Source organism: Oryctolagus cuniculus, chromosome 4 (assembly GCF_051225735.1).
Source record: "Oryctolagus cuniculus isolate XC-2025 breed Fujian yellow rabbit chromosome 4, ASM5122573v1, whole genome shotgun sequence".
Classification (NCBI taxonomy): domain Eukaryota; kingdom Metazoa; phylum Chordata; class Mammalia; order Lagomorpha; family Leporidae; genus Oryctolagus; species Oryctolagus cuniculus.
Genome location: NC_142870.1, coordinates 63,142,360 through 63,203,307, shown reverse-complemented (window position 1 = coordinate 63,203,307; position 60,948 = coordinate 63,142,360). Strand labels below are relative to the sequence as shown.

The 60,948-nt window shown below is 40.1% G+C and overlaps 1 protein-coding gene across 12 annotated transcripts; it reads left to right on the top strand.

Annotated features, from left to right (window-relative positions):
- Positions 1–2,869: 2,869 nt before the first annotated feature.
- Positions 2,870–54,196, top strand: CD47 (CD47 molecule). 12 transcript variants are annotated; one of them, XR_001794709.4, is made up of 12 exons: positions 2,870–3,073; positions 16,473–16,820; positions 28,972–29,061; positions 40,519–40,626; positions 41,810–41,902; positions 43,486–43,578; positions 44,829–44,921; positions 46,339–46,385; positions 49,441–49,472; positions 50,793–50,817; positions 51,438–51,470; positions 53,952–54,196. XR_001794709.4 is itself a non-coding variant. In XM_008266998.5 (11 exons), exons 1-11 carry the CDS (start codon positions 3,028–3,030, stop codon positions 53,954–53,956), a joined length of 966 nt encoding a protein of 321 aa, XP_008265220.1. In that variant the 5' UTR covers positions 2,870–3,027; the 3' UTR covers positions 53,957–54,196. The 12 variants fall into 12 exon arrangements, 9 of the variants coding, with proteins under 9 accessions (XP_008265220.1, XP_008265217.1, XP_008265216.1 ...); XR_001794710.4 differs by lacking the exon at positions 51,438–51,470; XM_008266998.5 differs by lacking the exon at positions 46,339–46,385.
- The last annotated feature ends 6,752 nt before the right edge of the window (positions 54,197–60,948 follow it).

Below are 60,948 nucleotides of genomic sequence, written 5' to 3'. Positions count from 1 at the left end.
TCTAGAAAGGAGTAACTATTAAACAGGAAGATAACCATAAAAATGGAGAATTTCAATACATCAACTAACATACATTAAGCAAGGCTAAAACACAGAGAAAGGACACCTACTGGCATTACTTTGAGCTTTAGATGTGTGGGATCCTTGGATGCAGGTCCATCTCTGTAGAAAGATGCATCTGGTCCTGTGCACAGCACAGCCTTGTCTAGTTGGGCACACAAAGGTCTTACCCAAGTCTCAGGAGTACCAGTGGACAGTACTGTGTCTTTGATGCCAATGAATAACACACCAAATATGGGTAAAAAAGTGTCTGAGGAGTGAAAAATCACAAGGACACATTGGTGTCTATATAAAATTTTCAGCCACATCATATCAGTATCTACTATATGGCAGGATATGGGCATACATATTGGAGGAAGATAAAGTAGATGTATGGCTGAGACAGATGTTGGGGAACGGGGAATTGGACATGCATGGAGAAAGGAAGCTGTGAACATTTTCACTGGCCTTGGAGTCAAGTAGAGGGTGGTCTAACGGTGGCCTCCTCTCTGAGTTTGTGAGCACGCCTCACTTTCCTCAACTATAAAGACGATGTGCTTGTCTGGGGATGTCAGTGTGTTCATCTCTAAAGAGAAAATGAAAATAACACTGCTGTCTTGGGGTAAGGAGAAAAGCACATGGGAGAGTGAGATACAGACTGAGGGAGCAGCCTCACAGGAAACCCTGGGCTAAGTGCTCATATGCCTCTTCTCTTTTACTGTCCCATCTCTAAAATGGGGGCCGTAGTACTTACTTTTGCAAGGCTGTTATGGAGAGTAATATAGGAAATACGGCTAATGTGCACTACTTCTGTTCAAAACTTATATGGAGGAGCCTCTCTTGCCTCCTCTGAAGAAATTCCTTACCAACGATAGGACAGGCTCAAATTCCAAATCAAAATGCTTGGGAAAGTGAGGAGGGAAAACTTTTAGGTGGTTACATACTGGAGACATGAACCTGGGTTGCCTAAGAGAGAAGATATCTAAATGCAGGCAGGTTGCTGTGGGTCACCCCTCCTGGATTAGGCCTCCTCTTGCCCCATCACCAAGGCATACTTCAGACAGATTACTCTGAGGAGTGGTGCTGGTCACACAGGGGGCCTATTCCACTGTGCATACATAAAGATATGAAGTACAGAGCTTCAGTCGCTCCCCTGTAGAACAGAACTCTACTGGGTATCTCTACCCCTGAAAGTTGGGGCCAGGCCTTTTCAGGCACTCTTCAGTTTTTGGGGGGGTTGGTTGGTTAAAGGGACAGCTGACAGCCTTATTTAGCCAACCAGCTGCTCTGGGAAACACAGTGTCCCTAATGCTCAAAGTCTGGTGGATGATTCTTTTGTATCCATGTAAGCAGCAGTTGGAGGAGAATCGATCAGTCCCTTTGGTAGCCTCAGGGTGGCAAGGCAGCCATTCAAATCATTACCAGCACAATTATTAACCATTGTTTTACTGGGATGTCTGCTAGATAATTGTTTTTTTGCTTTTTCAATCATTAAAAAAATCAATTTTTAACAGAGTACCGCTTGCCTCAAGCCACATCAACACGTAGAAGATCCCTTCCGTTTGTCCAGTTGAATGCAGTGTCTGGGAGGAGGGAATACTTAAAGTGTGCGTGTGCGCTGCTCTCCCCCTCTCTCTGATTTTGAAGAACTAATGCTGTGGGCACGCGGCCCACACAAAAATACATTTACAGTAAAAAGTTACAGAGTATCCAATACCCTACTACAAGGTATCCCAGACGTGGCGATTTTACTTCCTGAATTTTATGACTGTGGAGATGGGATGCTTGGGAAGAGACGCTCTGGGCACAGGGTTTGGGGAAGGGAGATGTTGTAGTGAGAAACTGCTTTCTTTTCTAGCGGGTAAGAAAAACAGTCAAGGGAGTGGACATGATACGCACCCCATTAGGGCAGCCGCCAGAGCCTGACTTTTTGACAAGGGAGTTCATCATTCAGGATAAATGTTAAAGGTAGCTTGAAAGGGCTTTCGCTCCAGGATGAAGGATGTGGTCTGGGTGATTCAGTGTTCTATTCAAAGGCATTGTCCATCTTGTGACTTGCAGCCACATTCTGAAGCCGTTTTTCAAGCAGGCAATAGCCAAACAGCGCACAGGCCTGCACGTGTTGCCTTTGGAAGCCAGGCTCAGTGACACCGCTGGTAGGCATGTCCTTATTCATCCCATTGTAAAATGTTTATCACCAGAGAATGCAACTTGCTCGGCTAACCCTACGCTGAGGATAAAAACACGAACAAAGTGAGAAAGAGGGAAGAGTGGCCAGGAGAGCGAGCAGAGTCCACGGGGGACAAGAGGGCGGCAGCTCCCGCTGGCAGGGTCCCGACCTCAGGGGCGGTGCCCTGGGGCTCACTGACCGCGGGCTGGGGGTGCGACGTCCCCACGCAGGGGTGCGCCCTGGGCGCGGCGGCAGCTTTTAGAGGGAACTGAGTGCGGCCGAGAATGGAGAACGCGGCCGAGGGACGCGCGCAGACAGACTTCGGGCCGCAGAGAGAGGCCAGGGCTGGAGCGGAGCTGCGTGCGGCTGCGAGGTCGCGGTGCGGAGCGCCCAGCGGTCCGCGAAGCGCGAAGGCGGCAGTGATGCCAGGAGGGCGGACAATGGGCCCGGGACTGTGTGTGGAGGCCGGCAGGGAGAAGCCGGTGAAGGCTGAACGACACCAGGGAACCGGGCGGGGCGGCAGGGGCGGCGCGACGCGACCTGCCCAGCCCCGCGCGCCACGCCCTAAAGCGGGCTCTGGGCTACGGCGTGGCGGGAGCCGGGACTGAAGCTACGAGTGGGACGGGCGGGGCGGAGTGCGCGTGCGCGGCCCGGGCGGGCGGGGGAGCGGTGGCAGCGGCGGGAGCGAGCGTGCGCGCCGCCAAAGGCTGCCTGGGCGGCCGGTCCTTGCTGTGTGGCTGTTGCCCACCTCGCCTGCAAGGAGGCGGCAGCGGCTTCTCCAGACACCTGCGGCGGCGGCGACCCCCGGCGGCGCGGCGATGTGGCCTTTGGTGGCGGCGCTGTTGCTGGGCTCGGCGTGCTGCGGTGAGTAGCTCCTGGCTCCCAGCCCTGGCTTGAGTCTCTGCGCCCCCGCGGGCGCCCCCGCAAGCGTGGGGGCTGCGCTCGGGCCGCCCCGGGGAGCCCGCCGAGGGTGGCCGGGGCGCGGGCCCTGCGCGCCAGGAGTGCGGACGCGGGAGCGCCCCCTCCTTCCTCCCCTGCCTCCTTTTCCTGGTCTTCCCCTCCCCGTGGGCGAGAGCGGGGCTCGTCTCCTTCCCCCCGCTCGCCACCTCCGAAAGCACGCACCGAGCACGACTCCGAACCGCGCACCTCGCCCAGCGCAGCTGTGAAGAAGCGGAGGGCGCCGTCGGAGGCGAGGGGGTGGCCGCTGTCAGGGACCCGCGGCTTCGCACCCGCTCCGGGCTCGGTGCGTGGATGCTCCGGGGATTGAAGGAGGCAGAGTGGGAGGGCCGGGCCTCCGGAGGGGGAAGCGCGCATTCTGGCCAAGTGGCCGGGTCGGGGTTGGTGCTGTTCGTCCTCCCACACGCACGCAGGAGCGAAGGGGACGCAGAGGACGCGCTCAAGTTTTCATTTCCATCGCGGCGTTGAATCAGGAGAAATCTATCTTCTGGCCGTGTATTTTCTGTTGTTGTTTTCAATCCTAAAAATAAGCTTCCTCGAAACTCTTTCCTTTCTCGTGACTCCCTACGCCCCATCAGCCGCTGTTAAAGCCACATTCCAAATAGTACCTTGGAGTTCCCCCTCTCTATTTGGGCAGCCGTTTGAAAGTTACCCCTATTTTGCCTGAAATATGAACATGGGAATCTCAAGTAAAAACACACATGCCGCAGTGTGGGATTTGACGTCTTTCCACACTGGAACGATTTTGCCCCTTGCCCCCAGAGCTTCTGGAATCCATTTCGCCTTTTTTTTTTTTTTTCTTTCTCTTTTCCTTTTCAAACCTGTGCTTCTATTATAAAAACTGAAGAGGCAATAGAAATTTTCATGAGTCTGCACTGTCTGTCACCCCTGGTATCTATGGAGCCTTTTGTGAACTTTTTATAAGATTCAGAATCGAGTATGAGTACCAGGAAACAGCGATTGCTACGTTTATCCTAGAATGCTGAGTTAATTCGATTTCAAATTGATTAGGCTCTATGTGCCATTCACAGAGGACCTTGGCTTGGAGCTGTTTCCCAGATGCCTGCGCACCACTTTTCCCCTCCCTAAGCCTCCTGGGAGGTTGGAGCTTGTAATAATCAAGACCTCTATTATCTAAATGGTTAATATTTCCTGTCATCTCTAGTGGGCTTGTTACCATTACTATTATTGTAGCTAAAATAATACTGCTTTGCAATACCTGTTTAATCAGAACCTTCATATTGAACCAGGTATAAATATGTAACAGAACATCACTGATTCAGACCATCAGCAGCAAAATGAGTCAGAATAGTATAAACCGTAAACCACGTACTGTTTTAAAAACAGGGGTTCTAATTTCAGGTCGAGTAGAAAGAACTGTTGTAATGGTGCTTTGGGGATAAGAATTCTGTTAAGCATTCTTATAGAATGTTCAGATCATGTTTAGTTAGAGCTCATTTAGATACAATATTACAAACTTGCGTTCAGCATTTATAGTAATTTTTTGTATTTGTAAATATAATGCAAGCGTCATGCATTTAAGTTGTGTTAAGTGTTGAATATAAAAGAGGAAGTTTTCGTGTTTCTCATAAGATAAAATGGATGTTTGTGTGTTTAGCATGTACCTTCAGGAGGCCACGTTTGAAGAGATGTTAACAGTCTCAGAACACAAGTGAGATGTCAGCCTTAGGATTTGGAAGAAGGAATGCAGGCTGTAGAAGAAGGAAGCCGTGGATTTGTGCTGAACTTTTGCTTTTGCTTTCATTTTCATTTATAATGCACTAATATTCAGAGTCCGTTTCCTGGTATCTACTACAGTTTTGGTGACCTTTCTGAAAAAAGAAATGGTATCACATACTCATTTCCTTCCATGACAGACAAACTGCAGCCCACTATAATGATTTACAAGATGTGGAGTCAATTACTGTGTTCCTTTCTAGTCTCCCACTCCCCACCTTTATTCAAAAGCACAGCAGTAGTTTCAGTAGTATTCACCAACTAATAAGAAACAAAACAAAAACAAAGAGACAAACCTTAAGTAAAGGACAGTGATATGAACTGTATTTGTAGTGGTTGAATGATTTTTCTTTGTTTAAAGTGGGTTTTTAAAATTAGAGGTACCCATGATTAATTTTTTAAAAACACGAAATATTTGTGTTGCCTAAGTCTGCTAATAATTTGACTTTTTAAAGTAAAATTATTTTTTATCCTAAAGAATATATTCATTTTAAATGCAGGATACCATGGCACAAAAGTAAATGCCTGTTTAATAGTCCTTATTTATGGGACTGTCCCAGTAGTTGAGAGACAGTGTGTTAAAGCATTACATTAAATGCCTGCCATTAGGACACTTGCTCATGCTGTCATCTGTATTTTGGCAGATGTCTTATATTTGCCACTGAGTTGCTAATGGATATTTGAAAAAGCAGGTTCTAAAGATGAAAAAAATAGATGTTTTGCCCCTCAAATTGATAAATATTCTAATTCTAAAATAATCATATTATCAAAATGAACTGTGCATTCCTTAATGTGAATTCAGCTATACCTAATAAAGGCATTGTTTTAATATAGTATTTTTGTGTGTGTGATATAATTTTTAGACAACCACTTTACCTTTTAGGTTTTTGCTATTACAGCTTTTTATATAGGATAAAAATTTTTGTCTCAGCCTAACAATGCACTCTTGGGTTATCAGAAAGTAACTTTTCGCTTTGTATACTAGTACAGACATTTCTTCTGTGATAAAATAACAAGCTATAAGATCAGTTTGCTAAAAATACAGAGCACCCAGGAAACCTGATTTTGATTAACCTAGACTAACAATAGATCCTGGATTTTACCTCTTAGTTGTTACCTGGAATTGAAACAGAAAGTAGAATCTCTGTGCTGTCATGAGATTTTCAGTGTGAGTCCATGGAGTAGTTACCTAAGACTCAGAATTCAGTCATCCCTAAGGTTTAAGATTGAGATTAGGAGACTTAGTGTACACACTTGAATGCATATCACACTGGTGTTAAAACACAAGACAAAGGTTTTTGTAAGGGCAGAATTGCCTTCTCCATTTCAAGCAAGTACGATCATGTCTTGTGTTCCAAGATTGCACAACCCCCTTGGGCATGTAGAGAAATTTCAGATTGTAAAAGTCTTAGTCACTTAAAACACAACTTATAGAGAACAGAGACTTTTAAAATTTTTATCTCTCAGTAGTACCCAGTGTATTTCAGATGGTTGAGGATGCCATGATTCTGAAGGTTGCTGACTTGAACTTGCCCTATCCCAGTAATTCTAGGTTGACCCCTCCTGTTCCTAGAAGGATACCCAGCTTTTAAATCCAGTGTAGGGGTTACTTTGAGTAAGAATTAAATCATTTGTGGATGCCCCGCTTTACCCCAGATCTTTTTGTACAGTCTCCTGGGAAGAGACATCTGACTACTAGATCTCCTTTTTGTGCCTAATTGAACTCTGTTTTGAGACTGCAGTTCTTAGCAGGGGTTAGATCTGAGGGCAAAAAATGGTAGGATTCATTTCTGGCAGGCATCTTTCCTCCTGAGGTTTGCTTCATCTACTTTGGTGGCTGCTGGGGCCTCTCTCCCCACTCCTGAACACCCATTCTGAGTAGATGATTAACTGCCTACTCTACTGCAAAAAATAGTGGTACATGGTTCAGGCTTCCTGAGCTCCCCTCCCACCATCACTAAACTAATCTTTAATATATTAGATAACTGTCTTCTCATTCTCTCTCAGCTGGTTCCAGAACACTGTGTATTCACCAATCCAAAGAAAAGACAGCCCGTCCAGTGCTCTTTCACTTCCACCATCTTGGAGACCTGCTCCGTCAGCTCAGTTCTTCAGTCTTGTGCCTTAGGCCTTTCCTTCTTCCTTGGCTCTTTCCCATTGCCTTGTAGACGTGATTGAATTTATCCTGTGTTTAAAAAGAAGAAGGACTCAAGAACCAAAAATAATTCTTGTCTTTTTCCCAGCTTCCATGCTCTTAGTTTTTGCTTTCTTATTGAAAAGATCATGATCACTTTTTTCTCTTCTCTTACTTGCTTCCCAAATAAATCTGCTCCTGACCCCACTAGTCTGTGGATATTGCTACAGATAAAGATGCTAATGATGTAATTTCCATTCAAAATGCTGTTCTGCCTGTATCACTTGTTATTTTCTCCACTTTAGGACCCTTCCTTGGAGTCCACAAAGTTATTCCTTACTCCCTACCTTGTTTATCTCACTTTCTTGACTTTTTCCTCTTTAATGATTTGTTCCATAATTGTTGGTGCTTTCTGAGTAATTCTTCTCTGCCACCCGCTCTGTTTGCTTTGCAAGAATGCTCTGGTCAATCATGTTTGTGCTTACAGTTTCCATTTCCAGCTGTATTCGTGGTGATTTTCAAGTCTTTGTAGTTTTAGCCTTTCTTCTTAAATACAGATTTGTATATTCCAGGATCTCCTGGACATCCTTAAATCATTGTACTACAAGAACTTCAATAGTCTATTAAAAAAAATTCTCCCCGAATCAGCAAGCCTCTTTATAATTAATCCATGGTCTGACTAGGTGTGCATATCACTTTGGCTAACAATTTTAACTTTCCTCACCTTTATCTCTGTCACCTCTGACTTCTGTTGCTGTTACTTTTTTGACTTTTATTGTCATTTTTAGACCTCTCCAGTGGCCATTTACCTGGACTGTTGCTGTAGTCTTTTTTTTTTTTTTTTTTTTTTTTTTTTGACAGGCAGAGTTAGACAGTGAAAGAGAGAGAGAAAGAAGGTCTTCCTTCCTTTGGTTCACCCGCCAAATGGCTGCTACTGCCGGCGCTGTGCTGATCTGAAGCCAGGAGCCAGGTGCCTCTTCCTGGTCTCCCATGCGGGTGCAGGGCCCAAGCACTTGGGCCATCCTCCACTGCCTTCCCAGGCTACAACAGAGAGCTGGACTGGAAGAGGAGCAACCGGGACAGAACCAGCGCCCCAACCGGGACTAGAACCCAGGGTGGTGGCGCCACAGGTGGAAGATTAGCCTAGTGAGCCGTGGCGCCGGCCGTTGCTGTAGTCTTTTAATGAATCTTCCTTTCTCCTCTCTCTTCCTACCCTAAATTCACCCTTCATATTGTTTCGTATTATTGTCTGTTAAGTGGAAAAGTCGAGGTGGTTTGTTTTTGCTTACATTATCAAGTCTAAACTTCTCAGTGTGCCATTCAAAGAAGCCTTTACAGTATTTCTTAACCATCTTCCCAACCTCATGAGAACTCACCTAAATAGTTCTCTGCTTTGTTGTCACTTTCTTCATTCCTCTATAAACTGTTGCTTAATTTATCTACAGAACTGTTTCCCATAACATTTCTAGTCATCCTTTAAAACCCAGTTTAAACACATTGTAAGAAGACCATACACACAGTCAAATTATCTTTAAGAAAATTTCTATCCAGCCATGCAATTGTCTTGAGATTTTTTTTTCATTAAAATACACAGCTTCATGATTTCATAATCAAGTCAGTGGAAGTGAAAAGCAGTAGAGCATTCTTGAAATACGGAAGAAGATTGAAATCTCTCCCTTGTGATCCTTGGATTTTCCTGACTTGCAATCCATACTTTAAAGTTTTTACATTCATAAAGTATGCATTGAAGCCTATTTTTGGACCTTTTTGTCTTACTTTGTGAGCCTAATGGAGAGATCAGTTAAATAGTAATTGTAATATGTGGTAGTAGGTGACAGCACATGGGCAGAGGGTGATGGAAACAGTAAGAAGGGGACAAATACTGTTGAGTGGTGCTAGGGAAGGAGACAGGTTTGAACATCTCAGTTGTGCTGTAGCAGCAGATCAGAAGTTAGCAAACTATAGCTGCAGTTCATTGAGCACTTTCTATGCACGTGAAAGCTTCTCCAGTGAGAACTTTATGTTCATTTTTCTCATTCAGTCTTCACAAATGCTCTAGTGGTATGACCTGTTGCTATTCACATTTTATAGATGATAAAATTGAGGTCAGGAGGTTATCCAACTATGAAATACTTCAGCTGAGTCTTGAACCCCCGTCCGACAGCCATGTTTGTGCTCTTCACTATACAAACCCTGTACACCCAGTGACGAGTATAGGCTTTTATGCTATGGGAACAGCGTGGTATGAGAGTGCAATTGCATAGTCATGGAATTCCAAGAAGGTCATTATGGCTGAAGCTCTCTTTGGAAATGATGGAGTACAGGAGATAAGGCTAGAAGGGATCTCAAAGGACCTGATTTGTATTCTGTACTAATGCACTTAGGGTTTAGCCTGAAGTGGGGGAGGCCGGTGTTAAAGTATATTAGAGAAAGGAGTGCACATTTGCAATCAGGGTAGTTATTTTGGGAACTGTGGAAAGTACATTGTACATTGAGCCTGGCATGAAGAAACATTGAGGTTAGAAACAGGGAACCTCTTAGGGGAGTATAGCAGTAGTTCAAAGGAGAAAAAGTGAACATCTGATTCATTCATTCAACAGAAATAGGATTTAGGAATATTAAATAAAGTGTACCTACTAAAAGTTCTCCATGGCTAAGGCAGGGGAGGTGCATCTAGTGTGATGCCTAGGTCCAAGTCTAGATTACTGGCAGATAATAGAAACTACTTTGGGAAGGTGAGGATTTGGGTGAAGGGTAGAGAAAGACTAAGTGTGTGTTTGGATTTGACAACTCTGAAGTAACTAGTTATCCACGTGGGAATGCACAGCAAGCAGTTGTGTGTCCAAGATCTGCAGTTTAGAAGAAAGATGTTGTCAAGTGCAGTAAAAGAAAAATTGAACAAGTAGTTAACACTGTGGGAGTATGGGAGAATACTTGCTAAGGGGGTGCTGACTGTGAAGCCCTTAGGAACACAAACATTGAGAGTCATCAATGAATAGATTTCAAAACAAAAAGAAGACTTAGGATAGGGTGGATCACACAAGAGGGAATTCACCATTAGGGGCTACATAAAGGACAAGGAACACAAGCCCAAAGATTGATACCCATGCTGCGCACTGACCCAAGAACTGTAGAAAAGAGCGAATATGAATCATGCATGTTGGATTTTCCACAGGGTCTTGTTGGTGACTTGGACAATACCTGTAATAGTGAAAAGTAGAGTGAGGGGCCAGAAGCCAGGTGACAAAAACTGAAGTGGTGTATTAGAAATGAAGAAGTGTATATACAAGTAGATTGTTATTTTAGGATGTTAAGAGAGACTAGGATGAGGTTTTTTTAAAGATTTATTTTATTTGTTTGAAAGACAGAATTACAGAGAGAGGTAGAGACATGCAGAGAGAGAGAGATAGGTCTTCCATCCGCTGGTTCTATTCTCAAATAGCTGCAATGGCTGGAGCTGAGCCGATCTGAAGGCAGGAGCCAGAAGCTTCTTCCAGGTCTCCCACATGGTTGCGGGGGCCCAAGAACTTGGGCCATCCTAAGCTGCTTTCTCAAGTGCACTAGCAGGGAGCTGGAACAGAAGTGGAACAGTTAGGACTCAAACCAAACCCCGTATGGGATGCTGGCACTCTAGGCCAGGGCTTTAACCTGCTGAGCCACAGCACCAGTCCCTGAGTTTTTTGAAGTTGGTAAATATTCAAGCATTTTTCAAAGACTGTTTTTTTTGGAAAAGATACCTTATAAATGGAAGAAGGGGCTGTGGGAAGCAGATAAACAAGGAAAGTCCCTGCAGAGTTTGATGGGTGTGGAGGCAGAAATGGAAACTAGCTCTCTGGTGAGGGGATTCATTTCTGCAAAGGGGAAGCAGGAGCAAAGGCAATGCAGGTAGTTGGTGCTGCAGGTAGGTATATAGGTGGGAAGTGTTGGAAGCACCTCACTTCTCTGAAGGATTCAATTTGAATAAAGAGGTAGAGTGGCAGCTCCTTTGGAAAGATAAGAGGCAAAAGGAGAGAAGATTTACAAAAAGCATGTGAAAATGTAAAATGTTTTGGACCTAGATGGGCAGTCACTGTGTTAATCCTCTGTTCCCTGGTAGCAAAATAAATTTCCTTACAAATCTGTAAGACTGATTACTCTTCTGCCCATCTGGAGCACCGTGACCATACAAGTAACACTTAGCTGGCCTGAAGCGCCGGCAGCGCCGGCATCCCATATGGGTGCCGGTTCTAGTCCTGGCTGCTCCTCTTCCGATCCAGCTCTCTGCTATGGCCTGGGAAAGCAGTAGAAGATGGCCCAAGTCCTTGGGCCCCTGTACCCACATGGGAGACTCAGAAGAGGCTCCTGGCTTCAGATCAGTGCAGCTTCGGCCGTTGTGGCCATCTGGGGAGTGAACCAGCGGATGGAAGACCTCTCTCCGTGTCTCTGCCTCTCTCTGTAACTCTGTCTTTCAAAATAAATAAAATAAATCTTTTTAAAAAAAAGTAACACTTAGGACTTTGTGTTACATGAAGTATTTAACATTTCCCAAATGAAAACTGTAAATGCCTACAAGATAACTCCTACTTTTTTTAAAGATATATTTATTCATATGAAAGGCAAAGTACAAAGAGGCAGAGGAAGGGAAGAAGGCAGGGGGAAAAAGAGAGAGAGACAGGGAAAGAGAGGGAGGGAGGGAGAGGAAGAGAGAGGTCTTCCATCCGCTGATTCATTCCTCAATTGGCCACAATGGCTGGAGCTGGGCTGATGTGAAGCCAGGAACCTGGAGCTTCTTCCAGGTCTCCCATGTGGGTGCAGGGGCCCAAGGACTTGGACCATCTGCTGCTCCTTTCCCAGGCCATAGCAGAGAGCTGGATCAGAAGTTGAGCAGCCGGACTCAAACCAGTGCCAGTATGGGATACCAGCACTGCAGGCTGAGTTTAACCTGCTGTGTCACAGCGCCAGCCCTAGTTCCTCCATTATTTAAATCTTATCTTCACATCCCATCACAATGTTCCATGTCAGGTCATTCTAAACAAATGTTTATTGCCTTTTTTTTTTTTTTAAGATTTTATTTATTTGAGAGAGAGAGTCACAGACAGTGAAAGAGAAAGACAGAGAGAAAGGTCTTCCTTCCGTTGGTTCACTCCCCAAATAGCCACAATGGTCCGGAGCTGCACCGATCTGAAGCCAGGAGCCAGGTGCTTCTTCCTGGTCTCTCACCTTGGTGCAGGGACCCAATCACTTGGGCCATCTTTCACTGCTTTCCCAGGCCACAGCAGAGAGCTGGATTGGAAGAGGAGCAGCTGGGACTAGAACCAGTGTCCACAAGGGATGCCGGCGCCGCAGGTGGAGGATTAACTGATTAACCTACTGCACCACGGCGCCAGCCCCTGATTGCTTTTTTAATATTTCTGAACTTGACTGGTGTGTTGTGACTGCAATGGCTGCAATTCTTTAGCCATTTTTGGGACTGTGGTCTGAATATGGTTTGGGTCAGTAGGCTGTGTTCACAAAGGTTGCAGGTCCAGGACTTTTCCATTTCATATAAAATCATTTATTTGCTCTAAGTTATCTGTGACTCTGTCATCACCCCTAGTTAAATTTGCCTACTCATAGCTGGTATAGACTACTATTAGCATATCTTGTTTATTCAGAATTTTCTTACTCATGTTAATTGTGTTCCATGTATATTTCTTTTTTCCTTTTTTTTTTTTAAGATTTATTCATTTATTTGAATGGCAGAACTACAGAGAGGAAGAGGCAGAGAGAGAAAGAGGTCTTCTAACTGCTGATTCACTCTCCAGATGGCCACAGTGGCCAAAGCTGCACCAATCCAAAGCCAGGAGCCAGAAGCCTCCTCTGGGTCCACCACATGGGTATAGGGGCCTAAGTACTTGGGCCATCTTCCACTACTTTCCCAGGCATAGCAGAGAGCTGTATCAGAAGTAGAGCAGCTGGGACCTGAACCAGTGCCCATAGGGGATGCTGGCACCACAGGTGGCAACTTTACCCGCTACAGCACAGCGCTGCCCCCCCCCCATATATATTTATGAAAGGCAGAACTAGACTGAGAGAGTGAGTGAGGGTGACAGAGAATGCTTCCATCCACTTATTTACTCCCCCAATTGCCTGCAACACCTAGGGTTGGGCCAGGCCAAAGACAGGAGCCAGAGAGTCAATCTGACTCAATTCCTGATTTGGTCAAAAGGAACCCCGGCCCTCGAGTCATCATCTGCTTCCTTCCAGGGTGCAAATTAGCCAGTTGCTGGATGGGAAGCAGAGGCAGGACTCAATGCCAGGTGCTCCAGTATGGAATGCAGACATCCCAAGTGGTGGTTTAACCTGCTGCACCACAATTTCACCCTTGTGTTCCCTATATTTTAAATCTTTTCTTCACTTTTCTGTTTCATTCATAGGCAGTCAGCGTAAGAGAAAAGCTCCAAATCAGATAGTTTTACTACTTAGTAGCTTTTTTCATACATGCTTATAGAGGATAAAGTTGTAGTTAACAGCTGGAGTGATATTTTTGTACTGCCTCTATTTATTAATTATTAGTGCAGAGGTTATTCAAATTATGGTTTATCCAGGACAGTTTTTCTTTGAATTTGACTGACTGTTTTTTCTGTTTAAATTGCTTCTGCTATAAAATGTTTTTATTACCACAAATATTGCAGTGCAATTAGTGCTTTCTGTATTCTTTAGAAAATTCATTTTCTAAACATAGGTTAAGAAATTGTGGAGGTGAGCATTATGGTGCAGCCAGTTAAGCTGGCTCTCAGCTCACCTGCATCCTACATTGATTGTCCCAGCTACTCTGTGCTTCTGATCCAGCTTCCTGCCAGTGTGCCTGGGAGGAGGCAGATGATGACCCAAGTACTTGGGTTTCTGCCATTCACGTTGGATATCAAGATGGGCTTCCTGGCTCCTGGCTTTGGCCTGGTGCAGCCCCAGCTGTCATAGGCATTAGAGGACCAAACCAGTAGATGGAATCAATCAATCTCAATATCTCTCTCTCTCTCTGTCTTTCTTTCTCTCCCCATGGGTGTGTATCTGTTTTTCCTTTTTTCTTTGTCACTCTGCTTTTCAAACAAATAAATATTAAAAAAAAAAAAAAAAAAAACAAGGAAAAAGAAAATGTGGAGTGTGGGCTGACCACTTCCTACCCAGGGCGTTCTCATGTAGTTTGATAGGAAAACTGAGCTCTTCACTTATGTCTCTTTTTAAGTTACTCATACTAATACAGTTTTAAAATTTTGTAAATGACTCATACAAATATAAAATGAACATGTAACAAATATTACACTTCACTCATTCATTAGGAAACAAACCAGCAAGAAAACAAAACCCACTTTAAAGAAAATTGGAAGAACAAACAACAATAAAGCAGTCAGGAATTCTGAAATAAATTTTCTGACAGATGCAAAATTAGTCAATATCTTCAAAGCAGTAAAATGTAATTTTTGGAATCTTGTCTTCCACTAGGTAGAAATCAATTACAGAACAAAATTTGTTTGTGTCTCTGAGGATACCAATCATTTGCATTACCATCAGTTTTCTACAATTTACAGAACTATAAAATAGCCCAGTCAAAATCAGTGGAAGGCACGCCAGGCCCCTGTAGAATCAGGTAATCCTAAAGAACCTGTTAGATAATGGCCAGAACTCCATTGAAAGGACTCCAAGTAATCTTTCTGTCCATTTCAATGTCTTTCACTACACTTGCTTTCCTTTGTCATTCCAACATCATTATCATCCCTTTATTCTCTCCCTGTACACTGTAGTCTCTCCCCATCAATGCTTCTCTATCAGAGAAAATAACTTGCAACTCCAGGGTTTTGAGGAATTCAATGGACAGTCCATGTTCTGCCTGGAGCTTCTTAATATTTATGGGGCTAGAAATGTAGCAAACTGAGAAAAAGTGAATTCTGGACATCCGCAAGTTTGGGCCAAACCACAAATTCACCAAAATACAGCAATTTATACCAATCAGAGGAGGTCCAGATCTTTGTCCTAAAATGCCATATTGTCCAGATTCTAGTCTTTCCCTACATTTTAAAGAATGATACTGTTTAGAGAACACTTGCCTATATACATGTATTTTTTTCCTCTAATGCTCACCCAGTTCTTTAAAGTAGCCCAGAATTTGCTTTTGATCCTCTTCCAGAGTAAACCAAGGCACAGAAAAGTGAGTTGCTTAAGCTCACAAAAGAAAAAGTGGCAGAAATTGGATTTGTATTCAGGTTTTTATAACATTGTCCATTTCATGTTCCACCATGCATCCTTGTATTAATTTCATTGGACATTTATTGATTAATAATTGTGTTTTTAGAATAGTAAAACCTTATGCCTCTGATTTTTATTCTGGTTTATATAGAAGGAAGAAACCTGAAGGACAAGCTATTTACTAAGTTGATAATTTATTTTTATCTGTTAGTGCTTTTCTTTTTGAGGGACAAGTCAACGAACTCCTTAGATGAAAGAGTTGAGTAGTGGCAGAAGATTATGGAAGACAAATATATTCTGTTCACATTCTTACACATTTTAGTTGAGTAGTGAGTGATTGTGTTTACTTATGCAACCCCTCTAGTATAAGGCAGTTAGGTAGTTTATCCTATTGAGAAGAGTTGATAAAATTATCCTACTTCACAATACCTGTTCTTGGTTTCAATTTGTTTCTCGATTTTTGGAGTGATTTATGGTTTCTTGGAGAAATACGTGTAATAAATATTTGGGAATTATTGTTCTGCAGATTCAGTCAAACATGGGGGTGGGAACATGCCATTCAGTTGTATAGAATCCTTTGTAAAAGTTGCACACAAAATGTCTGTTGCTGTCTATATTTCGCACTGGGAAAATAGCCATAGAGAATGTTTTTTCTTGTTAGTATTCTAATGCTTTCCAACTTAGTGGAAGGACATGATTTAATTCCTCTGATTTACTTTGTATATTAAGGTACAGTAGATCCTACCACATTTTTTGGAAATACAACATAGGGGTGAAGATAAATTTCATATCAATTTAGTAACTTCTATTTAGAAGTGTATGGAAGTTGAGATTGAATATAATATGTGGTTTGATTTTCTGCTCAAAATTTTCCCATGGTAAGAGCAATATTTTTCTGCATGTATCCGTAAGCAGAAATCATTACTATAGAGCTTCCAGAAGTCAAATGCTACACCTGTATGTTCCATCACAATTGCCAGATTTATTCCCAAGATACATTTATACTCTGATTTTTACTGAGAATGAATAAATAAAAGTTACATTGTTGTGTACTAGCTGCCCAAGTTAATAGTAAAATAATTTGTTTCTGTTTTTTGCCTTTGGGTTCTTCTCCATTGCTGCACTGCTTAAGTAAACAACTGAAGCATTACTCTTTGTCTTAAGGATTTGTACTATAACTAAGATTTTATAGAACTCTGTGACTAATAAAATACTTTTATTTTTCCTTCACAGGTTCAGCTCAGCTAATATTTAATAAAACCAAATCTGTAGAATTTACCTTTTGCAATGAAACTGTTGTCATCCCATGCTTTGTTAAAAATGTGGAGGCGGTGGGCACTATGGAAATGTATGTGAAGTGGAGATTTAAAGGAAAATACATTTTTATCTACGATGGAGGGCAAAATAAGTCTACTGCCGAAAATGACTTTTCGAGTGCAAAAATTGCAGTCTCAGAATTACTAAAAGGGGATGCCTCTTTGAAGATGGATAAGCGTGATGCCGTCTTAGGAAACTACACCTGTGAAGTAACAGAATTAAGCAGAGAAGGGGAAACCACGGTAGAACTGAAGTACCGTGTTGGTAAGTGCTGTGGTTTGACTATGCTTTGTGACCTTTGAAATTCATGTGGAAATCTGATTGCCACTGTGGCAGTGTTGAGAGGTGATTATGTCATTTACAAAAGCAAAAGAGAGAGAGAGGGATTACTGCCTTTCTCAAGGGAATGGGTTAATTCTCACAGGAGTGGGTCAGTTGATTTTGAGGGTGGGATGTGCAATGACTCTGCCCTCAAGGTTTCTCTCATTGCAACACATTTGCTTCCCCTCCTGCCCTTCTGCCAAGTTAGAATACAGCACAAGGACGCAGTAGAGGTCTAACAGGTGGGGGTTCCTCTTCCTGGGCTTTCCAGCATTCAGAGCAGTGAGCCAAAATACACTCTCATTTTTATTAAATCAGCCAGTCTTGGGTTTTCTGTTACAGCAATGGAAACCAGACTTAAACAATAAGCCTTCTGAAGTAGCTTCCTTTTTTTTTTTTTTTTTATTCTGCAACCTGATCCTGTTGGAAATAGGGAAAAGACAGAAGGGGAAAAATATTTGCAAATTATGCAACAGATAAACAATTAATAACCAGAATCTACAAAGAGATCAAGAAACTCCACAACAACAAAACAAACAACACACTTAAGAGATGGGCCAAGGACCTCAATAGACATTTTTCAAAAGAGGAAATCCAAATGGCCAACAGAAATATGAAAAAATGTTCAGGATCACTAGCAGTCAGGGAAATGCAAATCAAAACCACAATGAGGTTTCACCTCACCCCAGTTAGAATGGCTCACATTCAGAAATCTACCAACAACAGATGCTGGCGAGGATGTGGGGAAAAGGGACACTAACCCACTGTTGGTGGGAATGCAAACTGGTTAAGCCACTATGGAAGTCAGTTTGGAGATTCCTCAGAAACCTGAATATAACCCTACCTACCATACAACCCAGCCATCCCACTCCTTGGAATTTACCCAAAGGAAATGAAATTGGCAAACAAAAAAACCTGTGTGCACCTTAATGTTTATTGCAGCACAATTCACAATAGCTAAGACATGGAATCAACTTAAATGCCCATCAACAGTAGACTGGATAAAGAAATTATGGGACGTGTACTCTTAGAATACTATGCAGCAGTAAAAAAATAATGAAATCCAGTCATTTGCAACAAAATGGAGGAATCTGGAAAACATCATGCTGAGTGAAATAAGCCAGCCCCAAAGGGACAAATATCATATGTTCTCCCTGATTGGTGACAACTAACCGAGCACCAAAAAGGAAACCTGTTGAAGTGAAATGGACACTATGAGAAACAGTGACTTGATCAGCCCTTGTCCTGACTGTTGAGGAACAACTTAATATTTTATCCCTTTTAGTATTTTTTTGTTCTACTGAATACTGTTGGTTGAACTCTGTAATTAACACACAATTATTCTTAGGTGCTTAAATTTAACTGAAAAGTGATCCTTGTTAAATATAAGAGTGGGAATAAGAGAAGGAGGAGATGTACAGTTTGGGACATGCTCAACTGGATTTGCCCCAAACGGTAGAGTTAGAAATGTGCCAGGGGATTCCGATTCAATCCCGTCAAGGTGGCATGTACCAATGCCATCTCGCTAGTCAAAGTGATCACTTTCAGTTCACAATTGATCATAAAAATAGGATTAAGAGTCAAAGAGATACATAAACAAGACTAGTGTCTGCTAATACTAACTGATAGAATTAAAAAGGAGAGAACAATCCAACATGGGAAGCGGGATACACAGTAGTCTCATAGAATGGCAGGTGTCCTAAATAGCACTCTGGCCTCAGAATCAGCCCTTAAGGCATTCGAATCTGGCTAAAAAGCCCATGAGAGTATTTCAGGCATGGAAAGCCAAGACACTCTGGCAAAAAAAAAAAAATCTAAATGAAAGATCTCTGTGAGTGAGATCCCAGTGGAAAGAACGGGCCATCAAAGAAGGAGATACCTTTCTCTGAAGGGAGGAGAGAACTTCCACTTTGACTATGACCTTGTCTAAATAAGATTTGAGTTGGTGAACTCAAAAGGCTTCCATAGCCTTGGCATCTCATGACAAGAGCCTCGGTTGATTACTGACGCCATAAATAAGAATGTCAGTTGTCAAGTCAACAACAGGAATCACTGTGCACTTACTCCGCATGTAGGATCTCTGTCCTTAATGTATTGTACTGTGCAAAGTAATGCTATAACTAGTATTGAAACAGTACTTTACACTTTGTGTTTCTGTGTGGGTGCACACTGTTGAAATCTACTTAAAATATACTAAATTGATCTTCTGTATATAAAGATAATTGAAAAAGAATCTTGATGTGAATGGGATTTGAGAGGGAGTGGGAGATGGGATGGTTTGAGGGTGGGAGGGAGGTTATGGGGGGAAAAAGCTGCTATAATCCAAAAGTTGTACTTTGGTAATTTATATCTATTAAATAAAAATTGAAAAAAGGAAATAGGGAAAAGTGGGGTTGGGAACTCCTTTATGAATCAAAAAGTGATTGTTAATGATAAATGTGATGTAATATTTAGCAGCTTTAAGATCATGAGTTCTATCATAGTTATTGTTCTACTTTTCATTACTGTTTAATTTGGATATTGTGTGTCTCAGACGTTTCTTTTGAGAACTGTTCTGTTTGGGGCCTGGAGTCATCTATGCTGCCATCAAAAGTACCTTCTTTCACAAGATTTTCAAGGCTCTTTTTAGTTGTTTCTTGAATAATTTTTTTGTCTTGCATGTTGACCAAGGGTTGGCAAGTTCCAGCTGTGCTTCCCCTGGAAAGAATAGGTTAGGAAGAGAATCAGATTTGTCATAGATCATCAGGGTTGAGTCCTAGAGGTTTTCTGTGACTAGTGCTGCTTTGCTGTTCATTTCTTAGCCAAGTTGTGGGAGAGCTGGTCTTCCATTTTTATTTATTTGGATTCAGGCTTGGGTATAGCGCCATGATTCTGCCATTTTTCACGAACTTGGATTGGTGAGTTATATAAAGTCAGAACGTTAGCTGAAGTAAAAATAAATAAATAAAGTCTCTTTTCTGTTTCTTGTCAGCCACCCACAAAGGCATTCTGCCTTTCCATTTTGAACGTTCTAGTTAGAATCGCCAGGCATATTATTGATCTCAGGATTGACTACACTTTGGAACCTCTGCTCCCGATGGGATCAGAACCATCAGTTGGATGCGCTCTTTGCTTTCTATTCTTCTAGCTTTCACTGTTAGGACATTCTTGTTACTGTATCGGAATTGGGTGATTAGTCTGTTGATGTTGCTTTGGGTTAGGAATGAAGAGATTGAGTCACAGCCCTTATTTAGCAGCTTGGTTTTCATCTCTGATCCTGAGCTGGTACTTCACTGAGTCCACATTGTCTCATACTCAAGACGGGGATGAAAATAGATGTTTGCACTTATGTATTCTTCCTTTTAAGATTTATTTTATTTATTTGAAAGGCAGAGTTAACAGAGAGAGAGGGAGGGACATGGAGAGAAAGATCTTCTGTCTGCTGGTTCACTTCCCAAGGGCTGCAACAGCTGGGGCTGGGTCAAGCTGAAGCCAGGAGCCAAGAGCTTCTTCTGGGCCTCCCATATGGGTGCAGGGGCCCAAGCACCTGACTGTCTTTTGCTGGTCTCCCGGGTGCATGGCAGGGAGCTGGATTGTAAGTAGAAAATCTGGGACTCAAACCGCTGCCTGTATGTGATACTGGCGCTGCAGGCAGTGGCTTAACCTGCCACACCATAGCGCCAGCCCCTGCATTTATGTATTCTACCAAGTATAATGAGAACCCATGTTCTTTGGAAACCAAAGTTTGTTACTACAGTAGTTGTTTTCGTGAATGTTAGTGTAATGAAATAGAGTATCAAGTTGCTGAAGCTGATCTGCAGTCTTGTGTGTTTCTTGTGCATAGAGAGGAATGGGTAGGGGGTGGCACAATAGGGAAGGAGGATTAAAATGGCTTTTCTGCTCATAAATATCACCCACATTGTAACTTTTACCACTGATGTTAATTTAGGCTAAGGAGATTTTTTTTTTTCCTCAGTGTACATCTTTAGGAGAGCTCTACTCAGTCATATGCACTAGAACTGACTGTAGTTAGATAATGTAATACTTAATTCAAATTCTTTATGGGGATGTAGTCTCATGGGAATAAAAGAAGACATGGGGCAACAGTAACTTTGGAGGATAATGTGTAATGCTGAGGGACAACTTGGTAGCCAGAAGACAGAATGAAGATGAATGGGAATGACAATTATAGTTTTGCATGTGAGGGTTGTATTTTTCATTGGTTCTGAATATTATGTATAAATATGAGCTCAAGTTCTGTTTTGGCCCATTAAAGTTGGAACACATCATTTCATTATGAAGAATGGAGAAAAATTTACTAGAGGTTTAAGATACTTGGCTTTGTATCAATTTTGATTTTTTGAAGTAATTATTGATTCACAGGAAGAGTCAAGATAGTTGGCCCATGCTCTACACCCAGTCCTCCCCACTGGTTACCTCTTAAGTAAATACATCACAGTATTAAACCCAAGGCATTTGCTGTAGCACAGTTTGTGTATGGGTCCCTATGATTTTATCACATGTATTGTTGCATAATTAACATCACAATCAGGATATAGACCTATTCCATCAACCCAAACATCTCCCTCCTGTTAACCTTTCATAGGCATACCTTCCACTTCCCACTGCCCCTAATCTGGCAAGCACTAATTTTCCCTCTATAATTTTGCCATTTTTACAATTTCATATAAGAGGAATCATACTGGATATCACCTTTTGAGGTTGAGTTTTTTCCAGTTTGGGCAATTAAAAATAAAGCTGCTGTGAACAGTTGTTTACAAGATCCTATGTAGACATAGTTTACATTTCTCAGGGGTAAATTTCTGAAACTACAGTTATTAAATTACATGGTAAGATTATTCTTAGTTTTCAAAGAATTTTCAAACTTTGCTCATCAGCAGTGTAACTGTAGAATACAAATTTGCCGTACTGATACTTTCCCATCATGTGTTTTAGGGATTTAGACATTAGAAACTATGTTTTCTAGGTTGTGGGGATTTTTTCCCCCAAATATAGGCATAAATGAGGAATAGCAATTGCTCAGAATAGTTGAATTACACTTAATGGATTCAGGTAGTGGTGACCATTTTTTGTGTTGTTTTTTTTTTTTGTTTGTTTTTTGAGTTTTTTTAGAGCACGAGAGCTGAATACATGAGACACTCTAAGATACTTTGTATATCTAACATTTGTTTGAGCCCCTGCCAGATGTGTTCAGTATAATATGTCCTGTGATCTTCTTAAGAACTCTAGTGGAGAAAAGTAGGTCTTACCATTTAAAAAATGAGGAAGCTAAAAAGAGTCAAGGACAGATTCATTTCCAGGATTTTAACCCAGATCTCTGTGGCTTCAAAAGCAAGTACCGTTACCATCATGGTATATGATTCATATAATAATGCACTGTAAATAACCAGATACTAAATACAAATAATAGCAGTTATAAAATTAGTTATTGCTATTTCTATTAATGATATAAAAATATAGAAGCTTAAAATTCATTTTTCTCTGTAAGCTGTTTGTTTTAAAAGGTCTATTCAAGTTCAGCAGAGTTGCCATTTCCATTGTCAACATTATGCACATTCCATTCCTAACAATGACATGAAGACATTGGAAGATTCTTGTATTAGTTTTCTAGTGAGGTGTAACAAATAACCATAAACAGGGGCCGGCGCTGTGGCACAGTGGGTTAATGCCCTGGCCTGAAGCACTGGCATCCCATATGGGCGCCAGTTCAAGACCTGGCTGCTCTACCTCCAGTCCAGCTCTCTACTGTGGCCTGGGAAGGCAGTACAAGATGGCCCAAGTCCTTGGGCCCCTGCACCCACATGGGAAGACTTGGAGGAAGCTCCAGGCTCCTGGCTTCCAATGGGCTCAGATCCGGCCGTTGCGGCCAATTGGGGAGTGAACCATTGGATAGAAGACCTCTCTCTCTCTCTCTCTCTGTGCCTTTCCTCTCTCTCTGTGTAACTCTGACTTTCAAATAAATAAATAAATCTTTAAAAAAAAAAACACAAATAACCATAAACATAGCAGCCTAAAAGAGCACTTGTTCACCAGCTCTGATCATGGTGTGGCTGGGGTCTGTCAGCCAGACTGTATTCTCACCTGGGGGCTAGGGTCCTATTCCAGGCTCACAGAATCATAACCTAAATCTGTTACCTGTGATTGCAGGACTGAAGTCCTTGTTTCTTTGCTGAGTGTCTGTAGGGACTTCTCTCAGCTCCTAGAGTTGTACCCATTCCTTGCCACATGGTCCCTGCGTATTTAAAGCCAGTGAAGAAAGATCTGCTTGCTGAGTCTCTCTCACATGTTGAATTTATCTTGATAGGAAGAGCCCAAACACTCTTAAAGGATCACTTTTTTAGGTCAGCTCTGTCTACCTACAGGATAATCCCTCCCACCCCTTCTTAAAGACACTTGATTGATGATCTTAATTATATCAGCACATTCCCTTTTCCAGGTGACATGGCATCAACATTGGAATGAAATCCAGCATATTTTTTGTCTCACTGATACACAAGAGGAGGGAATTACAGAAGGTATTTATTTCAGGGAGCAGGATTTGGGGGGCCCACCTTAGAATTGAGGGTTTGATTAAGTGAGGATTATAGACTAGCTAATCAATAGATTAAAGAAGTGATCTTTATAATCTTGAATCTTCATAATCTTGAATCACCAAGTAAAAATTTGGTTTCATTTTAGTGCATAAATTTTATTGTGATTGTCTCCTGTGGACGCTGGTATTCTCTGTGTGTAGAGGCCCTGTGGACCCTTCCTGTTTTCAAGTTGTCCCATTTCTATACAGAGAGGTAAGAGAACTGAGTTCATAGGTTTCAATAACACTTGGGCTTGAAAGCAAAACTTAAACACTTATCCACAGACCACACCCTCTTAATATCATTTTTTTTGCCTTTTCAGTAATGATTAACTTTGGATTATCTTTATTAATCCTGAGATGGAAAAATATCTGATGTTGTTCATAGTCCATTTTAACCTTTATTCGTATTTTTAGTGCAACAGAAACTTAGAGTTGAAAGGGATCTTAGAGAAGTATCTTGTCTCACTCTCCCTCAGGGAACAAGATTTAACATAATCTTACAATTCTGTGTAACAAATTGGTAGTTTAATAAGCACATGTGTAGTTTCACATAAAATGTTGGAGTTTTCCCCAGGATATCAGTTGATTCTTAAATACAGAATTCACTGATCCTCAAACTTCTACCAAAACAAGTTAGAAAGGTCATGTGTTCATGTCAGTGACAGGAGAGGAAACCTGGTAGAAGTTTCCCACAGTAATTTCTCTTTTTTTAATTGTATATAATATATGCAAGTTTCATGTATATTTCATATATACAGATTTAGGAACATACTGATACTTCCTGCCCTACCCTCCTTCCCACCCTGCTATAACCCTTCTTCCTCTTCCCTCTCCTATTTCCAGTCTTAATTTTTACAACAGTCTACTTTCAGTTTACTTTATACTCATGAAATAAATACTGTTACTCAACAGTAGAGACAAGGGCTGTAAGCAATCATTGAATCTCAAAATATTTATTTCACTCCAATACATTATATTTTAGGTACTCTATACCCCAGACCAAGGAAAACATATCTCTCTTTTTGGGACTGGCTTATTTAACTAAGTATAATGGTTTCCAGTTGCATCCATTTTGCTGCAAAAGACAGGATTTCATTTTTTTTTTTTAAACTGAGTAGTACTCCGTAGTGTATATATACACCATAATTTCCTTATCTAGTCAACAGTTGAGGGACATCTGGTTTGATTCCATATTTTAGCTGTTTTGAATTGTCCTACAATGAACCTGGGGGTACAGATAACTCTTTCAGATGCTGATTTCTTTTCCCTTGGGTAAATTCCCAGGAGTGGGATGCCTGGATCATATAGCAGGTCTATATTCAGATTTCTAAGGTATTCCCATACTGTCATTCACAGTGGCTGCCCCAGTTTACATTCCCACCAGCAGTGGATTAGAGTACCTTTTTCTCCACATCCTTGCCACCATTTGTTGCTTGTTGATTTCTGTATGAGAGCCATTTAATGGAGGTGAGGTGAAACCTCATTATGGGTTTGATTTGCATTTCCCTGGTGGCTAGTGATCCTGTTTTTTCAAGTGTCTTTTGGCAATTTGAATTTCCTCTCTTGAAAATACCTGTTCAAGTCCTTTGCCCATTTTTTTTCCAATTCTTTTTTCCCCCAGAAACCTTTTATTTAAGGTATACAAATTTCATGCACTTCATAAATACAGCTTTAGGAACACAGTGATTCTTCCCACTATACCCGCCCTCCCACCTGTACTCCCACCCTTCTTCCTCCACCTTCCTTCTCCCTCTTCTATTCCTGGTCTTATTTTTTATAAGGCCTATTTTTCAATTAACTTTATACTTGTAAGATTAACACTGTACTAAGTAAAGAGTTCAACAAATAATATGATGACAAAAGGGAAACTGTTCCTCAGTAATTGAGACAAGGGCTGTTCAAATTTGTTTTGTTGTTGTTGAATTTTTTGAGCTCTTTATAGATTCTGTTTATTAACCCTTTTACCCAAAGTGATTTCAAATTGAGATACCACTGGACAGCTCAATACCCCATGCATACTTACTGTCAGGGAAAGTGTTTAAATGTTGGGGTGGTAGTGAGAGGGAGATTATGTGAAGCCTGAAAGAGCCCACATGTGATACAGATAAGCTCTGTAAGAATCACTTAGATGAAAATATATTTCATTCAAAAATCCCACTGTCATTGAAATTTCCTCTTTTATCTCATTATTTTTGCATAGATTCTTGTAATCATCTAGTCTGTTTCATTATCTAATTGACAAATTAGTTCTTTCCTGCCCCAGGAAGTTGACCATTCAAACTTTTTATCTAAAGGCTTGGTATGAAGAGACACTGTTACTTCCTAAAGGATTGCAGGTATCAGGCAATTAAAGTTCTTTCTTAAATCAAGCTAACATTTGCTTCGCTGTTGTTCCTCACTCACTCGGAAAGCTGTCGTATTTCTCCCAAATTCAGCCTTCTCTATGGTAAAACACTACAATTCCTTCAGTCAGTGCTCAAGGTTTCAGGGCCCTCATTCTAGTCACCTTGCCTGGCAGCAGTTTCCTGTTGCTTCTTTAGATGTGTTGAGTTTAACAGCTCACGGCTGCATTTCTTGACATCCTTTGCCCTCCAAAATCTGATTGCTGCTGTACCTTTCTGACAAGTCCTGATTCCCTGTGATCCATTCTTCACATGGCTGCCAAAGAAGATTTTATGAATCAGGTCATTTTTCGTCCCTGTTTGAAGCCTGCCAACCATTTCTCGTTGCTGTTAGAATAAAATCCATACTTAACACATTGTAAGGACTGATCTGATCTCACCCTACTCCTCTTTTGTAATCTTGCATCCCTGAATTCCAGTCACTGTGGCCGTCTCCTGTCTCCTTGAACTTGCTGTTCCTTTGTCATCTGTTCCTCTCAGTCTTCAGGTGACAGGCTCCTTTCTTCCTAAGGCTCAGTTCCAATTCCTTTCCCCAGAGGCCTTTCCCCTTCCCCAAGCTCAGACTCACAATACCGTGTTCATTGCTGGGCCTTCAAATGCCTAGATGGGGAATTCCCCATGGTGGGCTTACAATGAATATTTATGGAATAAGAGAAAATGAGTGGTCAGATCAAGGTCAAATACATCTCTTGTTTTTATTAATGGCATCTATTAACACATCCTAAATTTATGAGGCCAGTAGAGAAACTTGTCCTCATTAGCTCATCTTTTTTAAGATTTATCTATTTGTTTGAAAGGCAGAGTTACAGAGAGGCAGAGGAAGAGAGAGAGAGAGAGAGATTTTCCATCCACTGGTTCACTCCCCAGATGGCCACAACAGCCGGGGCGGAGCCGATCCGAAGCCAGGAACCAGGAGTTTCTTCCAGGTCTCCCATGTGGGTGCAGGTGCCCAAGGACTTGGGCCATCCTCTGCTGCTTTCCCAAACCATAGCAGAGAGCTGGATCGGAAGTGGAGCACCTGGGAGTTCAACCAGCGCCCATATGGGATGCTGGCACTGCAGGCAGCGGGTTTAACCAGCCCCTGATCATCTTTAACGTGAGGTAAGATAACAGCTATAGGTGAAGCCAGCAGGATTTGATTCCTGTTTAGATGTGGGGCATGAGGGAAACCAAGGAGCCAACTGTAAGTAACTCCCAGGATTTTGCCTGAGCAAGTGGAAAAGTTTAGTTACAACTACTGAAGTGGGAACTGAGAGGGGAGGTGTGAGGACGACACTGAGGTGACAGGTATCAGGAATAAGTTTGGGATATGAAAATGTAAAATGCTTAAGGTCTGGAATTCATGGTGCCTTGGCTTCTTCGGCTGCAAGGAAGGATTTAACTCTTCCTATGATTATCACGAGGATTTCGAGGAATTAATGTATACAAATCAAAATAATAGAAGTAGAAAGGAAAATAAATTAAGCATGGTTATGATCTTATAGAGCTTTTGCCAGATCCTTTGGGCATCATATACAAAAACCTAAGCATAATTCACAAAATTTTGCCTGGTAGGATTTTAGGCTGAGGATAGAAGAGGATTTTCTTTTGTATAGGAAATGTGCAGTTATCCAGTTGGAAATTAAGGTATTGATTCTGAATATCTAAAAATATCTGTATTGTGGTGGATATCTATAACCATAGAGTATCAAAAAAAGCATTTTGCACACACTCACTGAACTGTCTTATGACTGTAGTAACCTTCAAAAGCCAGTGTACTGAGTCTCTACCATGAACAGGGAAAAACACTAGATTCTGAAAAGCTAATGTATCTAAGTTAGGGTTTATAATGTTATATTCTGGGGATTAATGTAAGCATTTTACCAGGGTTTAACCTTACAAGCTTAACACAAGAAATATATGACTGTCGCTATTGAGTGAAAGACAGGAAGTTCCTCCCATGCAGGGCAGTGAGGGATTCCAGGGAATAGGTGAGTCCTGTTGACTTTGGAGGAATGCCAGTGCTGGCTGGGGAAGTATTCAGAAGTGCCCTTCAAACCGTCCAGCCTCCGCCACCACTGCAGGCAGACTTCAAAGCACTTTCAGGGCATATTGTTAGAGAAGAAATTTCATTACGAAAATTACGGTTCTATAGGTTTATAAGATGCAGTCACACTTAATTTCTCTAAAGTTTGCAACAATCCTATTTGAAGTTTTTATATCTCAGTGTCTTTTGTATGGGATGTATGGCAGTTATTTTCACCATATAAATAACATGCGGCCTACTTAATAACCAATTCTTTAACAACCTAAAGTCCTTCATGTTACTTAACATAGTAATGATCCTTTCAAAGCTTAATTCTCCTTGAGCAAGTTGTGTCTTGCAGATTCAGTACAGGGAAATCAGGGCTTCCCTAGCGCAGTGTTAGTCACAGTAGGGAGAGGGAACCTCGTGGTACAGCTTCCTCACTACGTCCGCTGAGTCAGTCTTTACAGGAAACCATCAGGGCTGTTGGAAGGCAAATTCTTGGCACTCTGCACAAACAGGTATTCAATATCGGAACACATCATAATAATTGGTAAGTGCCAAGTCCTTGAATAATTGGTAAGTGCCAAGTGCTTGAAGTCCTTTACAATAGTCACAAGCATCCTGCAATGTGTAGATGGCTGTGCTGCAGCCATTGAGGTCCCTGAAGAGCAGAGAGGTGTTTAACGTTACGCAGGTTTACGCGGATGGTAATTTAGAATTGAGTTTCAAGCCAGGGCAGGGTGGCCACAGAGCCCTGTTCTCAGCTACTGTGTTGTAGCACCTCCTTCCCTAAAATGTAGTTTAGGACAAATGTGTAGTTTAGGACAAAGAATAATGAACTGTAGCTTTTTGTTTCATAAATAAAATTTATTCTATGAGGATACTTCAAAAGGTTCACAGAAAATGGACTTCAAAGTTAAGTTTGTTCTGATGCAAAAAATTTTTGAAAGTAACTTTTGTGTGTGTATGTATATAAATTAAGACCATGGCTTTAGTGAACTATTTTTGTTTTACATCTCCACAATAAAATATGTTATAGTAAGCTGGCAGGATTTAAAGTGATTGTAGTATATATATATTAATTGTGTAATTTTTTTTCTTTCTCCTCAGTTTCATGGTTTTCTCCAAATGAAAATATTCTCATTGTTATTTTCCCAATTTTGGCTATACTTCTGTTCTGGGGACAGTTTGGCATTTTAAGTAAGTATTCCTATTTTTCATTTATGTTTTAATTATGAACCTTATTTCTAGGAGAAATTAACTTCAGTGATATTATTTAAACTGTATTAGGAAATATTACTGTGATAAATAAGAATATGCAATTTGAATATTAATCATTGTATAGGAGTATATCTATTGCCCCTCATATTTTTATATAGTTCCATTTGAATTCCCAAGAAGGTGGTTTTTTATTATTTTTTAAATCCCTTAAGAATCAATAGTGTAAATACTGGTAATACCTCCTTAAATTCATATATTTTAATATTTATCAAATGTTTATACACGTATTATGCCATTTAGAAAGCTGATAGTCACATACTACATCAATGTTTAGAGAGAATACTATACTCTGGAGCATAAAGATTCCCTTCTCTTTCTGTTCTCAGTTTGAATTCTTGTGTGTGTATGTTCACCCCTGGGAAAACCCAGTTTGAACTGTGTTGTATCATCCTCGCTGTGCAGATCTGTGGCCTAGCAGCCACAGGAGAGTTGTGTTCTTATCTTGCTTCCCTGTAATAATCGTGTACCCCAGCCTCTGAGGGCAGCTCTTGATGCTGTGTCAGATTTGGCACAAACAATACAGAGTTGTTATTATGAGCTAAATAGGTAATATGCATTCTAGTTTATGTTTACACTCAATATTTCCATGCTGGCTTGGTAAAGAAATTTCCTAAATTTGTGAAGTTCTGAGGAGCAGTTAAACATTTAAAATGTAAAGATTTATTCCTACTCTCCCCCATAGCACCTTGAAACAGTCATTGAAGACCAGTAAACATCTCTACAGGCAGGGAGTAAATAATGGTGATTTCGTTTATTCTGCAACCTTCAGTAAAATACCACAATGGATTGGCCTAATGTATACTTCATGAATCTTCTGGAAGCTTTTAACCATGTTGGCAGACTTTGGCATTAAGGGCTGTCATATGATTTGGGCAGGGTATAGCCTGTTTCTAAGTTCATGAAATTATTTCATGTTACTGTGATTTGTTAAATCTGTTTTGCTGGTAACAGCGTTATCATAAGGGACATTATTTTTAGTGTAATTGACCAAGAAGGAATCTGTTTACTATTAGCAACATTTTTATATAATAAGTTTTCCATTTTTTTTCTGATTTAAAATAGTAGTAGAGCCATCCTCATTATACATAGGGATTGGTTCCAGATCCCGTCTCAGATACCAATATCTGGGGATGCTCAAGTCTGTTATATAAAATGACATATTATTTACATGTAGGCTGAGCCTATCCTCTGATATGCTTTAAATCATCTCCAGATTGCACATAATATAATGTGAATGCTCTAAGTTGTTGATCTACTATATTGTTTTGGAATAACAATGAGGAAAAAGTCTGTACATGCTCAGTATAGATGCATTATTTTCAATTTTTCAGTTGATTGGATCAAGGATGTAGAATTCAGAGTTACAGAGGGACATTTGTGCATATCATTTTAGAATACCTGGTACAATACAGGAAGTTATAGCAAAAGAACAATTAAAATCATCTGGGGTCCCCAAACTAGAAGCGAACTATTGGTATTTCCTAGTGAATTTCCTGCTTCCCTTTCTGTCTTTTTCATTCATTTTTGTTATGTGTCTTTAAAAATAGAAGACATAAATTAATTCATGTAGTTTCTATACTTACACATCCTGATTTTCCCCCTGTGTCTTTAGAAATCTTGTTATAGCTGCCTGTGCTCTACTTTTATGGATGTTCTATAATTTACTTAACTCTCATCTTTGTGGATATTAGGGATGTTTCCAAATTTTTTGATACTATGAAAGTAACTCTGCTAAATATATGTAATCCTAGTAATGGCAGAGAAATCGTATGCCTCATGATACACCCTGCATAAATGTTCTCCAGAAACATTGTATCAACTGCTATTGCAGGTGAGAATACCTGATATCATTCTAAAATTATTCTAAAATCTTTGCTAATTTGATGAGTCAAAAAACATCCTTTTTTAGTTTTCATTTTTGTATTAGGATAATTTTTTTATGTTTATTTGAGAGGCAGTAAGAGATTGAAAGGGTCTGCTGGTTCACTGTGCAAATGCCCACAATGGCTATGCCTGCTTTGGGGGTTGAAGCAGAGAGGCAGGAATGCAGTCAAGGTCTCCCAAATGGGTAGCAGGAACTCGGTTACTTGAGACACTGCCGCTGCCTCCTAGGGTCCATGTTAGCAGGAAAGTGGAGTCAGGGGCTGCAGCCCAGTATTTAACCCAGGCTCCCTGAGATGGCACAGGTTGCTCAAGCATTTTAACTGCTAGGCCCAGTGCCTGCCCTTTGAACCAGTGCTGTTTACCACTACAAAGTACCTGCTCCAACATCCTGAATTTATTTTGAGAATTTCCTTTCCTTGAGGAATGAACATTTATGTGATAGACCACAGATTAGATGACATTGCTATTGACAGTGGAGAATGTTGACATGATTTGTTTGTTCTACGGTTAGCTATTGACAGGGTGCCTGGTTATGGCAAGGTACTGGGCTAAGTGCTTGAGATGTGGAGGTGAAGCACACGTCTCCCTGGCCATGCAGCACTCACATTTCAACCATTTCAGTGAGGGAGAAGTGTGTGTGTCTTTGTGTCCTGTGCCTTGTGTCACATCTTTAAGACAGTCATGGATCCTAATCTTCACTTTTCTTTTGGTGACTTTCAGAAGAGGTCTCCTGGTCTGGTGTGGATGTTCCACCAGACAGGAGAGCCCTTGTATTTTCCACCTGCTCAGTTACATGTTGGTTGGTTATGTTTCTGTATGTTACACCTGCGATGGTAACAATAGTTACAGAGAAAGGGAGAGACAGAGAGAGAGAGAGAGAGAGAGAGAGAGAGAGAGAGAAGATACCATCCAACTACTGGTTCACTCCCCCAAATGGCTGCAGCAACAGCCAGGGCTGGGCCAGGCTGAAGCCCGGATCCCAGAGCCTCTTCCCGGTCTCCCACGTGTGTGCAGGGGACCAAGCACTTGGGCCATCTGCCTTGGCTCTCCCAGGCACATCAGCAGGGAGCCAGATCAGAAGTGTAGCAGCCTCAGGCCAGCACCCACATAGAATACTGGTGTCACAGGTGGCAGCCAAACCAGCTATGCCACACCACCAGCCCCTATCATCTCCCTTTCTAAGTTTGTATTCGCTTCCAACATTTTATCTTATGCAGTCACTCTCAATATTATGAAATATCTCCAAGAGTTCTTTTTATCTGAAGTTTATGTTTTTGTTTGTTTGCCAGAGTCATTCCCTCTAGGGCATCTTCATTCCTGTTCCAGCTTCCTTACTGTCCCCTCAGTTGTGCCAGTAGGGTCACCTTCACTGAGTTCCTCTGGTTGCATCTTGAGAGCCTATTGCATAACAGTATGTCGACATTCCCACACTCACGGTTTCTTCCACTACTTCGTTTATGGTCTATTGGAATTTCTCATAGAGCATTCTGTCTCTTCATGCCTGTGGCTCTTTCATCTCTGTTGCCCACTTGCATCATTTTATTGTCTATCACAGACATTTATCACTGGGAGTCAGGGAGGTAACACAGCTGCGTGCTTTGCTGTCTGTCCATGAGTAACGCATGTACAGTGGCTAGTCACCAACAGGCTCCAAAGAAGTGATGTGATCGGTGCTGATCGTGATGCGCAGCTACCATGTACATGGCAATTTGTAGACTGAGGAGATAGCAATGAAATTCATACTTTGTGCCATTACTCAGCTAATATATTGTGAAGACTAAAATTTGAAGTGTTTGGGGGAACTTGTTTTGGGTAAACCGTGGTAGCTGGAATTCATGCATGTTAGAACTGTGCAAAATGTTTTGAACCCATTATGTTTTTTTTTTTACCTTTTATTTAATGAATATAAATTTCCAAAGTACAGAATATTGATTACAATGGCTTCCCCCCCATAACATCCCTCCAACCCGCAACCCTCCCCTTATCCACTCCCTCTCCCCTTCCATTCACATCAAGATTCATTTTCGATTCTCTTTATATACAGAAGATCAGTTTAGCATACATTAAGTAAGGATTTCAACAGTTTGCTCCCACACAGAAACATAAAGTGAAAAATACTGTTTGAGTACTAGTTATAGCATTAAATCTCAATGTACAGCACACTAAGGACAGAGATCCTACATGATGAGTAAGTGCACAGTGACTCCTGTTGTTGACTTAACAAATTGACACTCTTGTTTATGGCATCAGTAATCACCCTAGGCTCTTGTCATGAGCTGCCAAGGCTATGGAAGCCCCCTGAGTTCACCGACTCTGATCATTTTTAGACAAGGCCATGGTCAAAGTGGAAGTTCTCTCCTCCCTTCAGAGAAGGTACCTCCTTCTTTGATGACCCATTCTTTCCACTGGGATCTCACTCATGGAGATCTTTCATTTAGGTTTTTTTTTTTTTTTTTTTTTTCCCCAGAGTGTCTTGGCTTTCCATGCCTGAAATAGTCTCATGGGCATTTCAGCCGGATCCGCATGCCTTAAGGGCTGATTATGAGGCCAAAGTGCTGTTAGGAAATTTGCCATTCTATGGGTCTGCTGTGTATCTCACTTCCCATGTTGGATCATTCTCTCCCTTTTTTATTCTATCAGCTAGTATTTGCAGACACTATTCTTGTTTATGTGATCCCTTTGGTTCTTAGTCCTATCATTACGACCAATTGTGAATAGAAATTGATCACTGGGACTAGTACACATGCCACCTTGATGGGATTGAATTCGAATCCCCTGGTATGTTTCTAACTCTACTGTTTGAGGTAAGTCAGTTCAAGCATGTCCCGAATTGCACATCTCTTCCCTCTCTTATTCCCACTCTTATATTTAACAGCGATCACTTTTCAGTTAAGTTTCAGCACTTAAGAAGAATTGTGTATTGATTACAGTATTCAAAAAAAAGTAAAGAAAGAAATCTACCAACAACAGATGCTGGCAAGTATGTGGGGAAAAAGGGACACTAACCCACTGTTGGTGGGAATGCAAACTGGTAAGCCACTATGGAAGTCAGTCTGGAGATTCCTCAGAAACCTGAATATAACCCTACCATTCAACCCAGCCATCCCACTCCTTGGAATTTACCCAAAGGAAATTAAATTGGCAAACAAACAAGCTGTCTGCACATTAATGTTTATTGCAGCTCAATTCACAATAGCTAAGACCTGGAACCAACCTAAATGCCCATCAACAGTAGACTGGATAAAGAAATTATGGGACATGTGCTCTATCGAATACTATACAGCAGTCAAAAACAACGAAATCCGGTCATTTGCAACAAGATGGAGGAATCTGGAAAACATCATGCTGAGTGAATTAAGCCAGTCCCAAAGGGACAAATATCATATGTTCTCCCTGATCGGCCACAACTGAATGAGCAGCAAAGGGGAAACCTGTTGAAGTGAAATGGACACTATGAGAAACAGTGACTTGATCAGCTCTTGTCCTGACGGTTGATGTACAATGTAATACTTTATCCATTTTAGTATTTTCTCTTTGTTTTGTTCTAGTACTATTGGTTGAACTCTGTGATTAACACACAGTTATTTTTAGGTGTTTAAATTTAACTGAAAAGTGATCACTGTTAAATATAAGAGTAGGAATAAGCGAGGGAGGAGATGTACAATTTGGGACATGCCCAATTGAACTTGCCCGAAATGGTGGAGTTAGAAACATGCCAGGGGATCCCAATACAATCCCATCAAGGTGGCATGTACCAATGCCATCTCACTAGTCCAAGTGATCAATTTCAGTTCACAATTGATCACACTGATAGGTCTAAGAGTCAAAGGGATCACACAAACAAATCTAGTGTCTGCTGATGCTAGCTGATAGAATCAAAAAGGGAGAGAACAATCCATCATGGGAAGCGGGATACACAGTAGACTCTTAGAATGGCAGATGTCCTAAATAGCACTCTGGCCTCAGAATCAGACCTTAAGGCATTCGGATATGGCTGAAGAGCCCATGAGAGTATTTTAGGTAACTCATGACTAGAGCCTAGGGAGATTACTGATGCCATAAACAAGAGTGTCAAATTGTTAAGTCAACAACAGGAGTCACTGTGTACTTACTCCTCATGTGGGATCTGTCCTTAGTGTGTTGTCCAATGCGAAGTAATGCTATAACTAGTACTGAAACAGTATTTAACACTTTGTGTTTCTGTGTGGGTGTAAACTGATGAAATCTTTACTTAATATATACTGAATTGATCTTCTGTATATAAAGATAATTGAAAATGAATCTTGATGTGAATGGAATGGGAGAGGGAGCGGGAGATGGGAGGGTTGTGAGTGGGAGGGAAATTATGGGGGGGAAGCCATTGTAATCCATTAACTGTACTTTGAAAATTTATATTTACTAAATAAAAAATAAAAAAAATAAATTTCCTCTTTTGAAAAAAAAAAGAACTGTGCAAAATGAGGACTTCTATAATTTATTTCAGATTTGTGCATGTTTCATTTCCTTTTTTATTAATATAAAGAGAACAGGTTTCATGCATTTCATAGGTACAGTTCCAAGAAGACAACTACACTTCCCTTTCTCTCCTCCCCTTCCCCCAACCCACCTCCCACCCTCCCCTCTCTTCCTCTCATCAGTTTTTGCAAAGACATAATTTCAATCCACTCTATATTCACAGGCTTAATTCACCACTAACCATAATATTCAAAAAGTACAAAGTAGAAAGAGCACAGTTCCACAGCAGTATAAACAAGGGCTAAAAACAGCAATCATATCACCATGTCCATTTCATTCCCAAACATTTTTTTGTATTGTGTATTAACTAACGCATATCACAGAAAACATATTTGTCATTGTCATTTCCTTTTAAACTTTCTCATCCTTACTCAAGATTATTCCATATGGATTTTAGTTACTGTTCAGAGGGATTTGAGAGGCTGTTCCTGTAGTAAACATTGATGGAATTCAAGGAAAAAAATTCATCATAACAGCCTTGAGGTCCAACCAAGTCCCTGAGTTCCGATTTAAGGACTAGCTTGAGAGTGAAAATAGTCAACGAGAGCACGTTTTTAAAAAGTAATGAAACAGTTTCTTGATAGAAAAATCATTCTTAAGAAATGATGACATATACTAAATTATGCTAGGAAATGGATATCCAAAAAGATAAAATGACATAATATTATTGTAGTCATTCTGTGATCTGGTTGGTGACCCCTGATATAGGACTTTGTTCTTAAGTTTACTATGAATTGTTTGATAATCTTGAACTCCCTTTCTTGATCCTGTACACATAGTGATCACATTCTGTTATTAAATAATGTGGTTATGACCTGATTTTATTGGAGGAGGCACCAAACGCAGCTATAGCTCAGCATTTTACTCTTTTGTAGAAATGTAGTTGCTACTTACCTGACTCTTTCCAAATGCAGCCGTCCAACTGCCTATATGTACTGTGACATTGTGAGCTCTTCTACAAAGCCAGGGAAACTTTGAAATGGGGAAAAAGAAATGAGTCTGTTGGACATCCTTTTCTTTGATCTTTTATATTCTGAGCACTTATTACACAAAGCCTGGGCTCTTTTATTTCTAGGTCCTACAGACTTCAGATATGATGTCTAGTCAGTAATCACTTTCACAGAATCATTTTATTGAAGCAAGTTGGATAGTGTATGAAGTTTATTATGAAATTATTCTTCTTGCCTTCTAGCAAGTAACCAGCTTATAATTGGTATTAATATTCATTTTTCTCTAATGCCAGTTGCACAAAATTTGTTTGTGTGCATGAGTATTTTAAATGAATGTCTAAAAATTTTAAATAATAATTTAAATTTAAATAATTAAAAAATTTGCAATTCTAATTTCACTTGAAAAATCATTGGATGTATTTTATCCTTCATTGAATACGATACTGGTTTACAGCTCAACAGATTCTAAAATTAGCTTGCTAGAGTTATCAGAAAACAGTACTATAATACAAAAATCGAACACTTGTCTTACTTTATGGCTTATTAGTAATTTAGTATGCATTATATTTCACTGGTAAACCACCATGCCTCTCTACTCACTGATTGATCACTTGACTAGGGACTGTCTAAATGTCATGTTTTTGAGCAAACATTACATTCTTGGCTTTGGGAGTTTTGCTGGATGGTCTGCAGTCTGTGTGTGCCTATTGAGTGTATGACATACAGTCTTCACAGAATCATGACAACTTAGCATGGTAGATTCGATTTTATCCCCATGTTGACTTCATAATTTCAGCAGATTTCATCAGTGGCAACCTATATTCTGTCTTACATATGTGCTCTCTATCAGTTACAAGAGACTAGAAAACCCTGCTTTTGATTCATAATGTTAGCTGTTTGTTCAGTAGCTAGAGGGACAGGTTGTTGCTTTATTGCATGTTGAATTTGAAAGATGATACAAATAAATGATATTTCTTAGATCGGAGTAGATTCTCACCTTTTCTGTAGTGAGAGAAGAAGATCTGGGAATAACACCCTCACCCCTCCCACAAACCCCTTCTCAAGCACCCACCCTCACCTGTTGGGACATCAGGTCCTCAAGGAAGGCCTTGTGTTTGCGTCTTTGCTCACTGTTAGCTGTGTTAGTGATTGTTGCATAGCTACATAGTGTTGGGTCTGTTATCATTGCTTTAATCTACTTGTTCCTTAAATTGGACCAATAAAAAGGGCCTGGAACATTTTAGATACAAAGTAAGTATTTGTAGAACTAATGAATGAACCAATCTAACATGGTTCTAAGAACTAGCCTGCTATGTATAGTTATTTTATAGAAGATATGAAAGGGAAAATTTTAGAATTTCTAAATGTTTAACAAAAATGTTTTATTGTCCCCCTGATACATAGTATTCCTGTGCCAGGCAGCACTTACATTTTAAGTTTCTTGTTAAAAATGTAAATACCATTATTTTGCACGTTTTATTTTGTGTATTGATTTCAGTAGTTGTAGCTGAGGGGAATCTTTAAAAAGCATGCCGATTTTTAAAATTGCATAGCTTGGCTTCACAACCAACCAGAAAATCATACCAAGAAATTTGATAAGAGCCCGCTGTTAGGAACACAACAAATTGTGTTTATCTTAATGCTAAATATTTGGGGGAATAACTTGAATCTATTTTCTTGTTGCATTTCATGTTTTGATAAATTTAATAAATAAGGATAAATTCTCTTACAAAAGGACAAGAAATGATCATCAACCAAAGGTTGTCAAGCTTATCTCCAAGGCATCTTGCCCATTAGTTACACTGAGAAAGTTGACCACTGGGCTGACAACAAGCTATCTTCCCCACACTTGCTGTGGGACCTACTGAATCTTGGCCATTGTAAACAAAGAAAATGAGCCAAGGAAACTCTTTGTAAAGATTCACTTGAGAAAACATAGAAATAAATAAATCTTTTTAAAAAAATAAAACATAGAGATACTCTTTTATCACCTATGTTTACTTAAGTAGATCCCACTAATGTATTTGTCAGAAATGGTTGCTTAATTTAAGGAAAGGTTTAAGATAGCCTTGAAAATAATTAGTAGAGAACCAATCAACAGGAACTAAAGTGACCTCCAATGTATAGTGTACTTATTCTCAAATGAAAAGGGACATTTTATGATAAACACTGTCTGCAGCAGTGTTTTGTGGTGTTTTATTTTTGTTCCCGTCATTGACATTATTTTTTTCCTGTTTCTTCTATGTGTGAAGGGGTTGAATTTTATAGACCGTCCAAACTTTCGTTTTTGTTAAGAATGGCATGAGTCAGCCTTTTTTGCATGAAATGATAGTGTATTCTAGGGAAAATTCTTGTTGCTTGATCTTAGGAGCTCCTTTATGTTGTGCATTTTCGCTGGGAGAACCTCTTATGAAGGTTTGATTGATTGGGAGATACATTTGAAGCAGCCTCTATTCTGCAGGTCTTTGCAGAACTTTCAAACTCCGTTTAAATGATGATATACAGGGGATTAAAATGGAAAACAGGACATGTGTCTACAGAAAGTTTGTTTTCCTGTGTGGGTTCCTTTTGTGACCAATACAGTCAATTACGTTCCAGTCAGAATTGGAGCCTAGAAAAGCAGAAGCTGTGAGAACTCTGTGCTTCATGATAAAGAAGGGATCTGGCTGTGTAGTAGTCTTATAAATTCCAAGGCTGCTTGTAGCTAACTGACCCAGTAAACACTTGGAGCAGTTGCCTTAGGATGCTCTGTGATTTCATGGATTTCTCTCGTCTAACTCATGTAGATTTCAGTTAATCAGCTTAAGGATTGGTTATTACCTGCATCTCCTTTCAAGAGACTAAAATTAAGGTTATAACTGAAGTATGGATAGGTAGCAAATCAAAAAATCTTCAGGTGGCTGCAGTATATATATTTTTTATATTAAAATGTTATTTTTTTATTTTTTTAACATTTATTTAATGAATATAAATTTCCAAAGTACAGCTTATGGATTACAATGGCTTCCCCCCCCATAACTTCCCTCCCACTCACAACCATATATATTAAAATATACATTTTATCAAAGTCATTTTATTTATTGATTGATTTGAGTTTATTAATCTTATTTAATGTCTATTTAGTGAAAGAAAACTAAATGCTAAATAAATATGGTATTTTAAATATCTCTCCCTTTATGACAGCCATTCATTCATTACTGACATGGAGAATATTCATGTGTGGATGACATATAGCAGAATTCAGTCATACACTCTATTTCTTCTTGCTACTCAGAATACTTTTACATTGCAATTAGTCATGTCCTAGTGAAAATTAATTGTAATATTAATCAAAACAGAGAAGGTTGATACACAGTAAAGGAAATGATATTTTAGGCTTACCTATTATATAGTTTTTTCCCCAGGGAGAGTACTGGGTACTTAACAGTAGAACTAGTATCAGAAACAATAATATGTATAATGGATCCTGTTGAGTCTTGTGGTTTATTATTTTAAAATATTTTACTTGAAAACTGTAATCTTTTTTCCCTCCATCAGGATTTCACAAAGGTGTGATTGTACAAGTTCAATGTTTTTCAAAATGAAATACCTAGATTTATTAATTTGGCATAAAGTGGAGTGTAACCGATTTTTTCCTCATCAACATTATTTATGTCCATGTTGTGTTATCAATCTCGAGTGATTTTGCTTATCAAAGCACATTGGCAGTGTCTGAAAGACATTCTGATTGACATCTGTAACACAGAGCAGCCCCCAAAGATAGATCTAGCCCACAAAGCTAATAGTGCCTCAGTTGAGAAAGCCCATTGTATATATAACTTTATTCTTTCAACTTTAGGTGAACAAAATGTACATTCAGCATCCATATTTATACTGTCGTGACCCTTCATAGCATATGATTTGATAAGTTGTTGCTCAGAAATTATTTATGTATAATGAGTTTTCAGTTTGTCTCTGCCCTCTTATCAGTTTCAAAAACGGCTTCACTTGTGATTGACGTCATAAAACTCTTTGTTTTGTTTTTAAGCACTTAAGTATAAATCCAATCGTACGAACAAGAAAATTATTCTTTTGCTTATTGCTGGCCTGCTACTCACCGTAATTGTCATTGTTGGAGCCATCCTTTTTGTCCCAGGTAAGATGTGCAGTAACTGTGAGGGAATGCAGGGTGTAAAAGAAGGGATTCCAAGGGGGTGTTGTATTTGGTAGGGCTGTAACAAATTATGGCAAACTGGGTGGTTTAAAATAGCAGAAATTCTCTTGCCACTCTGGAGGCAATAAACCTGAAATCAGGATGCCATCCGAAGCACACTCCCTCTCCAGGCTGTAGGAGAGAATCCATTCCTAGTCTCATCTGGCTTCTGGTGTCTCCCAGCAGTCCTTGGCATTCTTCTTTTGTGGCAGTGTAACTCCAGTCTCTTTCAGTGAGGTCGAAGTGCCTCCTCACCTCCTCTGTGTCATTTTCCTGTGTCTGTGTCAATTCTTCCTCTGCTTCTCTGTTACATGCACACTTACTGCAATTAGGGCTCACCAATAGAATCCTGGATAAGCTCCTCTGTTCAGAATTCCATAATCCTATCTGGTGCCATATAATACAGTATTCCTTTCCTATGCAAGGTACTTTTACTACAGGATCAAGAGTGGGAATATCTTTGGCGCCGTCATTAGACCCACAAAGGCAGGTTTCATGGGCCAAGACACAGAAGTGGGAATGAAGACTGAAGTGGCAGTGGCATTTGGGAAATGGGAGTGTGAGTGGGAAGTCAGGGTTTGTAGAACGTGGAAAGAAACAAAGACAGACTCGTACTCAGAGTGGTTGATGAAGGAATGTCACTGTTGCTTTATGTGAAAAATGCAATATTGGTGAATGTTGAACAACACAAATTTGGCAGTTCTATTCCACCTCTGAAATTAGTGAGGGCATGGGAAGGAAGGGAATTATTGCAGAAGATAACTTGAAAGAGCAATTAACCGGACTTTGGATCAGACTGAACATAGCAAATGAAGGAATGCTGAAAGGTGACTACAGGTTTCTCATCTAGAATTCTGTAAAGGAACTAAGAACAAGGTAGAACCGATGTGAAGTTGTAACGTGTTGAGGCTTAAATTTTGAGATTTATGTATCTTAAGTTTAATTTTAAATAACCAAATGTACACACTCATTTTGTGTGAAAGTTTGGGGAAACATCTTTAAACCTTTCACCGTATTTTAAGAGTAGCTTTGAGATTATAATGCAGTAAATATATTAAATACTTTAACTTCCTGAAAAGGAGGAAATATGTAGGAAAATATTTTAAGTGCTTTCATTTATTAACAGGTGAATATTCAATAAAGAATGCTTCTGGACTTGGTTTCATTGTAATTTCTACAGGGATATTAATATCACTTCAGTATAATGTGTTTATGACAGGTAGGTATTATTCCAGTGTAATTTTTCCTACCTTTTTCATTTATAAGAAAGCAATTTTGTTGAAAACATTCTTGTATTATTTCACAACTCTGTAAAGCTGTTTTACTGAAAAGATTTCCAGGGACAGGCATTTAATCTGTCAGTTAAGATGCCCACATCCCACGTTAGAGCACCTGGGTTTGAGTCCAAGCTCTACACCTGAATCTGGCTTCCTGCTAATTGAAACCTTGGGAAGTAGCAGTTGGTGGCTCAAATGACTGGGTTCCTGCCACTCACCTGGGAGACTGGATTGCGTTCTGGATTCCCAACTTTGACCTCAGCCATTACTGCATGTGAGCAGTGACCTGGCAGATGGGAGCATTTTCTCTGTCTCTCTCTCTCTCTCTCTCTCTCTTTTTCTCTCTTTCTCTCTCTCTCTGTCTCAAATATATAAATACAAATTTGGGGGGAAAAATCCTCCATGCCACTCTTAGAGGTTATTTGAAGATTAAGATCTTTAAGTCATTGAATTATTTTGTAAGACATCATTTTCATATGTGTTTGATGCCAGTCAGAAAAAAAATTATTGAAGATTTATATATTTGATAGGCAGAGTGATGGGGAGAGAAAGAAACAAACATATCTTCCATCCGCTAGTTCACTCCCCAAATGCCTACAAGAGCTGAGGAGGGTTGAGCCAGGCCAAAGCAGGGTCCAGAAAGTTCATCCTGGTCTCCCACATAGGTGGCAGGAACCCAAGTACTGAGGCCGTCATGTGCTGTACAGAGTAGCCAGGACTCAAACCAGAGTCTTAAATATGGGATGCGGGCATGTCAAGTGGCAGCTTAACACACTGTGCCACAAGTCCTGCCCCCAGTCAGCAATATTTAAAATTTTATTATATAATTTCTTAAAGATTATATTAATCTTCTGATTTCAGTTTTTGATCTTTAAGTAGATGTTAAACACATCCTTTCTGTTTATTTGCTAAACATCTACATTAAAAAGACTAGTTCTACAAAATGGAGTTATTAATTATAAATAGAAAAGTAATTTTTTAGTTGTGAACCTTGACAGTGTAGTTTTGAAAGACAATGTGGAGATACTAACTATAATCAATATAATTTTCTTTCCATTTCAAGACTAAACCACTGAGCTATTTTCATTATTGTTAAAAGAGTTAGATTTAACCCTCAGTCTTCCAGCCTTCTCTGGTTTACCATACATTAGAGAGGTAGCAATTTACTACAAAAGCACAAGTGCACAAGGAGGAGGTCACTTGTTTGCATAGTGGTTTTATCCCCCAGAGCAGTTTTGTGTGCATGTGGAGAAGCCATGCATAATAGCCATTTTGTAAAATGCACAAGTGTGGTAAAAGCAGCATTGTCCTAAGATTTTGAGTAGAAATTACCCAGACCAGCTCATCTGAATGACAGTAGAAAGCTGCTGACTGTGTCACTCTAGAGCTGACTTTTGTGTGGAAGTGTCAGAACTCCACAGTCAGCCTGTCATCATAGGATGATGATATTCCTGATTGCTACAAGGAGGAGTGATTGCTTCTGAATACTCAGCCTGCTTCTGTTGTATCCTTTTCCTTCCTGCAGCTTTTGGGATGACCTCCTTCACTGTTGCCATATTGATCACTCAGGTGCTGGGCTACGTCCTCGCAGTGGTTGGACTGTGTCTCTGTATCATGGGTAAGGGTTCATCCATTGTAGTCTGGTTTTGGATTTCTCTTAGGCAGAGCTCTTTTGCTTTCTTTCTTTTTAAAAAATACACAGATTTATTTTTTGGAGAAGTCTTAGGTTTACAGCAAAATTGAATGGAAAGTACCGAGTTTCCTTTTACCCGCAGCCCTTTAGTATATACCTTACATAGCCACAGTCTCTGTCAACATCCCCACCAGAGTGGAACCAGCAGTGACACCTCATTATCACCCACAGTTCATAGTTGGCATTATGGTTCACTCTTGGTGTAATACATTCTATGGGTATGGCAGATGTATCATGACATGTACTCACTATTGTAGTATTGATACAGAACAGTTTCCCTACCCTAGAAGTGCCTCCTGTTCTACCTGTTCATCCTTCCTTCTCCCCAAATCTTAGCAACAGTAATGTTTTCATTATCTTTGTAGTCTGCATTTTCCAGAATGTCTTATAGCTGGAATATGCAGTATGTAGCCTTTTTAGATTGACTTCAAGTTTCCTCCATGTCCTTGACTGTATAGTGCTGTATAACATTCCAGTGTGTGGATATGCCACAGTTTGTTTATGCATTTACCTGCTGAGGGATATCTTGATTGCCTTTAATTTTTTGTGACTAAGAATGAAGCTCTTATAAACATCCCTGTGCATGTTTTTTGCTCTCAATTCCATCAAGGAGTACCAACTGTAGGGTTGTATGTTAAGGTTACATTTAAGTGTGTAACAAACTGCCAAACTCTCTGTCAACAGGACTGTACTATTCCACATTACTGCCAGCAATAAATGAGAGTTCCTGTTTCTCCGCATAATTGCCAGCATTTGCTGCTGTGAGCTTCTCTTTTTTAGCTCTCGTTTTTCTCCCAGTGAGAGTAGTGGTTTCCATGTTGCGACAGTAAGGCTGGCTGTATGTTGCTTGTGAGCTCATTGTTTTGACAGCCAGACAACTATATCTATGTTTGTGGAATAACTTTTGAAATGACCATGCTCTAATTGGTTGGAGGCTTAGACTTTACACACAGCTTTCCTTTAGTTTTGATGTTGTAAGGTAACTGTCATGCATTCGTAGCAAGATTTGGAGTCGTTTTACTGACTGAATTAATAACCAGTATGCACAGGTAATTTTTGCTTCTTGATCATTAGAAAAAGAATCGCTTGCCTTGAAACTTGATATTGTTGATTCTTTTTAAAGGTTCGGTTGTTTTGTATTTATTTCTAATAGAAAATTTCATTTGTTTTTACAGCCTGTGTCCCAGTGCATGGCCCTCTTCTGATTTCAGGTTTGGGTATCATAGCTCTAGCAGAATTACTTGGACTAGTTTATATGAAATTTGTGGGTAAGTCAATCTTATTTTTGTTAGCCCATGCCAAGAGTCTTATATATATAACTTAGAAAATGCTTTTCTTTTTTAAATTTATTTATTTTTATTTTTTTATTTTTTTTAATTTTTTTTGACAGGCAGAGTGGACAGTGAGAAAGAGAGACAGAGAGAAAGGTCTTCCTTTGCCGTTGGTTCATCCTCCAGTGGCCGCCGCAGCCGGCACACTGCGTTGATCCGATGGCAGGAGCCAGGTGCTTCTCCTGGTCTCCCATGGGGTGCAGGGCCCAAGCACCTGGGCCATCCTCCACTGCACTCCCTGGCCACAGCAGAGAGCTGGCCTGGAAGAGGAGCAACCGGGTCAGAATCCAGCGCCCAGACCGGGACTAGAACCCGGTGTGCCGGCGCCACAAGGTGGAGGATTAGCCTAGTGAGCCGCGGTGCCGGCCTGTAAATGCTTTTCATTGGTTCTTCTAGCTTAGGACAAAAGAATATATTGATAACTCCAAAAATGAGAGCATACAATTGGAATGATTTGGGGGTTATTAAAGAAATAATGAAAAGTTTGTATTATAAACTTTTTAAAAATGATTATTATTAAACTGTGTAGGTTTTTTATACTGTGTAAAAGGATACATTTAAATGAATACGAAATAATTTTTAGTTGTCCCGTTGTTTCTATGGTAGAGCTTTTGAAGAGACCTGTTTGTCATTTGTGTCACTTGTTTGTCAGTTGCTATTCCTCTTGCACACTGTTTAGACATGGATACCCCTAAGGAAATAGGAATTGAAATTCAAAATCTATCAATTTTGTTAATGGTGAAGGACAAGTGACCTTCAGCATATGACTTTCAAACATTTTAGTTAAAACCTATATAATAAAAGCATTAAGTTTTAAAATTTACTGTTTTACTATCTTAAAATCAATTCCTAGCAAGTGAGGAATGAGTTTCATTGTTTCTAACCTTTGCGTTTAATCTTACCAATTTCAAATGACAGGACTTTCCATAAATCCTTGTTTAACCTGGGTCTCCCCCATGGTTGGCAGGGACCTAAGTATGTGGATTGTCCTCCCTTATTTCCCGTGCTTCCCCATGCCTCCCATATCCGCAAAGAAGAGTTGCCTTCAGGTCTGGCTTTGCTGCCTGCAGTCGGCCTAGGCATTGTAATAGCTGCACCCCCCTTGACCTCACTTTCCCTCCTTCTCTGTGACTTAAGACCCGAAGAAGCCTGTGAAAGCATGTAATTACAAATGTCACTGCTATCCATTGAAATGAAAATGAAAGTGGAATCCCTGCAGGTACCCCAAATTAGTTTTTCTTTATCATAGTTTAACATGAAGTGCACTCTAAGTAAGTTTAGAATTTGGTACAGTTTTACTTACATTTTGAGAATATTCTAAATTAACTTTTCACATCAACTTATCTAATGCCAGAGTTGAGAGAGACACCTTCGGTCAGTTGAAAGGCAAGAAGAGACAAGGTACAAGAAAGTTGCTCTTTAGAAAATGTACTAGAATAGAAAAAATGATGTGTTTTGTTTTTATAATCTGATGATACAAATCTGAATATGTCTAACATTAGGGCTGCAAATTTGAGTGCTTGTCTCAGGAAGTAAAAATTGTAAATGTTTTCAAGATAATTTTCTTTTACTACACATGCTCTGTTTTTGAAAAGCCTAATGATTGTGTCCTTATTTAAATGCAATGAAATCCTTATAATTAAAAAAAAAATCTCAAATACTCTTTTTAGGTATGTGTTAATGTTTGAAGATTTTATCTTTTATCATTTTCATTGTTTCAAAGTTTAAATTTGCAGCCTTAATTGTTATTTTAAAGAGTAGGATTTTGATTTTTACTTTTTATAGCCATCTCTTAACTATACTGGATTTTTTTTCTTTTTACTGGGAGCATTTTAATTTTAAAAAATAAGAGGCTAGGCACAATGATTTAAATGTGACAGCAGACAAAAGCTTAAAAGGAGCTGACAAACTTACTGAACTTGGGCTTGTTGTTTTGTATGGAGTGTTTATATCCATTATTTATAAGGATCAATAGGTGTTCATTTTTAAGAACTATCACCAGGTAGTTCAGTATAAGGGCATATAATAGTGTTTTGATACAAACCAGCATAGTAGTGATCACAGCCATGTTTACCACATCTCAGGGATGCAGGTATAGAATATAATATAGCAGAACAGAAATATAGAGATGCCTTCCTCTCTCTCCTCTCCCCCTCCTCCTTTCTCTCTCTCTCTCCGCCTTCCCCTCCCCTTCCTCCCCTATATATATATATATATATATATATATACATATATATATATATGTAAATCCAAAGATCTCTTCTTGCCCACTGTTTACGAGAAGTAAATCTACGATCACTATATAAAGCATTATTGAAAAATTCAAAACCTTGAAATACATTTATAGCATGTGGTCAAGTATTACAGGGAAGAGAAAGGATTGCAAGTAAGCACATATGGATTGCTTCAGGCTTTTGATTAAAAAACATTATGGTTGCCAGTGTCTTTGGCCCTGGTTCCAGCAGATCCATCATAATCATCAGTTGGTTACATGGGTTGTAGCCCTTCTGGACAGGACTAACTCAGGTGAAACTGCCTTCTGCACAGTTTAGTTTTCTATCACTAGAGGGATCACAGCTGACCGTGATCGCTGTTCATAGATCTCTTGTTTCAGAATAAGCTAGCCAAATGCAACATTCATTGAACCTGAGAATTAGAACATAGAAACTGTCCTTTAAATGTTATTAGGAAACAAAGGGGAGTTACTTGGCTGTTCTTGATAGTAACTGTGATAAATAAATTTATGAGATCAAAAATATAACTGTAAAATCTTATCTCTGACAGTTTATATTACCCATCAGAAATGTAGATAGCTGTCTAGTTCTCCTTTTCCTTTGTTGATCTTGACACTGATACTGGTTTGTTTGAAGTAAGCTGTATATACATGTAACCATGTTGGTGGTCCCAATGAAGTTCTCTAATTCCACTTGGTTTATTGGGGAGACTGCTAAATGTGAGGGCATGTATTCCCAGCTCTTTTTACTCCACACTGGTTTGGATGTGAGGAACAAACTACCCTCCAAGTACCTCCACTGTAAGAGAAGTTAATTAAAAGCTCCACACAACATCAACAGAGACAGAGATCTCATGAGAGAAGAGTTTGTAGCTCAGCGACTGGAAGGATCTGATACATCCCGCATCATGTTGTCTGCTCAGCAACCCAAGTTGGTTGATGCCCTTTCACTGGCCGTGGTTACCAAGTTCTTCTTTGTTTGCTGTCAGCCAGCTCACTCTCTCCTTTACCACTCAGCTTTAATCCTGTCCATGTCTTCTCACTGATAGCATTTCTTACCTGTAGCTCTGCACTGTGAATTTTGCTTGCTGAGTTTCTCTCTGTTTCTTTTTCCCCTTTGCTTCCCAGCACCAACTTTGCTAGTCGTTTTTGTGTTTCCTTAAAATTGCAATGGTGGGGAGAAGTACCAGGTAGATCAGTTGTCAGTCTTCCATTTCAGAGACCCTTATCAGTTTCTGGCTGTGGAGTGCATAATTGGCTGATGTTGGCTCAGAACCCACTCTGTCCTTAGCCTAGGAAGCTTGATAGTGTTGAGATTGGAAATGGTAGTAAGTAAATAACAAGGACCAGGAAACCTGCCTTGATCTGTTAATAAGCAAACCCATGCTGTCATCCAGCTCAGGTTACAGTGGACCTGACTACGTGTCCAGCAGGATCACCCTCTTACTGAGCGATTCCATCAGTGCTTTTCAACCTGTAAGACTGATTCTGTCTTCAGGACTGCCTTTAGCTGCCCTGGGGCCTCCTTACTTAGTTTTTATAAGAAGTTGTTTCTTCTTTACTTCCTAGCTACAATAATTCTTTTTCCTGTGTCACTTTCTTCATGCCTTTATTCCTTCATCTTAGTCAACTAATCCATTCAGAGGCAGCATTCAGAAGGACAACTCAAAAAGATAAGGAGTAGTATACAGAGGAGGGCATGATTAAGGCTATAATTGGCAGCAGCTGGTTATAATTAGAAAACTCTTTAAACTCAGAGGGATCTGGATATTTTCTCTAGTTTGCTAGCTATCTGGAGCTTTGAAAACTGCAAAGAAGCAGGGGCAACTGGGCTACAAGGCACAAGAACAGTGAACCTCAGCCTGCCCACAGTTCTGGCTTGCCAGAGTAGGGAGTGATGGAGAGAGCCCATGATAAGGGTGAGTAGATGACAGCATTTTTCCACCAAGCAGTGTAAAAAGTAGCTTATTTGGGGGACAGGTGGCATGCACAAACATAAGACTGTGTGTGTTTATTATTGGCTATAGGTAGGTTATTTGTTTAATTTGCATACAATCAAAAATATTCCATTTTTTAATAGACTGTCAAAGCTGGAACTTTTTTCATTGAAGGCTCTGATACCTCTGATTTTAGCCCTGAACATTTTATCTTAAAATTAAGCATATATTGTCTGAATTTATTTTACTTGTTAAATTTATATTCTTATTGTCTTATTTATATCAGCTTCCAATCAAAAGACTATACAACCTCCCAGGGTAAGTTAAAGTTTAATAAATGAATTGGGAATTTTCACTAGACAGGTTAGACTGAGGAATAGTAATTGGAATATTGAGCTCTAGTGCTCTTTAGTGTAATATCAAATAAGATAATGTTGAATTCATTTCACAGTGTTTGCATGAATGGGTCAAGTTCTGCTTTTAAAGATCTGTTTGATCATTTTAGTATAAATGGGATCGGATAATTGATTCCTTAAGATTACGTTGACTTATCACATGCAGAATGGCAAAGTTTGTGGGTAGAAATACTGGTTATTAACTCTGATCAGTAGGAAGCAAATTCCAATATTTTGCCTTACCTTCTGGATCCACTGGATGTGCACACACAGAATAATTTCAGGCTTAAAAATATGAAGACAAATCTATATTAAATTGACATCAATAAAAATTATAATCTTTAAAATAAATGTAAATAAGGTTGACAGATACCTGTTCTGAGATATAATTCATTGGCCTCTTCTTCCCTCTTATATACATTTTTCTTCTCAAAAACCTGTACTGCCCATTTCACTGTACCTTGGATACCTTAATAAGCTATCTGAGAAAATTCCAGGAAAAGGACCATGTATCATGGTGATGGACTCAAGAGCTGGTTGGTAGAAATAAGATCTGGAAGGGACCATCTTGCACTCTGCTTCCTATGAAGGACTGATGATTGATCTTAGTGGAAGCTTTAGAGAATACCCTGGCTATGGCAGGAAGTGGAAGTTACATGGTACCCTGGCTATGGCAGGAAGTGAAAGTTAATGGGCTCCCAAGTCTGGCAGACCTCAACAGACAGGCCGCGAGAGCAGGCTGGGGCAAGCTGTGCTGCTCTCACCACAGGATTTATTCTGGAAGGGCTGGTGCTAAAGCTGGCAGCTTTAAAATGCTTTTTAGAGATAATCCATCCTTTGGGCCTATATATCCTACCACATATTCTTTCCCAGTGACTGAGTTGAATTTGCATAACTTGAAGCTTACTGTCTTGCTCCTATCTCTTGTTTAACTATTATTTATTCTGTCATTGCTATTTATGATTGCACTTCATTAATTTTTTAGAAGCTTGGATTTCTTGAACTGAGACAGGCAGGGTATGATGGGAAATTCTGTATAGAGAGTATTAAAGGGATAATACACATTATAAAAATATTAACTAGATTTCACAAGCTTTTCTTTAGCCTCTAATGCCTTATTTTGTTTTTTGACTAAAGAATGCTCTGTGTATCATATTGTTTAAACGTTAGCATATGTAAGTTTTAGTGTAAATGGATATTAATAAGTTATATTTTTAGTTAATATGTTTTAAATATTTTCCAGAAAGCTGTAGAGGAACCACTTAATGGTATGTGGCTATTACATACTTGTATATTCTCTTGACCCATTAGCAGATTATAATTGGAATTGGCTCAAAGGAGTTAGACTGCCCCATCTATGCCTTAGGAAGAATTTTGTTCTCTCTTGCCTTGAGACCTCTCTTTTTCTTGATTATTCATCAAGAATTGGGAGTATTGCTTTTGTGCTATTCACATACCTGGGAAAAATGTACCATCTGTGTCTCTCAGGTAGTTGCTTCCCTTAGACAAGTGACAGAATTTGGGCAAGGGGACCCTTGCCCCTTTATATTGGCCAGGATTCAGCCCAACAGTCCTCCGGAGAGAAGAATCTCAGTTACCTCCCATTTCTGATGCTTAAATTTCAGGAAGACTGTCCTCATGGAGTGAGACCAAAAATGTCTCAGTTTCTTTGTATATAAATCTGTCTGTATTCCTGAGTCTGTTCCCTTTGTGGATGGATATTGTGGGTGATTCACACAAAAGCTTTGTAATAATGTGACAGCCTTAAAATTAATTTGTCTGTATAGTTGTGGAATAGTTGGCATGATATTACTGCATATTTGTTTATATGTGATTTCTAATTATGGAACCTTACTAATTGCCTGCTTGCTTTGTTACTAACCCTTAGCATTTAAAGAATCAAAAGGAATGATGAATGATGGTAAGTATAAAATGTGTCTACAATTACAGATTGGTTAGAATATGGGCATCAAAAAGAAATGAACAAGTTTCTTGAAAGTGTGACTTTTTTTTTAATAAAAAAACACTGTCAAATCATAAAGATCCACATATCTTGATATTTACATTTAAGTCAACTTTGCTAAAAATTGCAAAACTACTTTAGAAGCTGTAGGATGTCATTAAGCAGATTCTCCAGTCCTTTGGCTAATAGGAAAGAGAAATTATCACTGTTTGTAAAACACTCTTCAGATTCAGTGTCTGGTGATTGTAGATGCTTTGTACTAGGTACATAGATAATGTGGCACAACTCTATCATTTTGACAGTTTCTTTTGTGCATTTGTTGGTAATTTTGTTGCATTTAACCCATACAAACTTAATATCTCTGCTTTTTCAAGCAGGAACATGATTGTTACCTTTTGGGAGAAGATTAAAAAGACAGATATTTAGTCACCCCAACTTTTGCTACATTTTTCTTTTTTGGAACTCTGGGCTAATAATAACTTCGAATCTTTATTGAGTATATCAAAGACATGTTTGCTAAGACTTAAAGATAAATCAGTCTGAGATATCGAGTGCTATAGACAAGTCATTTTGATTTTACCTTAACGTGCTAATGATTCTTTAGTTCTGTTGGCTTTTAGTAATGTGTTTATGTTATCATATGATCAAAACATTTCTTCACACCTCTGATATTTACAGTCCTCCCTGAGCATGTAAATAGTTTTGCTTTGTCTTTTGCTGTTTTAAAGTCTGTGACCTTCCTGCTCCCCACCATAACAAAGCAAAGCATTCAACGTACTATCTTAATTATATTATTCCATTACTTGAGTGTGGTGGATTTTGACATTAAATTGATGTCCATATATTAGTGAACTAAGTTTAAAATGCTTAGGCTTTTGTTTATTGAGTCACAAATTTTTCTCACTTTTGTAGGTCTGGGTCACAGCCTTTACAAGCATGCTTTGTATGCAAGACACTCCCTCCTAAAATAAATTGTAGTTAGTAGGAATAAAAATGGACGTTAAAAAAAAAAAAACAACTCTGGTATCTGGAATTGGTATGGTTTGTTTATGTCTACATTGTGGTGTCCTGTTTTTTAATTTCTTTTCCTACTGTGGTGGTATTCTCCTGTAGTTGTATGAAGAAACTAAATTTTCTTTGTTTTTAGAAAACCAGTGTAAACCTTGAGTTGGGTGCCTCTTTGTTACATGCCTTTGGTTTTTTGTTGTTGTTTTGTTGTTGTTTTGTTTCTGAACCACTGCATCAGGAGAGAGTATGAAGCCTTTTTGTTCTGAATATTTTCTTTGCAGTTCTTGAAATCTATGATGACCTTTGTAATTTCCCTTAATTTTGCTAATTTTAGCTCATCAAACTTTTTTTCACCTATCTCTTTTATGGGCTCTTCCTACTGATGTACAAGGTGCTTTCCTGGGTATTCTAGTCAGTACCATTTCCTCTTTCAGGTTTTTTCACTGCGATTTGCTTGAAAAATCAATATCTCTTGGTTTTTTCAGAAAACAGAGATGATCAGACTGTTAATTTTTGTTTGGCATTAACCTTTTACTTACTGAAACTAGACTAAGGATTTACCTGGTTCCTGTCTCTGACCTTTGCAGATCTATTGTCTTTATTTTTAGATACTAGGTATCTGAAGCAATTCCAAATTTTTTAAATGCCTCAACTTCTATTTTGAAGCTCCCTCTTAAGTTTTAAAGATTTTTGAGTGTACAGTTAAAAAGAAATTTTGTGATCTCATTTGAGAGAGATATAGAGAGAGTGAACTCTCATCTGCTGATTCACTCTTCAGAGGCCCACAGCAACTAAGGCTAGGACAGACTGAAGCCAGGAGCTAAGAACTCAATCCAGGTCTACCACAAGGGTGGCAGGAACCCAATTATTTGAGCCATCTCCACTGCCTCCCAGGATCTGTGTTAGCAGGAAGCTGATTAGGAGCTGGATCTGGGTATCAACCCTAGGCTTGGGATACAGGATTGATGTCTTACCCATTAGGCCAAATGCCTCCATGCTGTACCCTCTATTTCTTTCTTTAAAAAAAAAAAGATTTATTTATTTACTTGAAAGAGCAATAGAGAGAGAGAGAGAGAGAGAGAAAGATTGATCTTCCATTCACTGATCTACTCCCCTGATGTTCTCAACAGGCAGGACTAGGCCAAGCCAAAGTCAGGAGCCAAGAATTCCAGCCTGGTCTCCCACGTGGGTGCCAGGGGCCAAAGTACTTGGACCACCTTGCACTGCTTTCCCAGGCACATTAGCAGGAAACTGGATCAGAAGCGAAGTGGTTGGGACTCAAACTGATACTCCGATATGGAACACCAGCAACAGAGGCTGCAGCCTAACGCGCTGTACCACAATGCTGGCTCTCAGTTTCTTAATAAATATAAAATGCACACAAATGGTGGTTATAAATAGTGATTATATATCTGTTTTTCAACTTTCCAGAATAACTGAAATGAAGTGATGGACTCCGATTTGGAGAGCGGAAGACGTGAAAGGAATACACTTGTGTTTATGCACCATGGCCTTGATGATTCACTCTTGTGGAGAAGAAAACAAGTAACTGGTTTTCATCTATGGGAGAACATAAGTCATTGACCCTTAAGTGATTGTTACAGTTAAGTTTTTATTCAAAGCAGCTGTAATTTAGTTAATAAAAGAACCATGATTTGTGTTGTGTGCCCGATTGAGATGCAGTTTTCTACTGTTGTTTTTATCCAATTAAGGGCGTTAAGTTGAGGGGGCAACTTCCAAGAATGATGCCTTTCAGACTGATGCCTCCTGGCTCTTGGCTAAGTGGGTTCTGACTGAGAGTTCCCAAGCACTAACCTCGTGGTTCCCCGGGGATCTCTATGAAAAACAGTGGCTTCCATCAAACCCCAGCGAAACTCAGGTTCACAGCAGCTTTGTTAGTTACGGTGTCAGCTGAATGAAGTGCCTGCCACTTCTGGGTCAAGGGGTTGGTGAACTCAGTACAGACGAGCATTTGGTGGGGACCACCTCATAGGCCACCTGCGTGGGACGGGGTACTGAGGAGGGCAGTGGTCTTCATTCTTGGGGGTTGCCATTCACACACTCCCCCTTCAACATGCCATGTAACAGGTCCTTTCCAGACTTAAGGTAATTGTATTGATGGCTGTGTTTTCTTTGATTCACACAACCCTTGTAACCCTGTCTTGTCCTCTTGTTATTTGCTTCTGCTGTATGACATGTAGCACCTTTTCTCCTCCTTGAACATGGTCCTGTGACACAGTAGCATCAGTTGTAGGAGGGAGCCAGACTTGTTCTCAGAGCCCTGTGTTCACACTCTGCAGCAAAAATAGCTATGGTTGTAACATATGTATTCCCTTCCTCTGATTTGAAGGCAAAAGTCTAGAGCGTTTCTTCACTTCTTTTCTAATGGGGGGGCATGAGAAAGAAAGCAAGATTGAAATTTTCACTCAGAGTTTCCTGCATGGCCACGTGTCTCCAGCAGGCCCCTGGGCCAGCCCTGAAAGGGTGGTTTTATTACTGTTGTATCTGTTGCATGAGAACCACTCATAACCTTCCTCCTGTAGTCCGGCCTCGTGTCCCTTCTTCCCCAAAGACTGAAAAGTAAGACAAACCCACCACATCTCCTACCCCAGTTAGAAGAAAACTAACGTTCTGACAGTTGTGATCGCCTGGAGTACTTTTAGACTCTTAGCACTCGTTTTTTACCTCGTTTGTGTGTGTGTGTGTGTGTGTGTGTGTGTGCATACATATAAGATAGGCACGTGCATCTTCTGTACGGACAAAAATGGGATACCTACAGGAGAGCAGTTGTTAACTTCGTGCTTTTAGTGAAGACGTTTGAAAACAGAGACCTCTATTGAGTGGAATTATATTTGATGCAAGTATTTGATCACTTAAACCTTTAAAAACATCTAGGTAATTTGTCAAGCTTTTTGACTGCTCACCAGTACCCTCTGAAAATACTAGTAATTCTTATCTGAGTAATAAGGCATTCATATTTGTAGTTGCATTAATAATGGTTATTTCTTAGTCCACTGAATGTTCCCATGTGCCTCTTTTATGCCACTTTTAGTGTCATATTTCATATTGGGACCAAGTGGTTTGCTGATGGCAAACCTAAATTTATGACCTGCTGAGGCCTCTTAGAAAACTGAACACACTATTAAGACCATTCTTGAGGAAAAAGAACATTCTTCCCTTACTGGGTAGCTGTCCAAAATATTAGCATATGTGGAGGGAGCTGTATTCCTTTATAGAAAACCAATGGCTCCTGCTGCTCTTTTTCCTTCTGAAAATGTTTATGTTTTGCTAATATAGTTTGGTAGTTTAGTAATCAGTTCTGATGAAGAAAAAGCAGATGGAATTTTAAAAGATATAAATTCCTATTCTCTGTTAAGAAACCAGGTAGGAAAATCTTTATAGTAAATTTTTTTCATAAACTGTAGTTGTACCTTTTAATATGTAGTACACTCATTTATTTGGGGTGTAATCCTGGATCTCCCAGTCTTTTCTCTTTGATACTGCCTGCCTTTTGAGGCATTCACTGCCCTAGACAATGCCACCAGTGGTGGCAGGGAATTGCCAGAGCAAAGTGACTCTTAATCTAGTTGTCAGCTTCTCTGGATAAGGGACCACAGCAGCAGGTGTCCTCTGGCTTAGGCATTTTCGGGCCAATTCCTTCCCTTTAAATCAGGCTGGAAATGGCTCCCAGTTTCTTTCACATCAAATTTAAATTGCTAACGGTGTTTTGAGCATCATATAGCTGTTATACCCCATAACATGGATTTTACTTTCTGATTCCAATTTTTGCCATCTACTCAGTTGTATTTATTGTACATCCTCAGAGTGGCACCATTTGTCATTTAAAAAATATTTATTTATTTATTTGAAAGTCAGAGTTGAGAGAGAGAGAGAGAGAAAGAGAGAGAGAGAAAACGCTTTCATTTGCAAATTACTCCCCAGAGGGCCGCATTGGCTGGGACTGGGCCAGGCAGAAGCCAAGAGTCCAGGAGCTTTCTCCTGGTCTCCCGCATGGGTGACAGGGGCCCAAGTATTTGAGCTGTCTTCTGCTGCTTTTCCCAGGCCAGTGGCAGAGAGCAGAATCAGAAGTGGAGCAGCCGGGAGTCAAAGCAGTACTCATATGTGATGCCGGCGTCGCAAGCCATAATGCCAGCCCCTAATTTGTCATTTTCTGCAAGCACTTCATGCTTTTGGCCAAATCAGATTTTTCTTCTCCTTCAGAACGTCTGCTTCAGCCCTTCCCCCCACCTTGGCCCACTGGCTGTCCTCTGCAGCATATCCCCATCTGTCTGGCTGCTCTTCCATCTCTTAATTTTCTTTCCCAGTACCTCATGCCCTTTGCTTAACTATGTTGGTTTTTGGGCTTGTACTTCTCAATCAGTTTTAAAAATTCCTTCCATAACAAGAGCTTTCTTTTCCTTCTCTGTTTCTTCAGTTCTTTGCATACTCAGTACATAAAGTGGGATGATTAATAAGAGTTGGCTGCATTTAGATTCCCCACTGTTTTTAATACGGTGAGCTAGAGAGTTTTCTTTTTTGTCCAATTTCACACGCTCTAAAAACCTTACAAAGTGATAGTTTTCCACCTGGAGACTCCAGGTCCATTCTACTTAAATTCTTCAGAATGTCAAAATGCAAATGGGATATCTCATTTCTGGGAATAGTACTCTTTTCAGGATGCTGTAGGCAGTATGGTAAGTGATGAGCCAAATGGTGATTTGAGTCAATAAAGCTCAAAAAGTGATAATTTGACTCTTTCATCTCATTAATAAGAATTACTAAACTCTGTATTGCTGTCTAGATGTCTTTTGTCCGAAACTGAGTGTTGAAAAGTGGAGAGCTGTGACGTGTATGTGGAAACACACATCCCTTTATTTACCCACTGTAGGGAACTAGAGAAGTGATTGGCCACACTTTATCTTTTTTATTGCATTTTATTTGGTTGAAGGTTTGTTTAGAAATGTTAGTTGTACATGTGTCATATTTTTAAAAGCACTTAACTGCCACCACCCACTGGGGATCCTTTCTTAGGTCATTTTCTGTGACTCGTAGGGATAATCCAGATTGGTCAGGAAGTTCTACCTGGCTTTAGCTCTGATCCTTTGAGACCAGCCTTCCCGTAACTTCAGTCTTTTGAAATAGAGAAAGCATTTGTAATAAGCTTCTCTGCAAGGCAACATCACTGGAATCTAAAAAGTGTTGTTATCATGGTTAATGAGAGAGGAAAACATTTTTGTTTTTATTAAATGGAATGTTATTTACAAAAAGCCATTGTTGAGAGTTAGTTCCCACATCATATAAATACCCATTAACCATTGGAGATGAAGAGAGCTCCAGTGTTGCTATGTGCAAGACCCTCTCCTGGGGGGCTTTTTTGCATAGCAATTACAGGTGTGCAATTTGTCAGCAGTCATTTTTTGCAGTGATTTAAAGACCAAAGTTGTTTTACAGCTGTGTTACCGTTAAAGGGTTTTTTTTTAAATATGTATTAAATCAATTTATCACTGTTTGAAGCTTTGAATATCTGCAATCTTTGCCAAGAAACTTTTTTATTTAAAAACATAACTTTGTAAATATTACCCTGTAATATTATATATACCTAATAAAACATTTTAAGCTATTTTGTTGGACTATCTCTGTTGCTGCTACAGCAGACCACAAGCACACTTATGAGAAATTTAGTTTATTAATGTATTTTCTAGTTGTCCATATTCTATAGAACAATGCAAAAGATGATTTAAAATAGTAATTATAAATTCATTTTTAAAATATAATACGCAATGCATAAACTTTTAACTGGAGCCTAGTTTTGATTAAAAATTTTAGACAAGTCCAATGTGTTTTGTAATTACTTTTCAAGTCATTTTTCCTAGGGTATGGTGAAAATACCACATGAGAAAGTGGGAGACCCTTGTGCTGGCCATCTTGGCGAACTGCAGAGGCCCCTGGCAAGCCCCTGGCCCGTGTCTCAGTAGCCGTCCTTAGCTGCAGAAGGAGATAAGCCTGATTCCAAACTGAACTCTGCGGGTCTTCATTTTAGTAGGTCATTAATTAGGACTGACTGCAAATGAAAGAAAGCCCAAATCTAAGGAAAATGGGGTCTCTGGCTCACTAACCTGAACCTTGAACCGTACAGCTGGCCTCAGGCAAACAGCACCACAGGGGCCAGGGACGCCCACCTTTACTCTCTCCTTGTCTCCCAGGCTTCCTTTCATGGTAGACTGCTGCCTGCAGGCTCAGACCACCACCTCCCAGGGTCAGGAGAGTCGAAGGGTGAAAAGGGGTGCATTTCTCACTCAGCAGCCCTGGCTATCTCCCATTGCACGCTGGTGCTCGGCCTAGTCAGCCATCCCTGGCTCAGTTACCAAGGCCAAGCGTCTCTGGCGCTCCAGTGGCCCAGGTCAGTTCCCTGCTTTCTCCTGGAGTGGAGGTTGTTGGCTGTGCATAGAGGGGCGAGGGGCAGAGGGCAGCAGGAACTTCACCTGAAGCTAAGCCCAGGGGCTGTTACCAGGTGCGGATTTGGAGTACAGGATTCCCGGCAGTGCTGAATTCCTTCAGGTCTGTATTCTGTGACTGCATTATACATGTGATTATAAACCTGGAAAATAATATTGGACAGCAGAGTACCGTCTCATTCCTTACCTCCTAGGCAATGTAATTTTTATGCATTTGTGAGAACTTCTTCATTCTCAGCGGGAGGAACTAATGGAGGCCAGAAAGCATTTAATGGCCGGCGTCCTGCACTGAAAGCTGCTCTGTGTTTTAGAGAACTGTCTGTGCTCTGCCTGATTAGAACTCCCGGGGAGGTGTGGGCTTCCAAATGCAACCAAGCTGTGTTTCCGTGCAGCACCTTGCCACCTGTGGGTCTCAGGATTGACAGCTTTAGAAAAGCATGGGCTATCATAATGCCATCCAAAGACCCGATGTCGCCAGCAGCCCTGAGGTTGAAGCAGAGTTGGCAGGGTTTGGTGTCAGAAGTGAGTCTGTGCCAGAACTCACACACCCAGTCTTTATTTTCCACAGCTTCTCTGCTTGGGTTCCCTTCCACCTAATCAGAGGGAAGTGAAATATTTTAATCCTAAATTATGGATAATTGAACTGATGATTCAGGGCTGAAGACAGTGCTACCCACTGCATGAAAATACTGAGGGACTTAATGATGAGGACTCTCTTGAATTCTTTGGCAATTCTTCCTTTAGTCCTTTGACTAGAAGGCCACAGTCAGTTCTGAAAAATGGCCCATTGTGGAAAGCAGGTACCTTTGCCCCGTTTGGATGGTGAGAAACGTTTGGGGAGGAATCCAGTTTGTGTAGAGATGATTTGCGAGTGTGCAAACTGCAATCTGGTGGTGATCCTGATGCCAGACAGCATGCTTGTTCGGCAGATTGGCAAAGCTGCTGCCATTGCTCTCTTAATGGACAAACCCATGCCATGATAGTAGGCTTTCTAAGCACCCCTATTTAAAAAGAATATAATTTGATCATTGGCTGCCATCTAAAAAAGAAAAACTAGTTCTGCTTCCAGATTTCCTTTGGGTTGCCTCTAAATTCCTCAAGGTTAAGCCGACAGCCTGTGAGCTGTGGACTTTCTAAACAAATGAATTGTTTGAAAAGTTGAAGTGCGTTGTTTCAAACATGGAATATATCTACTGTGGAGCTCTTCTCTTTCTGCTCCTCTAAGTTCAGACAGTGTTCTGTCTTGAGGATGCTGTAGTTAAGCTACCCTACAGGAAAAGTGAATGCTTGGCCTCTGTACCAGCCGTCATCTATGCAGCAGATCTGCGGGGAAGATAGATCTCTGACGTGCTAAGGCAGCTGGTAGTGCTGAATCCTTTGTTCTCCCCACTGCTACTGCCTCCTCCCATAGTTGGAGGACTAGCTGCCCCACAGCCTCAGTGGAAAGCCCTGTGGTGGCTCCTCTCCAGCCCCCCCCCCCCCCCAGCCTTCCAGGCAGCTCTTTCAAGGAATGCCTGTCAGTCTCCAGGGAGTTTCCACCCCCAGCTCAGCCAGACATTTTTAGAATGTGATGCTCATAGCCTCGTTTTTGCAAGGTAGTTTAGCAGATGCATATATTTGGTTACCTGAAGAAACCCTTCTTTACTGCAGTGTTCTCAAATATTTAAATCCTTACAATTGAATTGGTTAGGTGTGTATCTTGGAATTTTTTAAAAGATCGATTTTATTTATTTGAAAGAGTTGCAGAGTGAGAGGGAGAGACACAGAGAGATCTTGGCTTTGAAATGGGGTCATCATGGATTCAGTAGAACCCATGTCTCCTCATGTCTTTAAGTACATGCCAAACTATCAACAGGAATTATTCCAGTAACAGCTATTACTGCATGGAGCAGAAAAGATTACCCTGAATTCTGTGAAGACATATACCAGGGCATTTCAAAGAATTCATGAGGGGAGCAGGCATTTAGCTTCCC

What these genes read in the sequence shown, in the direction of transcription:
- CD47 (XM_008266998.5), top strand. Translation starts at nt 3,028, where the DNA reads ATGTGGCCTTTGGTGGCGGCGCTGTTGCTGGGCTCGGCGTGCTGCG. An exon ending in GGGACAGTTTGGCATTTTAA is followed by an intron (nt 29,062 to 40,518) that starts GTAAGTATTCCT and finishes TTTGTTTTTAAG; the next exon opens with CACTTAAGTATAAATCCAAT. An exon ending in AGACTATACAACCTCCCAGG is followed by an intron (nt 49,473 to 50,792) that starts GTAAGTTAAAGT and finishes AATATTTTCCAG; the next exon opens with AAAGCTGTAGAGGAACCACT.